Raw genomic sequence first — 64,450 nt, 5'->3', positions numbered from 1 at the left:
CCACAGAGCCCTGCCTGAAGCTAGTCATCTGTACCTTGTGCTGGTTTGGGTCCTGAACCTCTGTGAAGGTGCACAGGCCACCAGTGGGTAGGCTCACTATAACTTTCAAGCAGTGGGCAGAGCCAGGCCTGGCCTGGAGGTCAGACTGCATTGGTGGGCCCTGGTGAAGGGCAGCAGATATATGCTGCAGGTACTCAGAGCCACCTCATCTGATGGGTGATGGGCTTAGTGTCACTCAAGCCAGGGACCCCAGGCCTTGCTGCCTGCTGGTGCAGGGACTCAGAGAGAGGTTACCAGCCCATGTGTTCTGGGAGAGCCATGTGTCCTGGCGCCCCCTTAAGTCCCTGAAAAGAGGGAAGGCCAGGTGGTAGACAGCTAGATGGAGATCCCATTTGTCCTGTAAAATGTCAGTGACACCGTAACTGGCTGTGCTTGGTGGTGGCTGTGACGGTGACTTTCTGTAACACTTTTGGCAGGTAGTAGCCATCCATCCGGGTACTGCAGATTCCATCACACATGACCATGCATGGGTGTGGTTGAGGCCTACAAATAGTTGGCTTTCAGTAAAGGGAGTCACTCTGGACTGTAGGTGTAACTGTCTTATTAAATAAGAAATACAGAGCCAATGCAAAGATGAAAGCCCAAGAGGTCAGAGCAATAGCTAAGAGCTAAAAACCTTACCCTTCACTGCTACTTCTGTCCTTCTCAGCAAGAGAGCTTCTTCCTGTCTGTTTGTCTTTTTTATAGACTTTCTATTCTGCCTTCTCATTGGTTGTAAACCCAACCACATGACCTCCTTGTCACTGCCTGTCTGTGCAGACCTCCAGGTCTTCTATGGTTGGTATTGAGATTAAAGGCATGTGTCTCCATGCTGGCTGTATCCTTGAACTCACAGAGATCTGCCTAGCTCTGCCTCCCGAGAGCTGGGATTAAAGGCATGCATCACCACCCCCAGCTTCTGCTAAGGCTTGCTATTAGCTCTGACCCCAGGCAACTTTATTTATTAACATGCAAATAAAATCACATTTCAGTACAAATAAAATATCACCATACTGGACCACTGGGGGAGGGGACTATGGAGAGGCCTCAAGGATGGATGTAGTAGTCTGAGGTCAGCTTCTCTAGCCACCCCATGTCACAGACTTCTTTCCAGTTAGCTCCACAGCTGGCTCCGGAGACTCCGACTGCCCAGCAGTTTAATTGCAACCTGGCGCTGGACCCCTCAAATAACCTCAGGTCTGTGTCTCTGGCTGACCCTCGCCTCAGGTGAGGGAAGGATGGTGCAGAGTTGTTAGAACCTAGTGGTGGGCACACCTTAAAAACACTCCTTGGTTGCATGTTTATCCTGTGCAGACTCCGAAGGGGCCCAGAATTCAACAGAGGTAAGAGTTCACAGCCTTCACTGGCACTTCAGGGGACAGTCACTGGGTGGAGGACAGGCAAGAGCCACTGTGTTGTCTGGGGGGCTGAGATTAACTCTGAGTACATCTGGGGAGCCACCTAGGAGCCCGGCATCAGGTCACCGCCATTCAGGTCTTGTGAATTAGTTATTTGTCTCGTGGCTGTGACCACCACCTGAGAAAAGCAGCTGAAGGAAGGAAGTGGTTGTCTTGGCTCACAGTTTGAGGGTGGTCTGTCGTGGCAGGGAGGCCACAGCGGCAGGAGCCCAGGGCAGCTCGTCACACTATGCCCATGGTCAGAAAGCGGAGGGAGATGATTGCCTCTCAAATGACTTTCTCCCATTTTTTCCCCCAGTCTGAGACCTTAGCCCATGAGACGGTGCCACCCACAGTTAGAGTCTTCCTGCCTCAATAATCTACGGATTCCCTCACAGACAGGCCCAGAGGTTACTTTCCGCGGTGAGTCCTTCAAGTTGACAGGATTCATTATCACGCCCTGGAAATCCCTTTCCCTCTGTCCTACCTGCTGTGCCCTTTCCCGTTGTCTGTAATGGGGTGACCACCTCACTGAAATGGAGGCTCTCTAAGGCAAGTGGTAGACACACAGCCTCTCTCTGCCTTCCTACCCACACAGCTGAGCAGCTGTGCAGCCTCGAGGCTTGCATCGGGCTTTCTAATGTTGTAGATGGGGTCTGGGCCCAGTTCTTGCAGCCTGCTGGTGTTAGGGCTGCATGGGACTGAGACACGAGGCAGCCACAGCTGGAGGGAGGGCCTGTGTGCTGGTCAGTGTTTTGTCAAATTGACACAAGCTAGAGTCATTTGGGAAGAGCGAATCATGGCTGAGAAAATGCCTCCATAAGACTGGCCTGTGGGTGAGCATATTTTCTTAATTAGTGATTGACGTGGGAGGACCAGCCCATCGTGGGTGGTGCCACCCCTGGGCAGGTGGTCCTGGGTGCTGCAATACGAAAACAGGCTGAGGAAGCCATGAGGGTCAAGTCAGTGTGGTCTCTACCTCAGTTCCTGTCTACAGGTTCTTACCTTTGTTCCTGCCTTGGCTTCCTTCCGTGAGGGACTTCGAACCTATGAGGTGAAATAAACCTTTTCCTCCCCAAGTTGCTTTTGGTCACAGCGTTTTATCAAAGCAATAGAATCCCTAAGACGGCTGGGGACTGAGTTGCTGTGGGCTTTGTGAATGTGCACTAGGGGACCTGGGTGGGCGAATAACTCCCCCAGCCCATGTCCAATTAGTAAGGTCACCGATCTCTGAGCTGTTGGGGACAGGGCTATACCACATTAGGCTTCTTCCCAGAAAGAGCGGGCACCTGGAGTCAGTGGGGCAGAATGCAGAAAGCCACCATGCCCAGGAGTCCATTAGCTAGACCAGCTCACTGACACAGGGCAAACTATGTTCCTGGGAGTCACTGGCCTGAGCTGCCCTCAGTCAATGCTCACAGCGTGATGAATGGAGGTCTGGCCTACGCTTGCTGTAGCCGTCCAGTCACCTCCCGACCTCCTTCCTCTCTGGAGCAGCCATGTGTGGCCTGGGCTATGAACTTTGCCTAGGTGTGGCATGTACCCTGTTCCTTCCCCCCTGGTTTCAGGCATTCTCATGACAATTCAGTGAAGAAAGCAACTTCTGTCTCGGCTCTGACTAGCTCAGGGCAGCCTTGGTTGAATCTTTAGCCACTGTATCCCAGTTTTCCAAACTTTAAAATAGAGATCATAGCATCTACCTCCTAGGCATGGGCAGGTGGAGTCCACATCTGCCTGGCTTCTGGGATGATGGACAATGTGACATGTGGCAAAGGCAGCAGCCCAGGAGGGGCTGGCTGAGGTAATCACCATTAGAACAACTGTTGACAAAATCAGAAGTGGGGGACCCCTGTGGTGGCCTGATTGAGAAATGCCCCCCCCCATAAATGCATGTATTTTAACACTCCGTCACCAGTAGGTGGAGCTGTTTGGGGAGATTATGGATCCTTCAGGAGGTAAGGCCTTGCTGGAGGAAGTATGCCACTGAAGATGAGCTTTGAGAGTTTGTAGTCTTACCTCACTTCCGGTTCTCCCTTTCTGACTCCTGTGTGTGATTAGCCAGCTTCTGGATCCTGCTGCCACATCTTCCTTGTCTATTGTCATATCTGTCCCCCCCAGGAGGGACTCTACCACTCTGGAACTATAAGCTAAAAATAAAAATAACTATAATAAAAACTTTCTTCCCCATGGTGCTTTTTGTCAGGGTATTTTTTTTTTATCACAGCCACAGAAAGACACTGATCCACCCACCTTACCTGAACCCCAGGAAGGGCTGGCCAGTGCCATCGCCTTTAGAACAACTGTCAACAGGGTGGGAAGCAGGGGGTGCCCTTATCTGGGATGCCTGAAGACTTTCTGCCAAAGGGGTCTCTGCCTGAGTTGGCCTGCTCATTCTGGCCCTGGCTGGCAGGATCCTTCAGGGCATGGGGCATAGTCCCTGTGTGCAGCCTGGCTAGGTGTACCCCAACCACAGGCTTTTCTTCCTGTCCTCAGCCCAGCCACATATGATGCCTGAATGCAGGCTTGAGTGGGTGAGGGGACAAAGGGGCTAGGTGTTTAAAGCTGTACTTCCAGGGGAACTGAGCTGGGGGGTGGTGGTCCTAAGAAATCCCCTCCCACCAACTGTGCCGCCTTCTTTCTCCACAGTGGTACTCTGTGGAGTCTGTCTCCAAAGGGCTGCGACCAGGTGGAAGGAAGTAGCCAGACAGTGTGAAGGGACAGGGCAGGAGGGGGGTGACCACCCCGTCTCTGCTCCCTCCACGAACTCATTTCCATGGAAACAGACCCGCTTGCTGACACAGTGACCGGGAACATGGGATCAGGTTATGTTACCATCCGACTCACACCCACTTTCCATCTGCGCTCAGGTTCTGCCACATGATCCCTGGCCATCATCGAGGCAGCCATCTTGGCAGCATCTAACGAAGGGCATATGCTGAACTTCCCTCCAGCCTGGCCTCTGCGAGGGATAGACAGCATCATTCCATCCTTGCGGAGCCCTTTAAGATGTGTGACCAGGTCTGAGTTGCCTCTAGTGTTTGTAGCATGTGTTCCCGTAGGGCCTCACCCCACAGCTTCAGTGCTGCCTCCCTTCCTGGCAGGCAGAAAGGGGGTGATGTTTGTCCTCACACACTGGTGTCCATAGATGCTCCCACTGCAGAGTTCAACAGTTACTCAGTCAGGACCATGACATCCACATTTTCTCAGTGGATCCTCAGGGTAATATGGCCTATGAGGATTGTGCACCCTCTACCCTCTTCCTGACCCTCTGGAACACTTGCTGTCCTCAGGGCATTGGGCAGCCCCCCTCCTGGAAGCAGATGCCTATTGAATAAGGGAAGAGTCTCCTTTTGTCCCCTGTGACCTCACTGCCCATGGGTGAGAGTGTTGAGGCAGGTGCTGGTACTCATGACCTCATTTAATCCTCCTAAAGGGCACCATGGTTCCACTTAAGAGAAGAAGATGGTGAGGCTCAGAAAGCCAAAGCCTGCACAGTGAGCAGGAAAGAGCCAGAAGCATTGAGCACTCTCTCCTGATTGGCCCTACCAATAGCCCCTGACTGAAGAGTCAGTCCCAAGGGTCTCCCATCCAGTGTCTTTTGCCCAACTGAGGCTTCTAGATCTCCCCTAGCCTCTTACTGCCGAGGCCACCAGGGTGTGTCACCTGGGGTCTGAACTTCCTGGTTGGAGATACATCTAAAGATGGAGGATCCACTACACTCCTTTCTAGTCCTGCCAAGCCCCATCACACTCCAAAGCTCCCAGAACCTGATCTAGTTCCTGGTGTCTCATAGCCTGAGCATGCTAGGGCCTGCCCCAGACACAGCCCACAGCCTAGCAATCTGGTCCATCTACCCCCATCCTTCTTATTTAATTATGCCTTCTGGCCCCTCTGGATCTTACTCTTCTTCCATAATCATTTCTCCTGGGAGACTGGGATGGGTCAGATGCCACCCTGGCCTCCCCCCCCCCACCTCCGCCCTCAAGATACCAATATACTCAAAGCCACACAACTAGGGATGAGGAAGAGATCAGATCATCCAGCCTGTCATTCTCCAGGGCCATCTGTCTTCTGTCCAGCCATCAAGCATTGGCACAAGGGAGCTCTCTCCCCCACACTGAGCCCATCTTCTCCTAAGGAAGAGAACGGCAAGCAAGAGCTTGCAGGCCAGACTGGGCATTGGGGAAGAGCTGTTTAAGGGAGAAGATGCTGAAAGCATCCAAGCATCTCTCTGCAGCCAGCGGCTTCCAGACCTTCACCTTTCTCGGTTTCTGTCACTTGGCCACCGGGAGTTGGAAGAGTCCCACTGTGTTCAGGAACAGGAAGAGAGGACAGTGGGTGGAGAGAGACACTCTCCCACACTCAAGGGCATCAGGAGCCACCGAGTTGAAGGGCTCTGTGCCCCAGAGTTGTCCCCATGTGGTATCCCTTTGAGAGTGTCCCTCCCAACCCTCCCCCTTCATTCTCTCCCCAGCCACTGGGGCAACTAACCACTGGGATGCTGAGGTTTGGTGCCAGCTGGTGAAAGTCAAAGTGTGGAATATGAGAAGAAGGGATGATGCATCCAACTGCTATTCCCGCCAGTTTTCCCCTTACCAATCTCAACTGCATGTGGTCCAGAACCCAACAAGCTCAATGGTGGGGAAGACTACTTCAGGGGGGCCAGCCTGATTGACAGTAGAAGGGCACAGAGTTCTTTTCCTTGGGATATCAGGGGGGTCAAAAAGACAGGTGGCGGCAAAGAGGCTCTCCAGCATCTCTTCCCTTCGTCCTCCCGTTAGCTTGCACATTGGGATAGTGCCCCGGGCCAAGGGATGGGCAATCACATTCAGCACCCAGGACAGCGTCACCACCTGTGGCTGTTTCCAGCAGTGCCAGTTACCCAACACCACACCGTGTATGTAGCATTCTGTCTGGGTGCCCAGACCCCATGCTTGAGCTGTTCTGGACATCTACTTGGCTTGGAATCTCTGGGAAGCTGCAGTGTCTGCTCCACTGCAGAGCTCTCCCTGGACAGCTCCTGGACCTCAAGCAGGAGCACGGTCCTGCTACCACCGGTGGGGCTCCTGGCAACCTGGCGTTGGTGGCATTGCTGCTGTCCAGTGCTCTAGTGCTGCTCTGCGGGGTCCACAGTGCAGAGCTTCGGGAGATGCTGCCTCCGAGACACTTGCTGCTGGCTGCTTTGGATGTTCCCTTCACAATGTTGGATAGGCTGTGTTCATGGGCTTTCTGGACCCTTGACTGGTATCCATGCTGTGCTGAGCATTGGGGAGCTGACTGTGGACTTCTCACCATGCTCATGGTTGTCTATTGCTGGACTGTGCATGCGGACAGTCTCTGCCCTTTGCAGTGCCCCACTTACCTGCTTTTGTCCTGTTTGCTGTGCATACTGTTGGCGCTGAGCCCTGTGCCTTGCCACCCTTGCTGCTGTGCTTATTGTCACCCGATTTGTGTCGCCACAGGTCATGCTCTGCTTCACGCCACTCAAGGTGTGGTGGGTGGGGCACAGCCACTGGCAGACACATCAGTGCTGTCGCTGTGGAGGTGCTGGTACTACTCACGGACCGGCACCCACGGTAGCATGTGGCCTGTCACCCTGGGGGCTGTGTCTGTGCACTGAAACCTCTTGGTTGCCAGCTTGCCAGAGTTGGTGGGCATCGTTCTGACAGTGTCACCCTACTCCAGTCATTCGGCCACCCTGAATTTCCATGCTGACTCTTTCCTGGTCTCTGCTTCTGACCATGTCTGGAGGAACAAGTGCCTCCTGTAGCATGTGACACAGGGGGCTTCAGCAGGAGCAGAGGGCTGGGTCAGCAGGAGCCCTCCCGGGGCTCAGGCAGTCAGCCACTCCTTTCCTGGTACTTGTAGGGATGGGAACACCCACTGTTGCTGCCCGATGCTCACCCACTGTCATTGCCAGCCTGAGGTTGCGAGTCGTGGGAGGGTCTGTGTGGGAGGTCGGCTCACCTCTTGGCATGCCCTGGTCTACAGACTCTCCAGCAGGTGTCACTGTTGCTCACAGTGGTCTCCCTGGAGTGTGCGGCTAGTTGTCCTGCCCCAGGGAGTGCTCTGAGGAGGCTTCTCCCTTCCAGGGGATGGCAGCCCAGCAGGTCTCTCTGCACAAGACAAAAGAAGTGAGACGTTAGAGGTGGATCATAGAGAATGAGTAGAGACAGCTGGCCAGCATGGCGAAGAGGGGGTGTGTGTGGCCAACGTGGAGAAGAGGGGGAGCTGGCCTTCCCCATGTTGTCTCTGTAACAAGAAGAGAGTTAGTGCTTCCTTTCCACTGTGTTTCCTTTCCACCATTCTTCCTCTCATCCTGGCCTCTGCCATCCTCAGACTCAGTGTGGGCATTTTCTCAAACCCTGCATACTCCTGTCTGGGCCCCAAGCTCAGGCTTTGCCTAGTCCCTTCCCATCACCCTGACTGCTGCTTCCTGTCCCTGCTGTGCTCCAGCCACGATGTCTCAGTGAGTGGAAGAGGCACCACCAACCAGCGACTGGAAGATGAGCACCTCTTTGGGTTGATCATCTGCTTTTCCCCTACATTGTGACCAGGGGCGTCCCGACTGAAAGGTCTCTGTTCTGGGAGCCCTCAGAGCAGCAGAGGACTCAGCCTCAGATGACTCCCAGCCAAGGATCTGGAGGGAAGCTGGCACTCACAGGTCTCTCGCCGTGTCTGAGGTGCCAGGGACACTGTCTTGTATCTGGTCACAGAACCAGCCCCGTATCCAAGCTCATAAATGAGGAATCCCCCTGTACAGGGAGGTGGAGCTGAGCATAGGTCAGTACAGTCTGTGTGGACAAGCACTATGCCTTTTGCAAGGCAGGATGCTTCCAGAGTCGATCAGGTAACCTTGGGCTAGCCATGCTTCCAAGGCCACATCTCCCAACATGCACTGGGAGACTGTGGGTGGGAGGCAGAGACAAGCCATGTTGAGGGAGACAATGGTACTCCCCGGCTCCTTTCCCTGAAGTCCTTGACCTACACACCTTTCAGGCCAGGGCTGCCTGAGAGTCAAAAGGGGCTGAAGACAGGCCTGTGTGAAGCGCCCACTTGTGCTGTGGTCCTGTGCCCCCAAGGGCAGCATGGCTCTGATTCTCCGTGTAAGACTCTTGGTGTTCTCGCTTGTGACCAGACCCATGCAGGAGCCAGGCCTCTTTATGGTTCCCCTCACATCTGGCCACAGCAGAAGGCTACCTAGAGGAAGCTGCTCCTGGGAAAGCTGGCAGGCCTCAGCCTATGGAGCTGGGTTGATGTGCCTCAAGAGGAAGGTGTCACAGGACTCAGACCCATTTATCTCACACCCAGGACATGGCACCAGGCAGGCTCCAAAGTATCTTCATGCAGGGTTCTCTTGAGATTGTTGAATTCAGCATGGTACTGTCTCCCTAGGACACTGGTGTGTTACCTATGGCTGGGAGGGGACATGTGTCTCCTGTGGGGATCCCTAACATGTCAGGATCTCCTCTCTCAGGCTCCCTCTGAACTCCTTACAATCAGAATTCACCAGGCTTAGGACCATGAGCAAAGTTCACAGATCATGGGCAAGCATGTTCCTCACATGGAACCTGGCAAGGCCTTCTCTCGGGCTGGATCTTCCTTTAATTTGAAAACCCCTTTTCATGCACATTTGTCGTAGCCAGGGTTTCTGTTGCTGTGATAAATATCGTGACCAAAAGCAACTTCAGAAGGAAAGGGTTTATTTCACTTACCCTTCCATATCATCAACGTCATCAAAAGATGCTTAGCAAGGGTCTCTGCTGCTGAAACACCATGTTCGAAAGCAAGTTGGGGAGGAAAGGGTTTATTTCATCTTACAACTTACAAGTAGCATCACGGAGAGGAGCCTGGGCAGGAACTCCAGGCAGGAACCTGGAGGCAGGAGCTGATGCAGAGGTCACAGAGGAATGCTGCTTCCTGGCTTGCTCCTCATGGCTTGTTCAGCCTGCTTTCTTATAGAACCCCATGTCAGCCCAACCACCGTGAGCTGGGCCCTCCCACACCAATCAAGAAAGGGCCCCACATGCTGGCCTACAGGCCAGTCTTGCAGATGCATGTTCTCAATTGTGGTTCTCTCTTCTCAGATAACTCTAGCTTGTGTAAAGTTGACAAAAACAAACAAGGAAAAAAAAAACAAGAAAAAACAAAACAGCAAAGCCCCGACTAGAACAGTACCTGTGTGCATTGCACTGCAGTGTTCATTCAGAAGGTCCCTCCTTTCCCTAAGTGGGGGCCAGGGCACCTCCACATCAGCCTGCAGCTGACCATTCTGTTCGGCTCACTGCCTCTCATGGTGGCTCCACTGGTTTCCAAGCCACATGGCCCAGGCAGGCCGGCTCTCATTGGTTGTTCTGACCCCGAGGGGCTGGGTGTGTCAGAGGCTCCCACGTGTGGCAGTAAGACAGGGCTGAATGACACAGGAACTTATGGGGTCTCAGAGGCCAGAAGAGGGTGCTGGATCCTCTAGAACTGGAGTTCACAGATGGCTATGAGCCACCATGTGGATGCTGGGAACCAAACCCTGGTCCTCTGCAAGGGCAGCCAGTGCTCTTAACCTTTGAGCCATCTCTCTAGCTTTCCCACTTTTTTTCCCCCGGGACAGGGTTTCTCTGTGTAGCTTTGGTGCCTGTCCTGGATCTCGCTTTGTAGACCAGGCTGGCCTTGAACGCACGGAGATCTGCCTGGCTCTGTCTCCTGAGTGCTGGGATTAAAGGCGTGTACCACCACCGCCAGGTGCTTTTCCACTTTTTTTTTTTTTTTTTTTTTTGTTTCGAGACAGGGTTTCTCTGTGTAGTTTTGCGCCTTTCCTGGAACTCGCTTTGGAGACCAGGCTGGCCTCGAACTCACAGAGATCCGCCTGCCTCTGCCTCCCGAGTGCTGGGATTAAAGGCGTGCGCCACCACCGCCCGGCTCCACTTTTAAAAAATTCCAGATTGCTTCACATTGGTTTAAGCTGAAACTGTTTTCTGTGCCAAACCCAAGGATCCAGTTTTACCTGAGTTGAGGTCCCTGAGAGATCAAGGGAACTCTCTCTCCTCAGGTTGCTGAGGGCAACAGAGCTGTGTCTCCTTCCTATCACTGCTGACAGCAGGAAGCAGAGACCCACAAGCCTCACAGAATCCATGCTCAGTTATTTGGGGGTCAGGTATTGTCAGAATCTCCTTGTCAGGGGCAGAAGAACCGAGGAACCAGAGGCACACTCTTCCTATGCAGACCGTCTCAGCCTTCTGAGACTGTCAGTTCCTGTCTCCAAGTCTCCAGTGCTACCAAGGCCTATAGCAAGCACATCTCACCCTGTCTCCTGGTGCGCCTCACTCCAGCCCTCCTTGGGCCTCATCTGGGGTTCCCATGGACAGCCACAGCCTCCACAGATACTCAGCTAATGCAAGCTAATCTGGAGACCTTCCAGATCCTAGTTCTGGCCCCACTCCATCGCCCAGCCTGAAAGCCCTTCCTCTCCATCCAGTGAACTAAAGTTCCCAGGGGAAAAAGCCTTTAACCTGTGTTAAAGGTTAGAGGATGATTTACTGATTAAAATTTACTGATTTTGGAGAGTTGGACTATTGCAGGTGCCGAGCCTAATTGTCTTGAACTATTTTTAGCTCCCTTATTGGCTATTGGTTGCCCGATTGTGTCTGACCAGTGACTACCAGTGAAACCTTCTAGAATGTATTAACAGACCGCTGGCTTCCACCAGCCCACAGGCTAACAGGGTTAATAATGCCATCAGACAGCAGCTGAGACCCACAGCAGAGACTTGCCCACGTACTATCAAGGCATGCGGCAAGTACCTTGATTAGTGACTTTCTGTAATTTCAAAGACATCATGGAACTGTTTCTAGTTAGATGTGCTGTCTGGGTCATGGTCACTCAAGCGTGGCTCAAGTGTAGTCCCCCCTCTTGTTGCTTTTGGGGAGAGAGCTGTGTTGTGTATGGACAGCCCCCCCAACACACACACACACACTCCATTCTTGTTCATCTGGCCCTTCTCTAAAGCTTTTGTGGTCAGGGTTTTCAGTCCCCTCCAGGGGCTCCGACTCTGGCCTTCTTTGAAGGAGCCACCTCCTTCTTCCTGTGTGTACCAAGTGCCTTCCCAGCTGGCCATGCTCAGAGCCCTCAGCCTAGGTATCATGTAATTCTTGTGGGCGCCTATACCCAAACAACCTCCCTTGCTGCCTGGTGGCTGTTGTTTAAGGGCTTTCTCCCCACCTCCACTCCCCAGGGCTTTGTGTGGTACCAGCCCTGGTATGAGCACTCTGGAGGTCACACATCCACATCAGCATCACTGGGGGCCAGGGACGGACACATCCCACCTGTGTGCTCCCACTAGCTCCTGTGCCCGTCACTTTAAGTCAGAGAAGGCCACTGATGCCATTGTCAGTGGACAGTGCCCAGGCTGGCCAAGCAAGACTGGGGGTCCTTCACTGAGGATATGACGAAGCTGGGAGGTCAGTGGCAATGGTCTCTGTGGGATCTAACTCCCTGCTCCAGGCTTTGAGTCTTGTGTAGCCTCTGGCTACTCAGCTCAATCCTGGTGATGCAGCTTTGTGCCTTGAGGCCTCTGTTGTGGCTGCCTGGCCTGGTCCAGGGCTTCTGGCAGATGGAGAGGAGGCAGCCTCTTCCCCATTGGAAAGGTGCAGCCCTGTCTGTGACTTCCCCATGAAGAATTACCTAGCGGAGGACTGGGCTGTCTCCTGCTGGTGAGCCAAGGTTGGATTAGAGGGGAGAGTCTGGCCCCAGGACAACTGGGGTCGGAAGAGTAGTAGTAGCCCAGTGAAACTTATTTCATCAAGTCTGAATGGCTGTGGACTCTAAGCTGCATGGATTCCTATGCATGACCGAGGATAAAGAATAAGCCCCCACTGAGGGCTGCACAGCCAGGTCCCATAGCTGCATGCTTTGTGTGTATGAGAATCAAACCTACCGGCAGAACATGACAGAAGCAGACTCACAGTTCCCATGGCATTTAGCCTGCACACTGCCAGCTGGACTCAGAGATGAGAGGCTGAGGCAGGAGCCTCCAAAGGGAAGGCCAAAGGTGGGGTTTCAGGAGGCTGTGGGCAGACCTGAGTGCCCTTGGAAGGCAAGGCTGAGCGCAGGTGGACACTCATGCTGCCTTGCAGGGCTCTGACTTGACCAGCTGTGGAAGTAGTCCATGTTCCCTGGGGGTGGGTCTGCTCTATAGAGGGACTATAACCTCTCATCCAAGGCTAAGTGGCTTGTCCAAGCCTCTAGCTGTCCAGGATGGTTGGTAGAGGATGTCCATGAAGTCATATGGCCCCTAAAAGTCATCTGAGCCAAATACATCAGCTGGGGACAGAGTTAAATGTTACCTTGGTGTCTCACAGGTGCTGTCCCCAAGCTTGTGACATGTGCACACTGACTGGACCACAGCAGTGGGGCAGTGATAAGTGGCTGGCAGGTAGATGTGCATATAGATACAGCTGAGTCAGGGTCTGTCCTGTATCAAGTGGTGAGTCCCAGAAGGAGAGCATATGGAACTCTAGGCCATCTTTTTTTTTTTTACTTGTGTGCTGGCAGCCCTGGGGATCTACCTAGGAAGCTACAGGTGGGGAAGGCAAGGGCCGGGGGACCAGGTGTATAGGAAGGATGCTACCATTCCCCCAGATAATGACCTGGAGTTTGGTCACCGGTGGGCTGCCTCCCCATCTCATGACATTGCCTTCAGGTTACCTTCGGGGGGTAGATATACAATCCTTCAGGAGGGTCCTTGAGTTAGGTCCTTGCTGGGCCCTGTAAGGGATGAACTCAAAGTCCGGGGAACTTGTCTGGACCACAGCCCCACACAGAGGATCGGAGTGGTGCCAGCGCCCAGGCAGGGGTGCCAGGGTACCACCACCTTCGCTTCACACCCAGCTTCCCTGGGAGAGAATCCAACAGGGCATTGGCACGGGAGGCCTGACCGGCCTCCTTTCACCGGCTCATGACCAAGGGCCTGGCCCACTTCCAGCTGGGGTCAACTCTGGGCCAGGACCCATCTCCACTTCTGGTGCAGTCTCCACCCACCCACAAATCATGGTTTTCAGGCCAAATCAGCAGGGATTTGATGATCAGCTCCCCAGAGCCTCCCACAGGAAGGCAAGTTCCTTTCTGGAGGAGGCGGGGCTCCCGGAGGGGTAGGGGGCAGGTTGGCTTTTATCTGTCTTTCCTCCTCCCCAGCATCCCTTCTCCAGTGTCTGGCGCTGCCGGTTGTAACCCGACTCCGGCTTCGGCTCCTCGCCCCCCTCCCACCCCCAAGCCGCCTGACCCGGCAGCGCCACCCCCGAGTGCCACATCACTGCACCCTCCAGCGCATCTGCGCGCCCACCATGCCTACACCGCCGCTGCTCCTGGCTGCCCTGGCCACGCTGGCTGCTGCCGCGAACCCCAGCTGCTCACCTGAACGCCATCCCTCCGGTAAGGTCCCAGCTGCCCCTCTGGGTAGATGTAGACAACCCCCCCGCAGCCCACCTGGGATCTTTTCCCTCCCTGTGGGTCTCAAAACTACCACCTGGGTATAATGTCCAAAGGGTGCCACCTTGTGTGACCCTTAGGCAGTAAAGAGAACTTTGCTGGGGCACCGGGTTTTCTACACAGCCGAGCCTGAGACCCTAGGGAGACAGCAGAGCTGGGAGGGACCCGGCACCGGCCAGTGCAGAGCAGGCACCTGGACTGGTGGGATCTGCGAATAGGTCAGCGTGAGCAGGTGCCAGGTCTTCAGGACAAGGCGGTCTGAGTCCCCTGTCCTTCCAGGAATGGGGAGGTGCTGGCTACAGCGGATTCCTGACCCTTCCTTCGAAACTCCTGGCTGCAATGTGGATAACTTGTCTTTGGAAGTGGCCCAGAGAAGGGTGGAGTGTTTCTGCAGGGATAGGGCAGGGATAAGGGAGGGACCAGGGACACCCAGGGATCTCAGCTGAGGATCCTGAGGATGGGTCTGGAGTCCTGGACTCCTTTCTGGTACCACTGCCCCTCCAGAAGCTGGGCTCCAATTTCCCTCTTACTTGGGGGTGCATCTAGTTCACATTCTTGGGGTCTTTCAACACCAACCCCCTGAGTCTAGCTGGAGCCCCCAGGGTCTTCAGAGCCCATGATATCAGATGTAGAGTTTTAAGAGCCAGGATTTTTGTAGTCACCCGAGAGCCTGCTTGCTCTGGCCAGGTGGATGTTGGGAACACAATGTCCCTTTTCTTTGCCCGCAGCCTGGGGTTCCCCCAACCCCTGGTCTCCCGTGGCCCTCGATCCATCCTGCTGCAGAATGGACAGTGCAGGCCAATTGGGCAAGTGTGTAGGTGTGCAAGTCTGTATGGACCAGTGAGCAGCCCGTGCCTGCCTCGCACCGATAAAACTTGCTTAGGAGGGCCCTTCTCTGAACTCCTGGTGTCTCAGAAAATGTACAGCATTAAAAGCTTGTTTGGTATCACTGCTACAGGAAGCCTTTCCTGGCCTGCCCCATGCCAGGAGCACTACCCCCCAGACCCCAGACCAAGGCTGCTTTACAGACACCTGCTTCCTCACTGGGGCAGGGCACGCAGGTGAGCTCTGTCCCGGGCTGGGCTGAGCACCATCACATGTCTAGGAGTATTTCAGGAGGGAGTAACTTCTTCAGGTCCAAGTCTCCCTCCTTAGGGACAGGCATGGAAGTTTAGTAGGCTTTCAGATCGTGGAAGCTTCTGGGTCTGCCTGACGGTTTCAGCCTAGGTTTCACACCTAAGGATGGCCACAACTCCACCCCCACCCCCACGCCCACCTTGTCCCCATGTCCCAGGGGCTTGGAACAAGCCTGACATACACCTCTCTGCGAGGTCTTTTCATTGACAGAGGACTCTGGCTCTTCACGGAGCCTAAGTTTGGGGTCCCACTCTGACTCCTTTCCTCGGCTGTGTGACTGGGGGCAGCTGCCCTCATCTACCCCAGGGCATTCTGACCGCTCTGTTAGAGGGGCCCTAGCCAAGAGCCTGATGGGCAGTTGAAGAGGGAAGGTGTGACCTGAGGGTGACTTCCAGCCCAGCCTTGAAGAAATGCTGCCACCTAGTGGTTGATATAGGTCAGCCATGTGGGCTGCAAAGATGGGAAGAAACGGGTGAGACTGATTTTAAATACTACAAAATGTAATTCAATAATCGGGAATTCGACTTCAATATCCCTTCACTGGCATAAAAATATGAGTGGAGTATGTTCTAGTTTGTTTCCTGTTGCCATGATAGACGCCATGACCAACAGCAGCTTGGGGTTTCTTTGGCTTACACCTCCCGGGGGAAATCAGGACACAAACTCAAGGCTGCCTGGAACCCGGCGGCAGGAGCTGATGCAGAGACCACCAAGGAGTGATGCTTACTGGCTTGCTCTCATGGCTTGCTCAGCTTGATCTTATACTTCCTAGGCCCACCTGCCCAACAGTAAAGGGAGACTTGTCCATGATCCCACTGCGTGGGCAGATGAACCCAGAGCCGTCCAGGCCAGGGGCTGGACCCTTTCTCTGTTCTCCATTGCATTGATTCATGTACAGAGTGCTTTACAGTACGATTAGTGTGAGGAGGAGAGTATGGCCTGGGGTGCCAGGGCCTTTTTGTGCCTTGGGTACCCTCCCAGATCCACACTATAAAAGAGCCTGTGAGTTCTCCCCATTGGTTAAGAGGGTAGAAATTGGGCATGGTGTGCACTCCTGTAATCCCAGCATGTGTGAGGGAGGCAGGGGTTCGAGACCACCTGTAGCCAGATGGAGAGTACAAGGCCATCTGGGCTACACGAGGCCCTGTCCCAAACTATCAAGAACAATCCCCAAACTCAAAGATGGTAAAAACTCACAGCTAGCCTGTGAGCGCCAGGCAGAGGTATGGCGTCTCAAAGGCTGCCTCTTCTCGTGACAGCCGGGGAGTGGGATCAGTATTGAAGCAGCCTGACTCAGTAGGTACCCTGAGTACAGAGTGGGGGTGAGCCCCCTGCGGCGTCCTCTGTAGATGGAAGGCACAGGGGGCTCACTCCTGCGTTCACGTGCTGCATGACTCTAGGTCTTGTGAGAAGCCTAAAGGTGCTGTGCCAGGCTCCTAGTCACAGCAGGTTCCACCTGAACAGGACAGAGTCCAGGCATTTGCCACAGTTCCTAGGCTTGCAGAATCCCTCTCTTCTCCCGTGCATGCACGCCTGCTCCCGAGAGACTCCTCTTTTGGCCATGGTCAACCTACCACACTTCTGGCCTTTCCCAGCACAAGCCGTCAAAGTCCTTCCTGGCCCTACCTCAGGGCCACTCCAGTTAAAGCAGGAGGCAGAGTTTCCTCCTTGGCACCTTCTCCTTGTGCACAGGGTGCCCAACCAGCCCTTGGCTGAACATGGCTGTTCCAATGGGTTTTATGGCCCTGCAGAGTTCACGAGGCCTGGCTCTTATGAGGCCCTTGAGACCCCACAGTTGCAAAGGTAGTTTTGTGTGTCGATTTTTTTTTTTCCTAGAAAAGGGGTCCCCAACTCACACAGCTCTGAGACCTCACACTCTTTCAGTGTCGTTGGGACTGGAAAGTCTGGATGGCTCTTTGAATAATGTTCAGTCTGAGTACGGTGGTGGTGGGAGCCGTGGGCACAGTCTAAGACTGATGGCTGAGGTCACTGTGGGAGCTGATGCCTGGCTGGCCTTGGGGATGTGGCTGCAGGGCCCTCTAGGTCAGAAGAATGCCAATGCACCCGCTTTCTCGGGCAAGTCTTAGAGTTCGTCAGACTCGGGCTCCTAACCTGGGAGAGAGGTGCCCCTGCTGCTTCAAGATTAGATGTCAACAGTGCAGACTAGTGGGGCGAAGGTGACAGAGAATGGACAGGTGATGCCCAGTGAGTCCTCTGCAGACGCTGTGGAGCGAGAGACGGTGTGTCTGTGGCTAACTCAGGGTTGTCTCTCTTCCCAGGTAGATGTCAGAGGCTGGCCTCCACACACAGTGGTAGGTACCACCCCACCCCTGCTTTGCTTTGTAGGAACTCCACAGTCCCCTGACCTCCATGCCGTCAAAGCAGAGATGCTGGCTTCCGGCGTGGGTAGCAGAGCAGGCTCAGCAGATCCAGCAAAGTTAGACCAAACAGAAGGGTAGCCAGCCCTGCCCCGCCTGCCCTGCCTGTCCTGCCCTGCCCTGCCTGCCCTGCCCTGCCCTGCCTGTCCTGCCTGCCCTGCTTGCCCTGCCTGTCCTGCCTGCCCTGTCCTGCCCTGCCCTGTCCTGTCCCGCCTGCCCTGCCTGCCCTGCCCTGCCCTGCCTACCCTGCCTGCCCTGCCCCGCCTGCCCTGTCCTGCCCTGCCTGCCCTGCCCTGTCCTGTCCTGCCCTGCCTGTCCTGCCTGCCCTGCCTGTCCTGCCCTGCCCTGCCCTGCTTGCCCTCCCTGTCCTGCCCTGCCCTGCCCTGCCCTGCCTGCCCTGCCCTGCCTGCCCTGCCTGCCTGCCCTGCCCTGCCTGCCCTGCCCTGCCCTGCCTGCCCTGCCTGCCCTGCCTGCCCTGCCTGCCCTGTCCTGTCCCGCCTGCCCTGCCCTGCCTGCCCTGCCCTGCCCTCCCTGCCTGCCCTGCCTGCCCTGCCTGCCCTGCCCTGCCTGCCCTGCCTGCCCTGCCTGCCTGCCCTGCCCTGCCTGCCCTGCCTGCCTGCCCTGCCTGCCCTGCCCTGCCCTGCCTGTCCTGCCTGCCCTGCCTGTCCTGCCCTGCCCTGCCCTGCCTGCCCTCCCTATCCTGCCCTGCCTGCCCTGCCTGCCCTGCCCTGCCCTGCCTGCCCTGCCTGCCCTGCCCTGCCTGCCCTGCCCTGCCTGCCCTGCCCTGCCTGCCCTGCCCTGCCTGCCCTGCCTGCCCTGCCTGCCCTGCCCTGCCCTGCCTGCCCTGCCTGCCCTGCCTGCCCTGCCTGCCCTGTCCTGTCCCGCCTGCCCTGCCTGCCCTGCCCTGCCTGCCCTGCCCTGCCCTATCCTGCCTGCCCTGCCCTGCCCTGCCTGCCCTGCCCTGCCCTGCCTGCCCTGCCCTGTCCTGCCTGCCCTGCCCTGCACTACCCTGCCCTGCCTGCCCTGCCTGTCCTGCCTGCCTCCTGCCTGCCCTGCCCTGCCCTGCCCTGCCCCGCCTGTCCTGCCCTGCCCTGCCCTGCCCTATCCTGCCTGCCCTGCCCTGTCCTGCCTGCCCTGCCTGCCCTGCCTGCCCTGCCTGCCCTGCCCTGCCTGTCCTGCCTGCCCTGCCTGCCCTGCCCTGCCTGCCCTGCCTGCCCTGCCCTGCCCTGCCTGCCCAGCGTGCCCAGCTCTGCCACGGGGCATGCTAGGGGTCCCTCCAAGGCCAGCCCTGCTTTTGTCTCTCACTGTAAGACTCTTTTCCTTTTCTTGGGGAGGGGTGTTACTCAGGATGGAGCCCACAGCCTGGAGCACGTTAAAGCACAGGCTGTTCTGATCCACACCCCAGCACAGAGAAGCCGTCCTTGGCTTCTGGCTCTGCAGGTCCAGCTGGGCTTGTGAACTTGGATATGTCTTTTCCCACAACCCCCAGGTTTGGTTTCATCCTTCCTGAGACGATGAGGAATAGAGCATCTTGATGAAACTATGCATTTAAAATGCCCAGGACAGGCCTGAGGACGCAGCTGTATTTTTGGAAGAGGCAAACCTTTCTGATGTTAGATGTGTGCATCCGGTGTAGTCTATGTGGAGAAGATTTGCAAAACCATGGAGGGCTTCCCCCCAGAACATCCAGTGTCACAGCTGAGCTTGGTGGCTCATGCCTGTCATCTCAGCATTTAGGAGGCAAAGGAAGGGGGATGACCATGAATTTAGAGCCAACCTCGGGCTACATAGAAGTTCTAGGTCCGCCTGGGCTATAGAGTGAGGGCTGTCTCAAAAAAACAAGAAACTGGGCTGTCAATATGGTTCAGTAGGTAGAGGTGCTTGCTGCCAAGACTGACCACCTCGAGTTCAATCCCCGGGGTCCTACCCTGGGGTAGAAGGAAAGAACTGGCTTCTACAAGTTGTCCTATGACTTTCATGCCCCTGCTGTGGTATGAACCACTTATAGATGAATGAATTAAAAAACATAAGGCCAGACAATAAGACAAAAATCAACATATCTAAAATGCTTTGAGCAGAAAGAAGCTGAGTTCGAACACCTGTGCCCTTTGCACACCGTGACTTGGTGAAGTGGCAAGATCTTAGGTCTGCACCACATGCTGTCTCTGACGGGGGTGGAGGAACAGGTGACAGGTGGCAGAGGGAGAGACTGGAATGAAGGTACAACCTTGTGCCCAGCAGCTTCCTGGGCTCCTGGAGAAGTTTAGGAGGCCCTGCCTGGCAAATGGTGGCTGCAGGAGGAGGGACAGTTGGAGCCATCCATGCTGGTCCAGCACAGTGTCCAATATCGGAGGAGCTAGCATCCTTTGAGCAGCACTTACAATGTCCTTGTAAGAGGATAGCAGAACCAGGCCTGCCGGGTGCATTTCTGAGGGGACTTAACCTTGTCCCTAGAGGTTTGGACATCCCATGTGTGATGTGTTCTCATGGACAGCTCTCCTTTGGGGCTGTCTTGAGGCTCGTTCGTTCGTTCGTGCTTCTACCGATCTACTGGCCTCATCATACATCCCCAGGCAGGGCAGGCTGCCTGCTCCCATTCTGTTGGTGTCCTTGCCATCCTGGCCCATTTGATGGTAGGTGGCTGGGTGCAGTCAGTTCAGGAGTCCCCCCCACCGCAGTGCTCTCCCATAGACCCTATTTTTTCCCTAGTAGCCCTATCCTTACCTCTCCCCACAGACTGAGTGCTCCATCATTACAGGCCCTGGTCTTAGGTAGTATCTACTTGGGCATGGGTCATCATGTGACCTGCTGACTCTCCTTCTCCAGCCACCTGTGTGGACCTGCATCTCAGGACCTGCACCGATGCATCCTACAACCAGACATCGTTCCCCACACCCCTGGAGCACCGGTCGTGGGAGGCGGTGGAGTCCAGCCCTGAGTACATGCTTCTGGGTGTGCTGCACTTTCTCCTTGAGGGCCAGTGCAACCCTGACCTGCGACTGCTGGGGTGCTCTGTGCTGGTCCCCCGATGTGAGGGAGGCCACACCCAAAGGCCCTGCCGGCATGTCTGTGAGAGCCTTCGGGAGACCTGCCAGCCGGCCTTTGATGCCATCGACATGGCCTGGCCTTACTTCCTAGACTGTGCCCGATACTTTGCACCAGAGGAGGAAGGTTGCTATGATCCTCTGGAACAGCTCCGGGGTAAGCCAAGGCTTCCGGGTGCTCCAGGCTTCACATTAGCTTTAGGGGTTACTGTGTGGGCAGGCAGGTGTCAGGGATCCTCTAGGGCCAGGAGACAAAGGATGGCACAGACAAGAGAGAGGAGCCACATCCTGGTGCTATCTCTGCCCTCTGTAGGGGACCAGTAGGGTCATATGAAGGGTTATCTCATTGCTAAGGAACCATTTACCAAAGGCTCCTGCATCTATGGACTCAGATTGAGGGGGGTGAAGGGCCACTTATCCAAAGAGGGAAGTGTCCCAGCCAGGGCTGGAAGGAGGCTCCCCACAGAGAAGCCTTTGCCCGGCAAACAGATGGGGCATGGACATGGCAGACAGAGTGCTCAGCTCTGGCTTCCTTCAGAAAACTGCATGGCATTGGCCATGCCACTGGGCTGGCTTGGGCAGGGAACTTCTCACCAGACCTGCTGGCCAAAGCTGAGCCTGAAGGATGACACAGGCTATGAGAGTCTCCTCAGGCAGACGCTGTGGGATGGCGGGAGGCATGATGAAGTCTGGAGAGGGGAGGGCGTAGTTGTCTCCAGGGCCAGCCTGTAGCAGAGGAACAAGCCATACTGAATGATGTGTGTGGAGGTCCCAGAGATCTGCTTGGCACCATGCTTTAGTGAGCACGGCCCTGTCTGTCCCTATATGCACCTTTCCAGCTGGGTCTGCTCTGTACACAGTGGTTGGAAAGAGTGCCCACCAGGATCAGCACCCACCATGCAACACTGGCCCAGGGAGCTTTCTGTGAGACAGACACAAGTCCTTCCGTACTGTCCAAGGCAGAAGTCACGAGCTGTGAATTTAATCTTATTTCACTGTCATGAGTTTAACAGCCCCACGTGGCCTGTGTGGGGGCTGGTGAAGGGCAGTAGCTGGACTGCTTGGGCCCTGGCATCCCATGGCCTTGGTTTGCAAGCCCTTAGTCTTCTGCTGCAGTTGGGGAACAGAGGGCCAGGGAAGCAGACAGCATAAAGGACTTCCACTGGAGTCACCCTGGCCAACCATTGGTAGATGGGCTGGCTTGTACATCCTCATCTATTGAGTGCCTACTGTGGACATAGGGGCTTTGGCGAGGATGTGTGAGTGGCTGGTAGGAGGTGCACCACACTGAGCCTGTTCTTGGAGCCTGGTGCTCCTCTGGGGTCCTAGGACTGGCTGGGCTCGAGGGCAGGTGCAGCCGGTGGTGGAAAGAGCCATGCTGGCAGGCAGGACTGTGTCCACGGTGGGTTCAGGTGTGGAAGTGTGGCAAGCAAGGTTGGTGAGCAGAAAGAAAGCCAACCCACTCTGGCTGAGCCTGTTGCCCCAAGAGAGCCCAGGCAGTGCCTCCTGGAGAGGGATTATTTTGGGCATGTCTAGCACCAAATTGCTGGTTTCGTCTGTTCTTTCTTCTCAGCAATTACTTTGAGCAGGAAGAAAACCTCAAGTGGGACACTAAGGGAATGGCATTAACTCTTGGTGGCCCGGGTGGTCTGCCCTGAGGGACCTGTCTCAAGTTTCTGCAGCCAACAGGGCTGAGGAGAGTCCCCAGGGCTGCTAGCTGCTGGGCTTTCGCTCTGGAGAGGAACAGGGAAATGGGGAGGGGCAGGTATGTTGGGGGTCACATTGTGACCTATCACTGTCCCAGCCCTGTCTTCTTCCTGGTGGGAGCTTCTTCCTGGTGGGAGTTCTCCCTGCTGAGGAAGCATTTGGGAGCAACGTCAGCAGCCTGCAGACTGTGGGGAGCCACTCTGAGCCACGCTGCCTGGCTCATGCGAGTGTTAACACAGTGGAGGCCACGGCGCCAGAACAGCGGGATGCAGAGCTGTGTCAGGGCCCCCATTACAGCAGGGTTATGACAGACAACCAAGGCATAGAGGCAGGTGGCAGCCTCTCAGTGATTTCTGTAGGTTGAAGATAACAAAAGGCGCCTTCTCTTGAGATCTCCTTTTCACATTTGAAAGCTCCCAGGCAAGCACCCACATCTTGCTGTTGTTTATACACTGGGAGTAGAGACATGTTCCATATGCATCTCCTGGGCACCATCACTGGCTACCTGGCGGCGGTGCAACCTAGGACACCTAGGTGTCCTCTCCACACCTGACTTGAATAGCAGCATAATGGGGTTGGGGGTGAGGGTGCTGGGAGAGGCTAGCGAGCCTTCTGAGCCGTGAGCAAACGTGCAGTGTGCACTCCAGCCCGGGTTCCACTTCCTTCCCCAGGAGAGCTGGATGCCGAGGAGGCCCTGCCCTCGGGACTGCCGCCCACCTTCATTCGCTTTGCCCACCACTCCTATGCTCAGATGGCCCGGGTCCTGAAGAGGACAGCAGCCCGCTGTTCCCAGGTGGCCAAGACCTACAGCATTGGGCGCAGCTTCGAAGGCAAGGACCTGCTAGTCATCGAGTTCTCAAGCCGCCCAGGCCAGCACGAGCTGAGTGAGTGACCATGTGAGGCCTGGGTGTGATTCTGTCCCTGGGAACAGAATGCAGACCCACTTAGCCTTGGGGTGCACGAGCTGGGAGTGGCCATTTGGTGTCTCCATCCACTTACCCACCTGTGATCACCTGGATATGGTGATGCTTTGGGGGCTGTGATTGGTGCGTGACCACAGCCCACAAGGACAGTATTAAAAAGGATTTCTCCAAGCTGGGCATGGTCGTGCACACCTTTAATCCCAGTACTTGGGAAGCAAAGGCAGGAGGATCTCTGTGAGTTGGAGGCTAGCCTGGTCTACACAGTGAGTTTCAGGACAGCCAGAACTATATAGAGAGACTATATATATATGATTTCTATAGAAAACCTATATCATTTGTGAGTCTGGGAACATGGGAATGGAAATGAGTTGGTCTCATCCCAACAGAGACACTGGCCTGAGGGGACTGAGTAATAGCAAGATAACAAATCACACACAATTTGACAGTATTGATACTTTTTCTCCAGGGAAAGTGGGTGAAAAGTTTTCTGAGAGGTTGACAGCTGCAGGGACCAGGGCAGGTCCTGGGGGGACGACGACACTGGGTCAGGCAGGGTCAGTGAGCAATGGCTGCCAGAGCTTTGGTTCTAGACCCTTAATGTAGAGTGTCCCTGTCACCACCACTGCTGCCCTGCAGTCCTGAGAGTCCTGGGTCTGTGCAGGTCTGGGTCCTGGTCACTTTCCCTCTGCTATGTGTGCCTGAAGCACAGTTTTGCTAACCTGTTGGTGTGGACGCAGTGGGTTTTCCATTTCCAAAGCAAGGTCCAGTGACACCAGGTGTGGAGGCCTGTTCTGAGTTGTGGAAAATTCTAGATAGCTAGATAGCCCTTCGAAGCTTCCTTTCTGTGGTGCAAATTAGGAAATCAAACTTTGTTAACGAAATTACTAGTAGCTCTGAGCTGGAGAAGAGACACCAAGCTGACTGCATCTGGGGCTCTAGACTGTTCTAACCAATATTTGGCTTGGGCCTCCATCTCCTGTGTGAATAGGCCATGGTGACCCTAAAAGTGATTACTCACAGCACTGAGAGCATCATTAAGTCCTCCCTTGGTTCCATCGCCAGCCTAGCTGTCCTGTAGCCATCTTGATGTAATCGGGCCCATCCTCCCCTCCAATCCCAGAAGTCTCTTGAGTCTGTGGATTTAGGACTCTGCAGAGCTGTCCACCACTACCCAGTTTTAATCTTTTTGGACTGGGAAGTTGGGCAGTGTGGACATCATAAGCTCAAAAGCCCTGTCTCCCATCGGGGCTGGAGGTCATCAAATCACATCTGGCCCCCCAAACCAAACCTAAACCTCTACAGACATGGCAAGTTCCTTGTCATTTATACCCTGGGCATGGGCATTTATACCTACAGCTGATCCTGGGCCAAACAGGTGGAGTGGGAGATTCTATTTTCCACATGAGTTATGTTAGATTCAGCAAGGAGGGGTGACTTGCCCACAGCCACACTGAAGAAGGCTGCCAGGCTTAGTCTGCTGTTTCTACAGTACAGCTACCATTTTCCCTTTCACTCATTTGTCAGTCCATCTACCCACCCACCCACACCTGCTCATCCCTCTATCCACCATTCATTATTTTATTCATTCATCTATCCATCCATCCACCCACTCATTCATTTTTCCGTCCATCCACAAACCCATTTACCAATCCATTTATCCAACCACCCATTCATCTATCTGTTTCTTTGTTTGTTCTTCCATCTGTCTATTTAACATCAACCCATATATCCATCCATCCGTCCAACTATGCATCCATCCATCATCCATCCATCATCCATCCATCCATCCACTCATCCATTTGTCTAGCCACTCATCTGCTCATCCATGCATCTATTCATCCTTCCCTCCCAGGGCCAGCTGTTTTATCTATTAAGCACTGATGTGTTTGACTTGTTGCACAAATATGGACAAAGGATGTCAATAAAAGTCACACAAATCAATGGCACCATATATGATTATAGCATCCTTTACTTATGCTAATAATTGTGGTTAAACATAAGAAATGAGCTCAAGAAATGAGTGCCTAGATACCTCATTGTGCCCAGAGACTCTTGAGTCAAAACAAGCAGGAGTCAGCCTCGGGACACCTGGCTACCCTTGCTGAACCCAGTCTGTGAGACAGCACCCCACGTCACAGTTTCTCCCTGCAGTGGAGCCCGAGGTGAAGCTCATTGGCAACATCCATGGCAACGAGGTGGCGGGACGGGAGATGCTCATCTACCTGGCTCAGTATCTGTGCTCTGAGTACCTGCTGGGCAACCCCCGCATCCAGCGCCTGGTGAACACCACCCGCATCCACCTGCTGCCATCCATGAACCCTGATGGCTACGAGGTGGCAGCCGCAGAGGTGGGAGCCCCTGCTGCCTGGAGGTGGACTGCTTCCTCCAACACTCTTAACCTTTGACTTGCTTCATCATTGCGGAGGGTCTCTTTGCAGCCACCTCTCCAGGGGACCAGGATTGAGCCAGCTGCAGTACTGTGACATTCTGCTTGATGGGTGGGCAGGGTGGGTACTGACAGAGCAGAGCTGTGGTGTACTGTTTCAGGACAGGGCTGAAGATGTAGCTCAGGGGTAGAGTTCTTGCTAAACATGTAAGATAAGGAAAAGGGTCACAACAAGCAAGTGTGCTGCTGGGGGGTAGGAAAGCTCACAAGGAGGGACAGAAGGACATGGGTGAGAGCCAAGGGAGGCAAGGGGCTGGTGGCATGGGCTGCTGCGGGAGCATCCAAGCATGGGAGAATAGTGTAAGGCCATGATGCTGAGGGGTGGGGGAAAGGCTGTGTGGAGGGGAAGGAGGAGGGAGGGAGGGAGGGCAAAGGGTGATTCATCCTGAGCTCATCACATGAAGCCACAGAAGCCACAGTCCTGCTCGACCCTCAGTCCAGCTGAAGCCTGGGCTGGAAGAGGTGGGGAGGGAGTTGGCTTCCCAACTCTTGGCTGGGCCCATGTGTTCAGGGTGCCGGCTACAACGGCTGGACCAGCGGGAGGCAGAACGCACAGAACCTGGATCTAAACCGCAACTTCCCCGACCTGACATCGGAGTACTACCGACTGGCCTCCACTCGTGGCGTGCGCACAGACCACATCCCCATCTCACAGTACTACTGGTGGGGGAAGGTAGGAGCTGCGTGGCCAGGGCCCCCTCTCCGAGCCAGGGACTCCAGGTGTCCCTCCCGAGGGCACTGACCCCTCTGAGCCTCAGTATTTAGCCTGTGAGGTGGGCACATGCCTTGCTGGACCAGGGAACAATGTATTGATATCCCCCGGTCTCCGGCAGGGCTGACATGGGTCTGCATCCTGCTGAAGCACTCATGGCCCAGACACTTCCCCAGAGTCCCTGAGTTCCCTCTCAAGTGTGAGCCGAGCTTAACAGGAGCCTTTTCCTCTGTAGTCAGTAGAATCTGCTTAATGTAAGAGCAACTTCTGAAGCTAGTGGGGCCTGCTTAATGCAGGAATGGGGCAGTCAGGAGCTGCAGAGGTGGGATGCTCCTCGGTTGCCTCGAGAGGTGACCTGACCAGGAGGGGCGAAGTGAGCTCCAGGCTGGAAGACCAGCATGAACTCCATGGTGTCTGGAGGGAACTGCAGTGGCTGGGCAGGAGTCCTGTTGGGTCTGGGGTGGGTGGGGAAGGCATGGATGTTGGGTGTCCAGTGGAGCAGGCAAAATCCTGAAAGCAGTCCTCCATCCCCGGCAGGTGGCCCCCGAGACCAAGGCCATCATGAAGTGGATACAGACCATTCCCTTCGTCCTCTCAGCCAGCCTGCACGGGGGCGACTTGGTGGTGTCCTACCCTTTTGACTTCTCCAAGCACCCCCATGAGGAGAAGATGTTTTCCCCCACGCCCGATGAGAAGGTGAGAGATGGGGACATGGTGATGAGCCTGAGCAGGTGTCCTCTGCCAGCACAGTCTCTTCTGTTCTAGCTCACGGAGACGTTGGTGTTGTTGAACCCTTACCTCAGCAGCCTCTTTGCCTGCTGCCCCCACCTCCAGGAAGTGCCCGGTTGGTTGGTCAAGCAGAGGACAGCTCTTCCTTCTCAATGTCCCCAACCTCAGGGAGAAGCTGTGGCCTGTCCCTGTGTTGGTGTGTCTCATGTAGTTCCAGACTACACCAGCAGGGGGCAGTGCTACCACATGCATGGTGCCCAGTGGGCTCTAAACTGAGTGCAGAGGTTAGGGGTGGGGCTCCCCCTGCTGTTGCTCACAGGGGTCCTTGGGTAAAGACCCTGATTCCTCAGGCCTGTTCCTCACTGTGGGTGAGACTAAGTGACTTTGGGACATTTCCAGGCACTCTCCCTCTTAAAGCCACTTTGCTACGCTACCCACCCTGTGCTTGCAAGGAGACAGGTAGCTAACCCCTGCCTTGTGTGGATGAGAAAGCATGCAGGGGAGGGCGAGTCTGTTCCTGGTGTCCCCAGGTCTGGGGCCAGCCCTCCATCCCCTCCTGTGCCACTGGAGGCTGCAGGCTCCTGACTCAGGCAGGGCCTGTGCAGGTCTGAGCTTGGTCTCTAATCAGGCCTCCTGGGGGGTCAGATGGGTGCAGGGAGTCTGGTCACCCTCCAGGGCAGTTTCCACCGCAAACTTAGGGGAAGGGATCTACAGGTAGGGACCATGCAGGAGTGACGAGGGCCAGACACCAGGCTCCCTCATCTCTGAGCCACCTGGCCGGGGAACAGCTGCCCCTACCCCTGCTGGACACTTGTACATCAAACTGGTCTTACCCAGTCTCTTCCATGTTCCTAGGCCACAGTGGCAGAGGAGACTGCTCCCTCCTCTTCTGAGGGTCCTCTGTCTATGGAGGAATCGAAAAACAAAACAAAACAAAACACCCAAACCAAACAATAACAACAAACAACCATAACAAGCAAGCAAGGACAAGACAGCCCAGCCTCCATGAAGGGTCCCAGAGGTGGGCGTAGTGTTTGTAGACATGTGTGAACACAGGTGCATTCATGTTCGTGTCTGCATGCCATTGGGAGCACGTGTGCGTGCTTGTGTTCACACGGGTGTGGGGAGGAGCCCCAGCCTGGCCTAGACTTAGAGAGGGCTTCCCTGAGGTTGGGGCTTCTCCTGGTGGAACACTAGAGCAGGGGTGAGGTGGAGATGCCCAAGTGTGGGAGGATGCTTCAGGCACAGGCTGTCAGAGACCTCGGTGCAGCCAGACCATGCTCCATGCACTCATGCTCATGGGCAGCAAGGGCTGTGACAGCAACCTGTGTCCTCTGGCTTCTGGGTCCCGCTTCTGACTGTCAGCTCATTCATTTGCTCATTCATTCATTCATTCATTCACTCACTTGCTCACTTACTCATTCAATTATTCATTCACTCACTCTTTCACTCACTCACTCACTCCTTCACTCCTTCATCCATTCACTCACTCATTTACACTCACTCTCACACGCATTTGCATACTCATTCAGTGTGGGGGTCTCAGATCTTGTGCCTTCACAGAGCAAGTGTGTCCCCTGGGTGGGGCAGCTGTGCTCTGGGCAGCAGGAGCCCCTCCATGTCAGGCCAGCCTCCCAGCCTCAGCGTCTGGGGATGTCCATAGGGGGGAGGTTCACCTCAATGGGTCCCACTAGAGTCAGAAGAAATGAGTCTGCTCCCCAGCCATCAATCCTCAATCAATAACTACGCAGCCTGCAGCCGGCAGCAGGCTCTGTGGAAACCACAGTCTCAGGAGAGGGTGGGGGGAGTGTGAGGAAAGGAGCCAGCTGGTGTCCCTAGGTACACCTTTGCCAGCGTTCCGTCCTGCCAGGGAGAGCTATCCCTGGGAGCCGTGATCATGCCCTCAGCCCTTCTTACTTGCCACAGGCCTAGGAGTTGGCACAGCTGCAGCTCACCGTGGCACTCACTCAGGCAGCTGTTGAGAGGGCAGGTTGCTGTGCCCAGGGACCTGCATTCCTGGGTCTCTGTGGCTGTCCTGCCCAGCGTGTGGCTACTCTGTCCAGCATGCCGCCTTGTTTCTTTCTTTCTTTTTCGTTTTTCCAAACACAGCTTCTCTAGGCAGCCCAAGCTGCCCTGAATTGCTCTGTAGACCAGGCTGCCCTCGAACTCAGGGATCTGCCTGCCTCTGCCTCCTGACTGCTGGGATTCAAGGCGTGTGCCACCATGCCCGGCTCTAGCTGCCCTGTTTCACGTGAGGTCCTCATGTCTGTGCCCCACCTCCCCACATGGCCTGCAGACAGGCCACTCCACTGCACCACATCCTTATTGTAAGCTCGGCCTGAGGCTCCTGTGCCCAGGATTTAGGGGATGATGACTACAGCCTCCTTCCAGGCCTCCACCCACTGGACCATAGAGGAGAGGAACATAGGTTGGCGGCCCCAAGGCGAGGATGGGGAGGAAGAGTGGGAGGGGTCGGACAGTCCAGGTGTGTCTAGGCAGATGGTGGAGGGCTGCAGAGCTGTCTCCTTCCCTCGCAATCTCCATCTCCAGATGTTCAAGCTGCTGGCCAGAGCCTACGCTGATGTCCACCCCATGATGATGGACAGGTCGGAGAACAGGTGTGGGGGCAACTTTCTGAAGCAGGGGAGCATCATCAACGGGGCGGACTGGTACAGCTTCACTGGAGGTGCGCCTGCACGGGTGGGTGGGTGGGTGGGTGGGGCCTTCCTCCACAGAGCCAGGGTCTGGCTTGACTTTTCCTTACCACCTTCCAGGAGAGGCGGGACTGGGAGGAGCTGGTCCCGTGACTGGCAGCTACTATGAAGTTGATCTTATAACCACCCGTGTGGTGTTTCCACTCATGACCAAGCCCTTGCTGCTTGGTAAGGGTCAGATAGGGCTGGTACACGCAGTGGCAGAGCCCCCAGAGGAGCTGACATTTCGGGTTCCTGTGCAACAGGTCCTGATGGTTGGGATTATTTACTGTGTAAGATCACGGGACACTTGCACGCTAAGGCTTCTGGGGTTTTCCCAAGCTCAGCATTCACTGGGTATCTGAGTCCTCACAGCTGCACTGTGGGGCACAAATGCTAAGCATATCCCGGGGCATCCACGGAAGGGCCCACATGCACCTGTACAGCCACCCTTTACCCGATTCCTGCTGTACCCAGCACACTTTCCACATGGACCATTCTGCAGAGGAGGGCAAGAGACAGACTCACGAGGCCTTTGTCAGCAAGGCTGGGGTTCACCTTGCAACTCTGTCTCCCACCAATCCTACCCAGGTGGCAGAATGCTACCCTTCTCATGTGTTCCAAAGCTATTATCTGGCCCTTCCATGCTGCCAGTGACTGACACATGGCACCTTTTGGGGCATGACAGCTTTTCTTGCTCCAAGGCTTCAGGTACATTGGTTCCCCAGATGCCAGACAAGGTCTTACTGTTGAGGCTTGCAGATGTCCTATAAGAGCCGGACTGGAGAGGCCAGAAGGCTTCCTTCCTGCAGCTGGCAGGGCCAAGGGGCAGATGGGTCCACAGACAGACAGTGGCAGCCACGAGGCCTGTGGGCAGTGATAGCTGCAACAGCAGGGCTGAGGAACTCAAAAGTCCTTAGAGCAGAGAGCAGGGAGGAGACATTGCAGTCCTCCTGACTCAATCTCCTGGGAAATGGAAATGATCAGGTTTCCCTGGGCTGCTGGTGGAACTCTGGGCAACCAGATGCTGTGGCCATTGTCAGACTTCCTGGGGCTGCAGGCCCAATAGCTGGGACACAGAGGCTCATGTGGTACCCTGACTGGCTTCTCTGGGAGAACAAGGTTCTAATCCCGTGTTCTCTGCTACCAACCTGTCTGGAATCCAAGTTTGCCTCTGTGGCCTTGCCAAGGCCTCTTACTCCAGTCCTCAGGGATGTGAATGGGAGCACAGTGCCAGGGTAAGGCATCCCTATGTGCAAAGCAATGCTGGACCCGGGGTCTTGTGCCTGCCCCAGGGTCTCTGCCCTTGACACCCAGCTGCCCACCTCACAGGTATGTCTGACTTCAACTACCTACACACCAACTGCTTTGAGATCACGGTGGAGCTGGGCTGTGTCAAGTTCCCACCAGAGGAGGCGCTCTATGGCCTGTGGCAACATAACAAGGAGCCGCTATTGAACTTCCTGGAGATGGTGAGCCCCGCCCACCGGAAGCTTCCCATGGTGGGGGTGGGGTCCAACGCCACCCTTAGTCTCCCTTGTCTCAGGCTCTGTCTGGGGCTCTGTGGAAGCGTCTGTTCATGATTTCTCTGACCATCCATTCAGAATGGGTTGGCACGGTGTGTGTGTGTGGGGGGGGCGCTTCCTAACCACTTCTCCCACATACCCTGTGGGGAATGCCAGGTAGATGCCCTTTGGGTAATTAGCTCATACCTGACAAAGCATGATTGCCAAAGGGAGCTTAGGGGGCTAGCACCGGGGTGGGGCATGGGGGGTGGAGGGCAGGGTGGCTGGCCAGCCTCCAAGCTGTGGGGATTACCAGGAGGCAGCAGGTAAATCAAGCTGAGCCTTGAGAGAAGAGAAACCAGGCAGGAAGAGGGTACTCTCTGAGAAAAGGGGGTGCAGAAGGGGACTCGATGAGGCACTTGAAACCTACAGGGCTCCTCCCTGTGACTGGGGTGAGGTGTGGCTGTAGGAGCGAAGGGGGCATTATGTGCGGGAGGGTCTCAGAGATGATGGCTCTGGATATAGCCTATTCACGTGTCAGGCCTGAGGCTGAAGACTGCCTGAGAGTAACCGCCTATCTGCATTGAGTTCATCTGGACACAGGTGATCAGGCCGTGGGAGGGATGGCTGGAGATACACCCTCAGAAACCCCCACAGGATCCTTAAGCTGGGGTCTGCTGAGTCAGGGCAAATGGGATCCTGAGCCCAGTGATTCACCCAGCACAGCTCACATGAGTGCTATAAAACTATGACGAGGCTTGGCGGGTTGTAGGGAGATAACACCTCCTGAGGAAACCAAGCCTGTTCAGGTGCATGGTGGCTATGAAAGTGCTTCACAGTCGGTCCCCCCCCCCACAGTGGATCCCATCCCTGGTTTGCCCTGCCCTGGGCAGCCGCACCCTTAGGTGATGGAGTCTGAGAGAAGGACCGCTGTGGCCACAGGGGCACGTGACTATGACAGAGGAGGAAACAGAGGAAAAGGAGTGCCCGGGCAGTATGGCTCGGCAGCTGCCTGGAGTTTAGGTCTAGACTATGTGTCCCCAAGGCTCTGTCCTTGAGCCCTGTCCTTTGTAGAGAGATCAGGAACCCTCCCCTAGGTAAGAGCAGGCTGAGCCTTGCTAGAGCAGCAGCCATGGGAGGAACATAGTCCCAGGTAGCACAGAATGTGGCCGTGTGGCCGGCCAGGTGTCTCTTCTGTGGAAGCTGGCTTGTCTGTCGGCCAGGGTGTGTCTCCTCCATAGGACAGGACTTGGGGCAGAGCTTGGGGCACAGGCCGATCTGTAGTTGTCTGGGGAAAGTGAGTTAGAAGGAGCCTTTGATGGGGCTGGGATCGCTCCATGGAGATTGTTCATGAAGTATCAGTGTATGAAGATTTAATGGCAAGCAAAGTGGAGGCCAGTCGGACAGCACTTGGCCTACTCCGAGACGGATGACCCCCAGGAAAGCAGGCGCGGGTCCTGATAAGGATCAGGTCTGTCATGGCCAATTGAGGCCACTTTCACAGTGATCCTAAGCAGGCCCAGGGGCGGGGGTGAGATACAGAACCAGTTCTGCTTCCTGCCACACAGCTCCAGGCCCCGGGGTGGCAGGAGAGGACCCCAGTTGAAGTGCAGATTGGAGACTAGCTCCCACGGACAGGCCCTGCTCCCTTGAGGAACAGAGGAGACACAAGAACCAGCTCAGTAAGGCCCAGCAGGGAGAGAGAAGCTGGGACTCAACAGGAATGACATCCCGGAGGCTGAGGAGTGAGCCTGCCTGGAGGTGGGAGGAGCCAGTGGGGGCTGATGGCCAGAACATTCTAAGAGGGTGAAGGTGAAGGGCAGAGGTCTAGGTACACATGTGTGGGGGCTGGAACTGAGCAGTGACCACTGACTCAGGGCCAGCTCTAGCCAGGTCAGCTGAGCTGGTGCCGCACGTAGGATTCAGGCCGTTCTGTGGATGAGGAGGAGCAAGGGAGGGCCTGGGTGACATGGAGACATCTACACCATCATGTCCCCCAACACCTCCCAGTGGAGGAAGCTTTGCATTTGAAATCCCTCCTCTTGCTCCACAGGATATTGTTTTGGGGTTCAGCTCCACAGAACAGCAACCCATGCCTAGGAGCATCCAGGCGGTGGTGGCCCATCCAGGTCACTTTTTCATGCCGGGAGAGTCGAGCTCCTATCCTGTGCTCGCCCCACATTCTACATGCCCTCCTTTCCCAAACATTCGACCCTGTTTTTCACTAAAATGTAGGAGAGAAGTGACTTGATGGTCATGTCTCCCTTGATGCCACTGAGGGTCAGGAGAGAGGGTGGCAGCTGCCATGAGCCTCTGGCTTTGAGCAGAGGGGACTCTAGGGATCATTAAGCTCCCACCTTTGCTGATCTCAGAGATACTGTGAGCCCTAGGTGGTGTTGGCAGCTTTGGCTCTGCTTAGACCCACTCTGTAGCTGAGGAAGCTGAGTGTGAAGGAGCAAATGGTTTGCTGGGGCAGGAGGCCCTGAGGCAGGAGCCTTTCTTTGTGTGCAGAAGGCTCAGGGTGCGACTGGGAAGCCACAGGGCTAGTTCACTGTTGGCCTGAGTGGGTCCAGACCCACTCCTGGGTTTTACTCTGAAGATATGGGCAGGGTGTCTGGTGCATAGACACATACGTGCAGGAGTCATTAGTGGGTCTGTGTCTTCACCAGGTTTCCTTCTAGAACCTCCGCTCAGAGGGAACCATGAATGCCTGTGGAAGCTAGGAAGGTATTGGAGCTCAGAAGCACCTAAGGGTAGACAGTGAAGGTTCTCTTCAATGTCTGAGGTCAGGAAGGAAAGTGAACAGGACCCCTAGGCAGATCGGCAGTGTCAGTCAAAAAACACAGAATGTTCTAGAACAGGTTGCCAGAGATACCCCAAATAGGAAATAAGGCCCAGAGAATGACTTACTCAATGACACAAGCAGAACCCCAACTCAGAGGAACCCGGGGGTGGGGGTGGGGCACTAGTGAAAGTGACCATTGGAGGCAGGTGCCACCTCTGTAGCTTCTCTCTGGTGCCTCCAGGTGCACCGGGGCATCAAGGGTGTGGTGACGGACAAATACGGAAAGCCAGTCAAAAACGCGAGAATTCTAGTGAAAGGCATCCGCCACGACGTCACCACAGGTGAGCAACAGCCTTCCCTCCCTCTGTGGGTGAGGCCAGCGCAGGGTCCCCATCTCACCAGGCGCTCCATCCATTCTCGGGAGCATGTGGGGGCCCTGTCTGCCCTGCGCTGTGGGAAGAGGTGGTCCCAACTATGGCTGCTGTGTTTCTTCTCAGAGGGGGCAGCCTGAAGCCACCTCCCTCCAGGATCCTATTCATATAGGCCCCAAAGTTCACCCCGGGACACCGAGTGTAGGGTACTTTAGTTATTTAGCTTGTGGCTGTGATGAAGTGCCTGGCAAGAAGCAACCTCAGGAAGAGAGGGTCTATTTTGCTTCATCCCACCCTGGCAGTGAAGACATGGCAGCGGGCTCTACCTCCTAAAGGTTCCACAACCTTCCAAAATGCCACCACTAACCCGGGACACACACGAGTGCACAGAGGACACTCCACATGGAACCCGCAGCACTCTGAAAAGTTGGTTTTGTCTCACACTGGCTCTGGCTGGCCTCAGGCTTTCCCCAGCTGGTTAGAAATCATAGTCCCTGGTGCTGGAGAGGTGGCTCAGGGTGAAAATCATAGTCTGTGGCTCTTGCTGAGGACCCAGGTTCAGTTTCCAGCACATATGGCGGTTCATAGTCACCCGTAACTCCAGTTCCAGAGGATTCGATGTCCTCTTCTCACCACTGTGGGCACTATGCCTGCATGTGGTGCAAATACATATGTGCAGGCAGAAGACTCATCCACATAAAAAAAAAATAAAATAATAGATACCTACAACATGGGACCTGGAAGCATCACTGTCCAGTGGAAGGTAGACTTGCTGATTAAGTTGCTAGGGACAGGGTGAAGCCTGCCAGGACGAGGAAGCACCTAAGTAGAGCTTTGAGGGATGAATAGGGATCTGACAGGAGAGGACATTCTAGGTGGAGGCAAATGCCCATCCCACCTTGTACCCCATCTATCATACAACCTCCTCCCCCCAACTATCACACTTCTGCCTCAGCCTGGGGCTGAAGCCCTCTGAGGGTCCTTTCTATTCTCTTTGAAGCCCCTGACGGTGACTACTGGAGACTCCTTCCCCCGGGTTCCCATATCGTCATTGCTCAGGCCCCTGGCTACTCCAAGGTGATGAAGAGAGTCACCATACCCTTGCGCATGAGGAGGGCCGGCCGTGTGGACTTCATCCTCCAGCCTCTGGGGACAGGACCTAAGAACTTCCTTCCTGGACCTGCAAGAGCTTTACCTCGGTCCCAAGATCCACAGGGAGAGACCACACAGCTGGATTTCGAGCCCCCCAGGGCACGAAGGCAGCCAGCTAGTGGGGGCAAGCCCTGGTGGTGGTCCTACTTCACATCGCTGAGCCCGTACAAGCCACACTGGCTGCTCAAGTACTAGCACCCTTCCCGGACCCATGCCTCCATGGCCTCTGGACTTCTGGTTCTGGAGTCTCCCAGCCACGGACATCACACACGGCCTCTGTAGCTTATTAAAGATGTTCACCCACTGTGATGAAAGGCTCCGTGCTGAGAAAGGAGCAATGGGGTCCTTGTTATTGAGGGCAGCTGGGACCGGTCCTGGCAAAAAGACCCTGGGTGGTGCTCTCCCTGTCCCCAGTAGCAGGGACCCTGGGGCCTTGAAGGCTGAGCTCTGGATCCTGCTGCTGCAGATTGGATGGCAGGGAGTCACTTGGATGGGAAGAGTCGGGGATACACAGAGGTGACTCCAAGGCAGGCTCAAGGCCTCAAAGGCAGAAGAGTTGGTTAGCACTGGAATCCCTGCAGCTTGGCTGAAATCTGCCTTTGAGGCTCACAGGCTCCATGGGGTTCTGATTCTGGGGCCCAGTCTTCCTTGGCCCTTTTTTATCCTTATGTTGCCATCAGCTCAGGTCCAGGGACCTTCCACGGGCCCACACTCCCCATAGGTGCCCTCTTGACCATCTCTCATACTCTAAGGGGATTTGCCCTTTCCGGGGTTTACCAGACTGGGAGTTCTGTAGCTTCCTAAGAGAGTGCTCACAAAGAAGCGCTAGCCAGCTCGCACTGTATAAGGAAGTCAAATTGAGGTTTTTAACAACAGAAGTTTATCACAGCCTGGGCCTGGAAGGGCTGGTTTCTCTCCGCTTGCTTTGCAGGTCTCTCTTTTCTCCCTGTGTCATACGGGGTCATGACAACATGACTGTCACCAGCACTAATTTGTTCCATGGCCTCTTGGCAGCCTAGACCCTGACCCAAGTTTTCTTCCTTTCCTCCTCCTCCTCCTCCTCCTCCTCCTTCTGTTTTTTGAGACAGGGTTTCCCTGTGTAGCCCTGGCTGTCCTCGAACTCACAGAGATTGCCTGCCTCCACCTCCCAAGCGCTGGGATTAAAGGCCAGCGCCACGACTGCCCGGCTTTTGTTTTGGTTTTGTTTGTTTTCAAGGCCACAGTCTACATGCTTTCTTCCCTGGCTACTGAAATGTGGAGGGACCTAAAGCCATTAAAACATCACACCAGCACTACATTCACAGCTGCTGAGCGAGGTATGTGAGCCTCCAAGACTGATCTGGAGTGTTCGTTGAGAATCTTGTCAAGTTTGGAGTCCTTGCGCCCTGCATCTCCAGGTGTCTGATGGTCAACAGGTCAGCCTTTATTTGACCTCACTGTATACAGAACACCATGCTGATGTCACTGTATGCCCTGGAGCAGGGACTCCAATGGAAGACCTTGTGGGTGCATCCGAGGGAGCTGGCCCAGACTGCCAGGATCGTGGTATGTGCTGGTGGCAGCCAGGTCCTTCTGGCAGGGTATGTATAGGGGACTCCCCTGAAACTCTCCTATCCTGTTCACACTGCCTGGAAGAGCAGAGCTCAATGCATTTGGAGTGTGGAGCTGAGATGACTGGCAGCCCCAGTCATGGCTGAGTCCAAGTGTTAGATCCCCAAGGAGAGGCCTGATGGAAGATGATCAGGGAGCCTCAGCAAGGCCGTGCAGGGTGGGCAATGGCCCAGTCGGAGGTGATGAGGCTGCGACACCTAGACCAACCCCCTTTCTTTATCAATGTTCATATCGCTCTACCATACCCTTCCATAGCCCCTGGTTCTGCTGATGGAATCCTGGCCATCCTTAGTGACATCTTGTTATCCTCTGGTACCCTGTCTTATGAGTGCTATGTGTGTGTAGGCTCCTTGCTTCCAAGCTGCTCCCCACCCTGGGCCTTGTTGCCAGGCAGGTTATAGGGAAGCGCCTGGGGGCCATTGGAGTATAGAGGCTGCAGATCCGAAGGACACAAAGTTCCCGAAGGGACACTGAAGAGTGACACATGGGTGTATCCATATTGAATTTCCCCAGGTGAAGAAGCAAAAAGCTTCTTTGTGAGCTACAAAATGCCTGAGGTGGTCTAATAAAACCTGGGACTTCAAATACCCAAGAGGAAGAGATTCAGGGAAAGTCAGACCTTGTGGGACAGGGTTCAAAGGAAGGAAGACTGAATTCAGAGGCTAGCCTGAAAAGTCCTGAAAGGTCCCTGCTGGGCATTCAAGGACGCTGAGATGGGTCACTGGGGAGCAGGCAGTTATTAGAAGTTATCAATACCATAGTTAGACAGAGATAGGCAACAGCATGGTGGGAGCTTTGAGGAGAGTTCAGGTCTTAGGACCAGAGACAGAAACATGGGGAGGATTCTGAAGAGAGGGAATCGGGGCCCATGCAGCAGAAGTGGGCCCTGTTCCTCGGGTCCGTTCTGAGAATGGCTTCACACACGTGCCTGTAGCCAGGCTTGCTGATTCCCAGGCAGTCGGCAGGGAAAGGGGGTGGGGTGGTGGCCACCAATTACCTTCTTTGATGTAAACTCACTTCCTAGGTGACAGATCCTGGGACCTGGGGGTCTGTTAGCTAGGAACTCACAGACAAGGCACCTGCCGGTACCTAGGAGAGGGGAAAGGCTTCTGCAGGTTTTGTGGCCTGAGCAACAGCTGGATCTTAATTGGGAAGCCTCAAATACATGATGGACGTGAAGACCAAGGGATTCATGACTATGGTAAGGAAGCATTTGAAAGAAAAAGTGAAGCCTAGTGTAGGGCCATGCCTGTCACACCAGCACTTGGGGTGACACCCCAGCACCCCAGCGGGCCAGGGCTTCAAGATTATCCTCAGTTGCAGAGTGACCTGAAGTCAAGTGCATTCCAAGGGGAAGGAAGGGGGAGCATCAGAGTACTGTAGGGAGGGGTCTGCTCTGCAGAGGCTTGAGGAAGGAGGTCCCCTGGATGCTGTGGAGCCCCAGAGATGGGAGGAAGGGTAGGGGACGTGAAATGAACCCCTAATGGTCACACTGAGTCAGTTTGCTTGTCAAGCAGAAACAGCCTTTGTTGGAATGGAGGAGGGGCCTTCAGAACTTCAGTGTCCCCTGGGAATGGATGGGGACTGAGCCACATCAATAGCAAGAGGGTTTGGGATGATGGGCATTGCCGTGGTAACGGGTGCTGCCCATCATTGTTTACTACCCATCTGGCTGCCCTTAGTGCTGACTTGGGGGCTAGAGAGAACCCTAGGCTATTGATTCTGGAAGCACCTAGAAGGTCACTTCTAGACACCTCTACTAACTGCGGTCTTCCCTCCCACCCACTGACTGCGGGTCCAACTCTGCTTATGACCTAAGGACGGGAATGGAGGTCATGCCCCTGAAGGGAAGCTTCTGTTGTTGTCTGGCACGCTCTCTTCCTCCCCCAAGCCTCTGGTTTTATGATGTTTTACTGACTTTTTAGGGAATACAATGCCTCACATTTGACATGAAGAGTTCTAGGCATGCTGGGATGTTTCCCCGTGCAAGCCAAAGTGGACTACCCTGCAGTGGGTGTCAGAAGAGACTCTGCACGGCTGTGGGCTATGCATGTTTCTTGCTGTTCCCGTGATGCATTGGTTGTAGGATGCGTTTCCATGTGAGAAACACTTCCTTCAAGGCTTCTTCATTCCTTTAAACCCGTGGCTCGCCCTCCTCTAAGGTGGCCCAGCTGCCCTCTCCCCTCCCTCTGTCTAGCCTGCCATCCTGGGCTGATCCTGTGACCTCAGAGTGCTCTGCAAAGGTCCATGTCCCCTGTTCCTCAGACAGACGATGTACAGACAGAGGACAGAAGCCACAAGACCTCACTCCACCCGGGCACGAGATCATAAACCACTCTCCAAAGACTTTATGAAGGTCATTTTTTTCCCCTTCCATTTTCGTATACAAATCTAATCTTTCGAGAGTCCACTCCCTTCTAACTCATTCTAACTCACAATATTACAGGCTTTCATCAATAATAATATACGATCAATTACTCAAATGTAATTGATTAGTCAAGAGAACCACATTTCCCCTCTTAGCCTGTGTCTGATTGGACATAAAGCACAGCAATTGCCCCCAGAGGGTGGCCTTGCCCTTGGCTGTGGACTGTCTTGGCTTTTTAGCTGAGATTGAATTTATATACAATTTGCTAATGTTAGCTTAAGAAAAACCCAAAAGGGCACTTTATGTCCCAGCCCTACCGATGACACCATCCCAGGGTGCGATAAGCTGCCTGTGAGGGGGATTAGTGGCCGAAATTGCCTCCCGAGCTGGCTCTGAGCTCCGTTTGTCTTTATTTGGTTGTACAGATAATTTTTTGTCATCAGAAAGTTGAGTTCCATAAATACAATATCGTCCAATTTAATAATGAGAATCAGAGCTGGCTTTGTCCAGTCTGCATCTCTCTTGGCTCAGGCAAACCCAGGATGTTTCTCCAAGATGGCAGCAACTCACTTATTTCTAGCAAGGCCTCTCTGCACAGGGCAGGGACAGGCTATTGCCCCCTGGGCTGGATCTCTCTCTCTGTGCTGACCTGCCTGCAAACTGCAGCATGGTGACTGGGTGCCATGGTGGCTGGGTGCTGTGGCGGCTGAGCAGTGTGGTGACTGGGCGTTGTGGTGGCTGGGCAGTGTAGTGATCAGGCATTGTGGTGGCTGGGCACTCAGTGAGGTACCTGGCTTGACAAAAGCATTGTGGGGGTGGAAGGCATGATGGGAATTGGGGGCTTCTCTTCCTTCCTGGAGCAGGAGAGATGCTCTGCAGCTGATGCGCCATCAGACCTGGGGGGCTCTCGTCCACCATCCCTTCTGTGAAGCCAGTGTGCAGGAAGCTGGCTCCAGCGCCTCCCTGCAGCAAAGTGAAAACCCTCAGAAAGGCCCTTTTCTAGACAACCATTTCACCAGGGCCCCTCATCGAATTCAGGGACGTGACAGCTCCAGCATGCAGATGAAAAATGGGTGGTGGTTGTTAAATCATTCACCGGATGGAGGCAGGGATGGGTGTGGGTGTGTGGCAGGGCCGGAGTGACCTGCCTCAGTAGATCCTCCACATTTTTCTACACCCTAACCTTGTGATACTTAGAAATGGAGCTTTTGTGGGGGTGACTGGGGCCAGATGAGGTCGTGGGGGCCTTCACGAGGGGACTAGGGTTTCATAAAAAGATATACTGGAGGACCTGCCCTTTCTGTCCCCACCACCTGAGGATGAAGATCATGAATGAAGTCTGGTTGGGAACAGAACCTGTCAGCCTTGTGACCTTGTGTAGGCAGCAGCACTAGGAGGCACAGGTGTGTCCTTTTTTCCAGCTGCCACCCATAGCCCTCAGGGACTGCAGCCCTCAGGGACTGTGGCCCATTGACTGAGGGAGGCTCCTGGAATCCTGAGAGCTGACGGCTCTCTGAGCAGTATCTAGTGCTGGCCTTCTCTGCAGAACCCCTGTCCAATGGGGGCAGGTCAGGCTGGGACATCTACAGTAGACTGGCAGGTGTCACCAGAGAACCTAGAGTGGCCACATGGTAAATCCCAGAACCTACGGCTGCCTCCACACTGGCTTTGCAGAAGGAGGCCTCTTTGTAACATCCTATCCCCGAAGTTGCCTGAGCTCAGCTCTGTGACCCCCAAAGACTGTGATCAGCTGGTGGCAGGAGTGTGTATGTAGGTCCTAGTTCCTCAGATGTGCCTTAGAAAGGGCCCTGTCTGCCCAGACCTGGACTACAGCCTCCAGCCTCTGCCCAGAGACTCTAGGCATTGGAGACCACAGCCCACCTGAGAAAGGAAGCCTCTTCAGAACTCTGTGATGCTGTAGCTTCAGTTTTGAGCTCCACAATCTGAAGGTGCTGTAAGGCCCAAGAAAGGCTCGCCCTCTTGCCCTGCCTCTGCTTCCATTTCGTTCTGCACAGAGGTCGCCCTGTCCTTTGCTTCTGCGGGTGTCTGATATGTTTCCTTTGTCCTCCTGGGCTGCAGCTGAGGAGAAAACCTGAGGCAGGCAAATGGGCACGGGATGCGTTTCTCCTGCTCTGGGCAGGCCTTCTGCAGAACCCTGGGCTCGGGTCGGCCACTTCACTCCTGCGGAGGAGGTGAGGGTCACAGGACCCCACACTGTGACTTGAGCAGGACTCCTGAGAGACTCCCCTGCAGACTGCACTGGTCCATGGATTTTGCTAGGGTGGGAATCCATCCTCAGAAAACTAGATTGGCTCTCTAGCCCCAGGACTCTGGAATGTGACCTTACCTGCAGAACTGAGCTGGGATCTCCTGCCTCAGGCCTTCCTGGGCGTGAGCCGGAAGGTGAGTGACCAGGTGCCCATCATTCAATTTTTTTTTTTTTTTTTTGGTGTGTGTGTGGGGGGGGGTTGAGATGGGGGTCTCCCTACATAGTTCTGGCTGTCCTGGAACTCACTGTGTAGAGGCTGGCCTCAAACTCACAGAGATCCTCTTGCCTCTGCCTCCCAAGTTCTAAGTTCTGGGATTAAAGGTGTGCACCACCACACCTGGCCAATTTCTTTTTAATGGTGACAACTTCTATATTCCAGGACTCACTTGTCACTACGAAAATTATCCTCTAAACATAATGTTCACCTTCACAGCCCAGGGAGGAGGCAGTGGCGACAGAGACTTAGATAAGAGCTACGTGTTCACATGTTCTGTGTCATCCTTGCGGTCCAAACTGAAGGGGTTTGTTTGTTTGTTTGTTTGTTTTAACATCTCTTGATGTTGTTTGGTGACTGATGTGTGCTCCTGTGTCCCTGCTTCCTCATGGGTCGAGTGCAGGAGGCCACTGCTCAAGGCTGCGGGGGTCATCTGTCTCCTCCCCAAGGCAGCATCACCAGGTACATAATGGGGAGTGCTCAGAGAGACCTCCAAAAGCTGTACCACCTCTGCAGGAGAGGATCCAGGGGTGGGTCTTAGCTGCCTGGCTGTGTGGCCTGTGCTGCTGCCTGCTAGGACCACTGTTGTGAACCCACCCACCCCACCCCCAAAGCGGCTTCTAAGGAGCCAGCCGCTTCTCAGCAGCAGCCCATTTCCACAGTTAAGTCAATTTGTCTCCACTGAGTGGAGAGAATTGCAAAGCAAACAGATTATGCTCACACCATTGAGCCGCCGGCACTTGGCCTCTGAGGCTGGGAGGACACTCTGCCCTCCTACCAACCGAGCTGCCAGCTTGCCTGGAACAGACTGGGGGTGGGGGTGCTCCCAGGTTCTGAGGCTCCTAGACCCATCCTCCTTTTCTTATTCCCTGCAGAAGTGACATCTGGCCCGCTGGCCCTTAGATGAGCCCGGGAACTAATGTTTGGAAGAAATGACTTGAATGCCTGGCATGCCATAGGTCCTCAAACCTGGCAACTACTGTTGGCTGCTCACTTGTGGGACCCCAGAAGCATCCTTGGCCATGCCAGGTGGGTTCTGGTGTCACCCACTGGCCGCAAAGGGCACCCTTCCACAGCTTTGGCTTCATGTCTCTTTATCACTTACCCCAGGTTTACCATCCGTGGGATCTAGGGACTTACGAGCCCTTAGGAATGTCTGAGCCCGCATCCCCAACAATTTGAGCCAGCTTACAGGGACATCATGACAAGGCCATTGATAGAATTAATCAATGAGAGAATTTAGGCGAAGGGAAAATATGAACAGAAAAACAAGATAAAATCAGGATGAGGAGAACACACAAAATCACCAGTCAGAACCCCATGCAGGCTTGAGAGAGGGCTGAGCTTCAGACCGAGGGGTAAATGTAGCACAGGTACTGCCTGCAGGAGCTGAGCCTTGCTCACTCAGAGGAAGGCAATGCCCTTATCCTGGGCAGGGAAGAGGTGGAGGCGGCAAGTGGTGCCTCACCACTGTACCTGGCAAATAGTGTGTGCCCACTAATGCACTGTGTTTGCCTCAGGATGTGTACCAGGGCCTGGGTAATAGGCTGCAGATGGGCTGGGAATGGTGGACATAGGCTATGGATGGAGCATGTAGGCTATGGACAGGGGATGTGGGCTGTGGATGGGTAAGTGTAGCTGTGGGTAGACTCTGTGTCCACATGTTGCTCATGTTCATCCACTGTCCTAAGCCTGACACTGGTTCCTCCAGCTGGGAGTCCCTAGCCTTGCCTACAGTCGACAAGTACAAGTGTGATATTAGGCTAAACCCAAGAAGATGGTGTAGACAGAGAAAAGAGAGTTCTGAGCCCAAAACTTAGCCTCTGTGTACATAAAGCCTTCGACTGCAGACGCCCTAGCCAGGCCAGGGTCTCAGGGTCAAGCCCATGCTGCAGAATTAATGTGCAAGATAAACAGAGCCCCTCAGGCTGCATCACAGTCTCGGGCAGGTCAGAGGTCTATTCCTGAGGTGTGAGAAAAGGTTCAGAGGGATAAGGTCAGTTGTCTGCAGCCCACACTGGCCTACCGAGGGCTGGCTGGGCCTCTCCCAGCAGGTCCCTGGCTGTATGGGGGCAGGGAGCAGCCAGGGTAGACTGATTACTCGGAAAGGCCAGGAAAGCAGCTGCCACTCTCGGCTGCCTGAGTCCATCAACATCAGCATACCCCTCCTCCTGCCCTGGCCCTGCAGCTCCAGCCCCCAACCTGCTGTGGCCTGGGGGAGGGGACAAGGGCACTGGAGAGTGTAAGGGGTTGAATGGCAGGGCAGGAGAACTGGGGTCCCCAGGGCCACAATCCTGAACAGGTGCCCTTCCCAGGGTACTTTGGGGGTCCTCAGCTATATATGAGCTGTTATGGTTTGATGGGGTTTAATTCTTACCAGAGTGTTGTCAATGCAGGACAGGAGCTGGGCCCAGGTTGCATCTCTATTCTCATTCTATGGCCAGCGATGTGACCAGGTCTTGGGGTCCTGTTTCTCAGCCAAGAAGCCAATTAAGAAGGGCAGGGCAGGCAGGCTGGAGCTGGGAGAAGGCCTGACTTTGCTATTGGGCCTGGGCTATAGCTGGAGCCCCAGGGCCACTCCCAACCTCCCTTGTAGGAACATGGGGCACTGGTCCCATCTTCCTGGGTCAGCTTTGCTGTGTAGCTGCTACTTTGCCCAAGTTCTTCCTGGGAAGCAATGGGAGAGAGGCAGGGGCACATTGATGAGGCTGGCACAGGGTGTGCAATGTCAGCCTCCCCTGGTCTGCAGGAACCCAGGGCAGGAGGGGAGGGAGGAGGTCGGGGAAGTGTGTTCCTGTGACACATGGCCCTTAGTCATCTTGTTCATTTCTGGTGCACATTGTTGCTGGAGAGGCCCTGAGAAGGAAGGAAGCTAGCCCCTGGCCCAGCCCCTCCCCGAGGGAACCCAAGAAACTGCACCTCTTGTGTCTGCTCAGGCTGGTCATCCACCTCAGAGGCACAACAGGCATACACCTTGTTCCTCATTATCCAGCCCCCATGCTCCTCCCCACAGAGAGACTAAAGCAAGATCAGAGACCAGTGTCCATATCAGCCTATCCAGGCCAAGGGCTGGACTCTGCCCTGTGGGGGTCCCGGACACTGGCCTCTCCCAGCTTCTCCAGCTAGGACCCCCAGGGAAAAGGGGGTATGAGGATCTGGGAGTAGGGCCAGTGTGAGGTAGTGGGCCCAGGAGACAGGCCAGGCTCTGTCTGTCTAAGATAGTCATGGAGTCCGGCGAGGCTGGTGAGGGCAGGAGGCAAGCTTCACAGCTGGATGTCCATTCTAAGGGCCATGCTTGGAATCCTGGCCTGGGGTCCCTGCCCTGCTGGAGCCTGCCCTCATGCCTACCCTGACACATCAAAGCACCTGCCTGTAGGGCTGAGCAAATACCTCCTGCCCACTGACCAGAATGGCCCTCTGCTTCTGACCCTTCTCATAAGGCCCAATGGGAAGCAGATTCCACATTCCCAGACCAGGGACTCCAACCCAAGAAGCTGGAGAAAGAGGCTGCTCCCCGGAGACAGGGGCAGAGAGGTGTCTGGTTCCTTTCCTACAAAGGCATCTGGGGGAGGGAGGCTGTCCGGACAGAGGCTGGGGGTGGGAAGGAGCGGGCTTTCCCCTTCTGCAGTCAGCCTCCTTCTGTCTCCCTCTTGATTATACTCAGCATGGTGAGATACAGGCTCCAACGTCCCAAGGAAAAAACCCTTCAGATTCTTGGGCCCCTGTGGGGTGTGGAGCATGGCTGGCAATGACCATTGTGAGTTGTTTGTTTTTGCTCTTTTGGGAGACCCGCCACCCAGCTCCCAAATAAATCACAAGTGGAGGCTTATTCTTTATTATGAATGCCTGGCCTTAGCTTGGCTTGTTTCTTGTATCTTTTTTTGTTTAAATTAGCCCACTGTCTTTTTCCTCTGGGCTTTTACCTTTCTCTATTTTTGTATATCTTTTTATTATTATTACTCTGTTGCTGGTTGCATAGCTGGATGGCTGGCCCCTGATGTCCTGCTCCTTCCCTCGCTCCCAGACCTCTCCTCTCCCAGGTTTCTCCTTCTATTAATTCTTTAGCCTGCCGGCCCCGCCTATCCGTTCTCCTGCCTCACTATTGGCTGTTCAGCTCTTTATTAGCCCATGAAGTGTTTTAGACAGGCACAGTAACACAGCTTCACAGAGTTGGACAAAAGTAACAACATTAGCAAAAGTAACACCCCTTAAAATACTATTCTCCAACAACAGTTAGTTGTGCCTTCCTCTGACTGTACAAGGCCTCCAGGGCGCTCAGGGGAGGGTGGGAGCTAAGTGATGCAGCCACAAGCCAGTGGAATTCAGCAGCCCCGAGAAGCTGGAAGAGCAGGAATGGATGCCTCTAGAGTCTCCATCAAGAGCCAGCTCTTCCGATTCTTTGATTTCTGCTCCATGGGAGTCGTTTCAGGTCTCTGATCGTAACTATAGAGACTGCACTGCATCTGTGTTATTTGAGCCTGTTTGTGGCAGCGGCCATGGGAACTTGTAGGAGAAGCCACACCATCTCCTGTCTTTGTTCCTTTGTTTCTTCCTAAACCAGTGATTTAATGAACTTCTATACATCTTTCGGTGCCCCACTGACAAACATTTCTAGCCAAGATCCACCAGCTTTCTGTGTGGACTGATGTTCACTTCTCCTCTGTGGCCACGGCATTTGGAAGCAAGCAGCTCTCCCTTCCTTCCGTTTGCGCTTGCACACACCGGCAAATTTCACCCTAACACACCTTCTCACCTCTCACTCTCACTCCAGTCAGGCTTTCTGCTTAATACATACACAACTAACTCCAGCCAAAGAGATCGATGGACTGAAGACACCAGATCCACCCGGCGGAGTCTCCCTGCACTCTCATAATAAGCATTTACAGGGAGAGATTTATGGGTGTGGGAAAGATTTATTGCTGAGGCCCAGACCAGCAGGGTCGGAGTCTGCTGGGTAGACTATGTCCCGGGAAAGCATCCTGGAGCACCTTAGGGAGGGCTGGGGAGGGCTGAGCTGGAGCCTGCAGGACTGGAGGAGGTGTCCCCAGCTGCCCAAGCTCCAGGCCTTCCAGCTGGTGTGATGTGAGCATGTCATGCAGGGCCATCTGCTTCCACATGAGGTTGAGTTTGAGGTCCTTGGGGTCCCAGAAGCTGATTCTTGTATGAGGGACAGCACTCAGCGGTACACCTTGGGTGAGTCAAGCTGCAGGCTCCATGTGTTACCAGACAGTGCTGGCTCCTTTCCCGAATCAGGGTGAACAAGTCCAGGGCCAATTTCACCCACAGGGTCGCTCCACTCCACCATTCCCACCCCATGGGGATCACAGCAGGGGCTTGGGACCCTGGCTGCCAGGGTGTGCTCGCTAGACAAAGTCCTTGCCTGCAGGGACACACTCAGATGTCCTAGGCAGCAGTAGGGGCTGGGTAAGCTGAGAAACTGAGGCACAGGGCATCAAGATGCTGCCACTGAGAGAAAGCACCCCATCTCAGAGCCTCCGTGGTACCCTCTGCACTGTGAGGCCAGCCTGGAGCACTCCCGGTCCCATCCCAATGCACCTTCAAGGGTGTCTGGGCCACTCACGGATCTGTTCCTTTCTGACATTTTGCAATCATCATTAAACTTTATTTTTTCCAATCCTGGCGGTTGCGCTGAGGGTCTGGTGGGCTGGGCTGAGGGTCTGATGGTGGGCTCCATCCCTGAGCCACATCCCCAGCCCCCGCATCATCTTATTAAGTTACAGAGCTGGAGGGAGGCGTTGTGTGGTGCACATGTAGGGAGCCATCCATCAATATGAGGACGACGGGCATCTTTATGCTCAGGAGTCTTGCCTTCCAGGATTATTGGGGCCCCTGGGGCCTGCTATGCCCCCCAGGCCTTTCCCATGGGGACTGTCTTGAGATTCATCTCTGAATGTTTTGGCTTTGCTGTTGCCAATGTGCCTATTACATTTTCAGTCTGCGAAACTTAATCTGCTTGTCTTTATTTTTTAAAATTACATTTATTTATTTGCTGTGTATGTTGGGAGGGAGAATGCATGTATCTCAGCCTTGTGTGGAGGTCGGATGACAACTCGTGGGAGTTGGTTCTTGTCATCCACCATGTGGGTCCTGAGGATTGAACCTAGGTCCTTAGGCTTGGCAGCAAGCCCCTTTACCTGCTCAGCCGTCTCACCTGCCCTGATCTGCTTTTGAGAATCTGCTGGTGGAGTGTTGTAATCTGCGCACTTCTCACTTGTCTCAACATGGCTCTGCAGTTTGGTACAAGACTTGAAGTCTCTCTCTGGGTCTTCACAGCCTTCCTTTCTCATGCTGAGCCAACTGGGTCCTGCCAAGCTCATCTGGGAGGATTGAGGAGGAGGGACTCTGGCCTGTGCCTGGAGCCAAAAAGCAAACTTCTTTAGACAGGTCACCTTCTAGCACGCTGCTTGCCCAGGGTTGGGGGACTCTTGTAGTTAGCTAAAGAAATTCTCTTCTAGGCTCATTGGTTTAAATGCTTGGAGTGCCAGCAACTCTGCCTACATTGATGTCATCTGTGAAATGGGAATGTTCTCACTAGGACAAAGAGGTCGAGTTGTCTGCCAAAGGCCGCACACTAGAGCAGTTTTTAACTGTAGGTTGCCTTAGGTCCTGACAAACCTGTTACCAGTTGCAGGTGCCCTGGAGTCCCCCCCCCCCCCGAAGGTGACCATCCCACTATAGGGAGCCCATTGCTCAGTACCCTCTGCCTGGTGCTCAGCAGCAAAAGATTACACCAGACCGGAGAGAGGGCTCAACAGTTAACAGCACTGGCTGCTCTGCAGAGGACCCAGGTTCAGTTCCCAGGACCCACATGGAGGCTCACACATGTCTGTAACTCCAGTTCCAGGGGTCTTCTTCTGGTCTCCACAGGCATCAGGCACAGACATGTGGTGCCCGTGCATGCATGCAGGCAAAATACTCACACACATAAATCAAGAATAAATACATCTTTTTCAAAAAGAAAGAAAGTATCTTACCTTGCCTTCCTGCCTGGGAAGACGTCAGGATTCCAGACTCCGAGTGCAGTTTCTACTGAATGCCTGTCACTTTTGCGTTTTGTAAAAATTAACCTCCTAAGCCCAGCCATCGTTAGCCAGGAAGGAGCGGCCATTGCTGTCTGGCCTGTCACAACACAATGAGAATAAAGCAAAAGAAAGGGTTTCAGCTAAATCCAGATCCGATTCTTTGAAAATAGTCAGACTCCACGCAGACTGCTTGAGAGGAGAGAAAAGGTAAGGATGAACGACACCGGAAATAGAAAGCCACTGAACGCCACAGCACCCGGGAGGGGGAAGAAACCACCCACAGCTCCACGCTGTGACTGTTGGAAAATTCAGAGGCAAAGTTTGGCTTATTTTTAGGAAAAACGTGTCACCAGATTGATTACATATTTCTGCACTGGGTCATTGAATCCAGGGCCTCACATATGCTAAGAAGTGCTTCACTCCTGAGTCCTGCCTCAGCCCTTCTTATCAGGAAGGGGTAGAAAAGCCCGCTGCTGTGAAAGGTGACGCACATATGAACGGTCAGTGCGCAGTCGGCAAAGCCATTACTCTAGAGGCAAGAGGGGCTGCCTCTTCCAGGAACAGGTAGAGCGTGAGCTCTCAGGAGCCCCCTGGAAACCTGTGCAGCAGCGGGGGGTGGTGGGGAGAGACAGCGTGGGCACTATGCAAAGCTTTGGTTTTGAGTCAGGGTCTCACCGTGTAGCCCACACTGGCCTTAAACTCAGGGCCTCCTGCCTCTGCCTCGTGAATGCTGTGTTTACAGGTGCGCCCTCCCATCCCTGGCACAGACATACACTCTTAGGTGAATAATTAGCATGTTAATAATTAGCAGCTGATCAAAAACATTCACTGTGGGAAACCAAGATTTGCCTAAGAGTGTGGAGCTGTTTTGGGCTATAGAAAACTTCTAGACAGAGCAAAACTCTGCGTGAAGAAAATGAATTCGTAAGAAGACAAAATCCAAAGCCAGTTCTGAAACACTGAGCTGAGACCCTTTGGAGTAATTGCTGAAGGCATCACCAGGAGTCCATTCATCACTTTAAACTGTGGGAAGGATGCTCAGGGGCAGACAAGCAGCTGAAGGAGACTGGATGGAGGGATGACGCACAGAAGCAGGACTTTACTGGGAAGGGCAGAGGGGGCACAGAAATGAGAAAGGCCTGAGGTCAGCGGACTAAAGGAGCAGGGAGAGGAGGGTGACTTCACTTGCCCTGTGGGTCCTCCACTGGCCTCGGCCACAACCAGCAGCGGCCTGCTCACCCACGGGGGTGACAACCCAGTCTCACGCTGAGAGACCCTGACTGGTGCAGCTGTGCTGAGTGTGACAGAAAATTAGAGACAACCTGCACGTCTATCAGGCGCAGTCAAGGAAGGACTCTCACAGAGTGCGACACCAGCACACCAGTGAGGCGTGACTTCATTTTGCACAAGATTTTAGACACGCATCGTGGGATGACGGGTTCTTTACAATACAGTGTGTGTAGACGGGGTGAGTGTCTACCGTGAGGCTCACCTGTGGGGTAGGTGTGGCTTCAGGGGGCAAACGGGAGAACAGCAGAGCCTGTGACCATACTTACTGCCTTCCTCAGAAACATTCCAAAACATGATTGTGTGAACTCCAGGAGCCAGCACCCTGGGGGGATTTTTTTTTCCTCTGTGCTTTTTCATGCCTAGAAATTTGTTTTTTGTTTTTTGACAGGAGGGGAAGGGGCAGTACCGATGAGATCAAAAGTCGAAGGGGAAGGTGGGGCACTGCCTCCCTCACCCTCCCAGACCAGGATTCACCGGGCTGTCAGCTATGGCTCTTCAGTGCCTCTGGTATTGATCAGAGGTCTCTGGACACAAGCTCCTAGGGTGGAGGTGGTGAAGGTGGTGGAGGTGGTGGAGGTGGTGGAGGTGGTGGAGGTGGTGGAGGTGGTGGAGGTGGTGGAGGCGGTGGGGGTGGTGGGGGTGGTGGGGTGGTGGGGATAGTGTCCACAGCAGCAACAGGAATCACTGAATTGCCACCACCCGGTGTAAGCCAGGGTGTAGAGGGCCCAGGAGGGAAAAGGTTGGCCTGGGAACTCTACATCCTCCTCAGACACTCAAGGAGAATTCAGGCTTGCTGATGATCTTGAGCAGGTCACATGACCCTTTTTGGCTACATCCTGGCCAGGTGCAGATGGGCTGCCTCTCAGAATGGTTCTGAGAGCACCCGGGTGTCTTGATCTTCCTATCACGATTGGAAGGCCAAGGAAGACATAAGAAATGTTTGCTTGGGGTCCGGAGGGATGAGTAGGAGGTTGCGAGAGAGAGGCAAGAGGACAACGTGGAACGGGGAGGTAGCGTTGACAAACTGTAGAGGCAGGAAAGGACCTGACCAGCTCAGCAGGCTGCAAACAAGAGAAAGGCGGGGTGCAGTCTCTCTGGTCCCCGGGTGACTTTTCGCTGGGACCCAACACTGGAAAACAAGAAAGCAGCCTGCGTTACAGAGACGCCCGTTGTTGCCCAGGACAGCGGCCTTGCTTCTCAGGCGCTGTCCAAATCGATACCCAAACTGCGGAGTCTAGACACATAAACGCCAGGCAATTTAACAGAGGCAGTCCGTGCAGAGAAAACACTTAACTGGCAATCCAGGGTTCTGCCGAGCCTCAGAGCCGCTCATGAGGATTTATGGGAGATAAAAACAGTTTAACTAAGCTGGAGCCGGCCCTGGGGGCCCACAGGGCCATCGGCTTTCTCTCCCTCCTACAGCAGCTGCTGGTGGGAGGCAGGGAGGCCCCAGTTCGTTGACTCTTTCCGCCTCAGTCCTACTAATGGTGGCCGGTAACCACCAGGCCTCTGATGCAGCAGCCTTACCACAGCCAGCTCTGGGTTCCCGGGCACTTGCCCACCGTTATCTATCAGTCTAACAATAAGCAGGATGTATACAGGTGGTCTCTGCGGTTGGGGCCCACACATTACCTCACACGGCCTCCCCAGCCAGCCCTGGCAGGGATCTCATTTCTGCAGCAAGGACAGGAGCCCATGCTCAAGGTCAACTCCAAGTGGTTGCTCAAGGCTGGCACTGGGTTGGTACCCAAATCCCCGAAGCAGCAACCTGTTTACTGTCCACTCGTATGCTTCCATGTCCAAATGACGTTCCAGGCTGAGCATCCAGTCCTGCAGTATTGGTCCCAGACTGTTGCCAGAAAAGCCGGGGTAAGGTCCCATGAGTCCCAAGTGCCTGAACTGCCCACCTGCTGCTCAATGGGGTCAGAGGTGGCTTTTTAACTGTTGGCCATGACTTTAGCCCTATCCACTTATAGCTACTCTTAACAAGGAGCCATAAATCACTTTAAGTAGAAGGCTGGAATTGGAGAACAACTCAGTTTTCAGGGACCACAGAGCCATGGTCCTTTTCCCCTTTTAGGGAAGACAGATACCTCCCGACTCAAGGCCTCAAAGTCAGCAACACACACATTCTCAGGACAGATGGGTAAATCTGCCATGGGGCCTTGCTTCACTTGCAAAAAATTAAGGCAGACAGTCCCCAGGAGCCCTGCCAAGGGCCTCATGGCAGCCGGTGGCTTTGACTTCCAGAAGTGGGGCTGGAGTGGTGTGGGTTTCCTGGCTCCCTTAGCCTTGGACTGATATGCAGGTGGCAGCCTCTACATCTCATAGAGCCTGTGACTTTGCTTGTTCTCCAATGGGCAGAGACCCCTCAGCTAGGCTCAAAATGGCCCTATGAGGAAGTGTGTCCAGCTGGAGGTCATAGGTGTGCTGGGTAGTTTTTATGTCAACTAGACACAAGCTAGGGTCATCTGGGAAGGAGGGATCAAAATCAAGAAAATGCCTCCAGAGGACTGACCTGTAGACAAATCTGTAGGACAGTGTTTTGACTGATGATGTAGGAGGACTCAGCCCACTGGTGGTCCTGGGGTGTTTAGGAAAGCAGGCTGAGCAAGCCATGGAGAGCAAGCCAGTAGGCAGTGTTCCTCTATGGCCCCTGATTCAGTTCTTGCCTCTAGATTCCTGCCTCAAGTTCCTTCCTGCCCTGACTTCCCTGGATGATGGACTATAAGCTGTAGGATGAAATAAACCCTTTTCCCCCAAGTTGATTTTAGTTATGGTGTTTGTCACAGTGTTAGAAACCCTGACTGAGTCAATAGCAAAGAGTGGCCTTAAAGCGTCTCACACAGCAACTCATATCTGTTACTACACCAGCGCGTGTCAACCTTGGGATTAGACTCCAAAGACGGCAGTGGCGGAATCACCTGGGGATGAGTGAATGTGCCTTACAGCCCTAGAGAATTAAAAGATGACACAGGAATCTCAAGAAGGAGCGATCAATATTGACCACGTGATCTGAGAACCAGAACAAAATTCTAGATGTGAAAAATGTGGAGTCCAAAAGTAGACACTTGCCAGCAGAGTGAAGGCCGCTAGAGAGAGAATCAGTGAAAAGTGGGAAGTCTCACGAGGAGACTTCATGAAGAAGTCTCACAGGAGCCACAGGCAAGAGCAGTGACCCAGAACCCAGCGGGGGAGGAGTCAGGGCAAGTGGAGGGGGGACATGCCTGCTGTGAGGGGTGTGTGACAGAAATGACTGGGCCAGTGTAAGATCCCAGATTGAAGAATGAAGAAGAGACAGGATTAAACACAATGTCTATTGTCTTTGAAAGAGGTTTGTAACAAAGACAGAGAGGACAGGTCTCGCTAAGGACACCCTGGGAAACACTGGCCTAAAACCAAACCAAAACAACCAACAACACTCCATTGCTGGGATGACCTTGACCAATGGAGTTCGAGGGAAAGCTTGACCACAGACCGAGAACCGAGAAATTGGAACAGAAGCATCTACTGTACTGTTCACACCCAATAACAATTTCAAAGTCCATAAAGCAAACTTTCTCAGGCTGCAAAGAGAACCACAAAGGAGTCTGGGCACCTCCTATCCTGAAGGGATGTTTAAAAACACATTTTGTAGAGACTGATGGAGGATGGAGACAAAAAAAAAAAAAATTATCCTGCTGGCACAGAGAACACTCCCGATACAATTAACAAGCTTTGCCTAACAAGCGAACAGAGAGAGCTACCCTCAACAGCCAGAGGGCTCGCACGGTTTTCAAACACCCACGGAGCCTGTATTAAAAGTCATACCAGGCCATAAATAACGTGAGCTTCAACAAATGTCAAGAGCGGCTATCAGCGAGACCACACACTCTCTAGCCACAGTGCAAGTAAATTAACATCAATAAAACATCAGACGTGCGCTGATAATTAGCTCAGAAGTCAGACAAGGTATTAGGAAACTTAGGGAATCTCAGAAAAGAATGATGGAGAAAGACTTCATGTGAGAGCAGCAGGCAGGAAGCTGGAAAGAAGAGGACAACAAACTCTAGGAAGTGCGTCGTGCAGATGAGGGTGACGCGGCCCAAAACTGAGGAGGGGCGATCTATGTGGGTTTCTAGAGAAATGTCAAATGCCACTCTGTTGAGGATGCAGTGGGAATCTCGATGGTCCTATGGGCAGTACAGAATCATGACGTATGCTCCTTCCAGAAATAGGAGCCAGTGCCTGAAGGTAAGGCCAGCCAAACACTCGAAGAACAAGCAACTCCAATGTTTTGAAAGTGTTTTGAGAGGCAAGTAAAACAGGGACCTGATCCAGACCGCCTTAAATATGAAAGCCAGCCAAACGGGGCAGCTCGCCCAGGGACAGCGGAGTGGAAGTGACGACAGGGTGACCTAGTTTCGACTCCATTGCTGTGATGAAGTTTCCCCACAACAAACAACGTGGGGGTAGAAAGGGTTCATTTCACCTCACAATTCCAGGTTAGAATCCATCACTGCAGGAAAGGCAAGGTGGTAGGAGCTGGAAAGAGATGGTCACAACACACCCACAGCCAAGGGACGGGGGAGATGCATGCATGCGTGTGGGTTCCCTCGCTTGCTTGTGCTCAGCTCAATTGCTTCACTCAGATACAGTAGAGGGCCCCCTTGATTAGGAAATGCTGCCACCCACTGTGGTCTGGGTCTTCCCATAGAATTAACTTAATTGAGACAGCCCCTCCACACACAGATACACCCATGGGACAACCCAACGTAGACCATCCCCCACTGAGACTCTAGCCAGGTGTCAAGTTGACAGTGAAAGTTAAGCCTTATACCACCATATTGGCAACGAGGGTTAAAATGAAATGTTTATCACCTAGCGAGGACCATTTATAAAACCAAATCACAGCAGACATTCTGCTTGCAATCATCACATAGAATGAGGAAATGTCAATGAAATCCCTTTGAAATGAGGTCAGGACAGATGCCTGCCATCACAACCTCGTTCACCTTGAGCTAGAGATACTGACCACTTTGATAAGACAGGAAGAAACGAGCTACGTATGGTGGTTGCAAAGGGAGAGTCACAGGCTCCTTTACTTATCAGGATCCATACCTCTCCCGTGTGAGCCCTTCTGTCTGCTCCCTGCAGCCCCAGGAGTGCTACAGGCCTCTGCCCCAGCCCATGCTTGCTAAAGACAGAGCAAGGGGCGTTGCAGAAAAGCTCCAGCCTTGGGACTCAGCAGGCCTGGGTGAGCCTGGCTCTGCCAGACGCAGCAGCAGTGGCCCAGGGGACCTTACTCCACCCTTTGAGCCTCAGTGGCATCAGCAGCAACAGTGTGTCTTTCCAGGGCTTTGTCGGGATAAAAATGCCACGTGACATAAGCCCCATGGACAAAAGCTATCCTTGTAAGCAAGGGGCGTCTTGGAAGCTGGGTGGCCAGGCTAGAAACAGGCTTCAGACTCCGTAGTTCCTGTATGATGCTGGTGGGCTGTGAGGGAGATTTGGACTTGGTCTCTTTGTGAGAAAGGGAGTTAACTGTATGGGTTGTGGGCCGGGACAGACAAGGAGCTAGTTTAAAAGAACACCCGCCCTCCCATTCCAGGAACAATTTGCTAGCGATCAATTGACTTTGGGGGCAAGTGTGGGAGCAGCCACACTTGGCTACTACCTGAGCACTCACCGCCTGCACAGAATGTCTCTTACTGGCAGTCCCTGGCCTGTCAGTGAGAAGAGGCATTGCTTAAACCTAGCGGCTATTCTGGGAAAAGAACCCAGCATGACAGTTAGGAGGCTGTGAAGAGCACAGGATTCAGGCCAAGACTCCTTGGGGACACAAGGCAGACCCTTGGGGACAAATACTGAGGCCCATGCTAGGGTGCACAAGGAGGATGGAGGCAGGTGTTGTTCTTTTTTTACCAAGAGGAACTTAGGGGAAGAGAATAGCTTGAAGCCTCCTTGTGGGGTCAGAGTGACTTGAGTGTGACCGGGCTGGCTTTGTGGCCGAGTAAGCCTGTCTCAGAGAGGAAGAACCTGTTCATCCCTACCCTGGTGTCCTCATCTGCTTTTGGAGATGGCTGGCCAGGGGAAGAAGGCAGAAAAAGTGACTGGGTGGGCCACTGCTGCAGCGAGCCAGGGTTGCATGGAGACATGGTGTGACTTCCTGGAGAAGGAACCATAGTCTGGTCCCCAGCCCTGCCTACTCACCTACTCACTTCTGGGTCCCTATGCTTTTTTTTTTTTTTTTTTTTTTTTTTTTTTTTTTTTTTTTTTGAGACAGGATTTCTCTGTGTAGCTTTGCGCCTCTCCTGGAACTCATTTGGTAGCCCAGGCTGGCCTCGAACTCACAGAGATCCGCCTGGCTCTGCCTCCTGAGTGCTGGGATTAAAGGCGTGCGCCACCACCGCCCGCTCGGCTAAATGCTCTACTCAGCTAGAGTTCCTATTGTACATAGTTTGGGCCTCCGTGGTCTCCCGCTGAGGGACAGGAGCTGTCCTGGGTGCTGAGCCAGCCCTGTCCCTCCTTCCTCAAGGCCCTATCCTGCCTGTTCTGCGTGATCCTTGCTCTTGTGAAGCCTCTGCCAGCTCCACCCTCCGCTGCAGATGCCACCCCCACTTGTCTGCATAGCAGTCACAGCTGTGGCCCGTGGGGAGCATAAGGAGTATAAATTAATGAGGTTTGTCCCACCTTTCAGGAACTCCTGTTACCAGGCACCACTGGAGCAGAGTTCAGAGCTCAGGTGTGAAGGTCTCCTGACTCTACCTCCCTTCATCCTCTTTCCATGACCTACTGTGTCTTGGGCAGCTCCTTCCACTGGGCCACTAAAGAGCAAGGTGACCTTACTGGCCAACACCTGGATTTGTTTGGGGGTGGGTATGTGTGGGTAGGCTGACCTTGAACTTAAAATATCTTCCTGCCTCAACTTGCCAAGTGCTGAGATTTCAGGTTTGTGCCACCATGACTGACTACTATTGTCTTTTGTTTTGTTAGTGGTGTGTGTGTGTGTGTGTGTGTGTGTTGTGTTTGTGTGTGTGTGTGTGTCTGTGTGTGTGTGTGTTTTGTACTCATGTGTATGGATATTCAAATGTGTGTGGGTACACATGTACATACAGGTGTGTGTGTATGTGTGTGTGTGTATGTGTGTGTGTGTATGTGTGTGTGTTTCCCTCATGTATATGAGTATTCCAATGTGTGTGGGTACACATGTACATGCAGGTGTGTGTGTGTGTGTGTGTGTGTGTGTGTGTGTGTAGGCCTGAGGTTGATGTCAGATGTCTTCCTCAGTTGTTTTTCACTCTTATTTATTGAGACAGAGTCTCTTGCTGAACCTAGAGCTTGCAGAATCTAGCTAGCCAGCTTGTCCTCTGGGTTCTCTATCAATCTCCAGAGTACTGGAATTACAGGGAGCCACCACACCTGCCTGGTTTTTATGTGGGTTCTGGGGGTCCAAATTCTGGTCCCTATGCTTAGACAGCAAGCACTTTATCTACTGGGTCTTCTCCTTGGCCCCTGGCTACTTCATAAAATGTGACTCTAGGGTCTGGCCACTCTCAGGCCACAGGCCTTTCCCCACCACCAACCGTAGCCGATCCTGAGAAGCAGCCATGTCTGTACGTGGAAGGACCATAGAGAAGCAGGGTGCCTTTGGATCCCCACAAATCATAGTGAGCACACATGCTGTCTGTAAGGATCCTCACCCCTCCTCGGGAGTTTGAGCTGGTCCTAGAAATGACTCCCAGACAGTCACATCCCCAGTCAACTTAGATTTGACCCTGGGAAGACAGTATTTGTCCAACAGAGATTCCATGGGGACCACAGTTGGCATTGCCCAGTCTCTGTGAGCCTACTTCCTCCTCTGCCGGGTGGAGATCTTCCTGGGACCACTGCCACATACTCCCACGTGCCTCCCTACCCTTGTCCTCACCCTCCACATCCACTCTTCAGATTGGCAAAGGATTTCTCCTGTAACTCAAGCCAGATGATGTCCCATGTCCCCACTGCTAAGTACCCAGTGGCTCCCACCAGATTCAGGGGAAGACATAGTCTAGGCCTGTTCTATTCAAGTCCTGGCTCCAACAGCTGCTCAGGGTGCTGTGCACACATGGTGCACATACATACATGCAGACAAAACATTCACACATATAATAAAATGAATACATGAAAAAGAAAACGGGAAAGAATTGCCACTTTCTAGTAGTGTCCAGCTGGGGACCACACCTTTCATATGCAGGATGTTGGAGAACATTCCAGATTCAAAGACAAGCCCTCACTTCTCTGGTGAGTCAGAGACACTGTCCCTACCCACATCCTGCCTTGGTGTCCTGGATAGGTTTCGTGGCCTTGGCTTCTTCATACGAGTGCCTCTTTGCTCAGCCTGCTGGGCTCTGGCTAATGATACCAGGACCCTGCCTCCTGGGGTCTTCTTTGCTGCTTATGTAACAGACAGGGTCCAGCTGCCTCAGTTCCCAGCATTTTCTCACCCCAGGTCCCAGAAGATAGCTTTAGTAGGGGTCTTTGGTTCCTACTGTTGATTCTGTGGAGATCCATGGAAGATGCCACCAGCAATGGGCATCTGTGTCTCAAGCCACCCACAGGGCCAAATGCTCACTCAAGATGATGGAGGTGGAAAGATGGGATGGTGGAGAGTGTAGCAGGGTGGGGCAGGGATGGATTAGTAGCCCTAACCCATCTGGTCTTGACATCATGAGAGATGGAGAAATAAGAGAAAGACTACCACGGGGAATGCTGACCTAGCTCCTCCCTCCCTCCCACCTTCGCTGGGGCTCTCTATAGACCAACCCCGACTGGAAGGTGCAGGCCTCAGGCATCATCCAGCCATGCAGCCCACACAGATCTCTTTTAGGCAGAAGGCATGGAGGAAGAGATTAGGAATACAAGCTGTCCTGGACCCCATTCCTGGAGGAATGGGGGATCCTAGATCTGTGGGTAAGAAGGACGGCTCATCTTTGTATGCCTGGAATGGGGTCCTGTAAGCCAAAGGCAGCCTATCCCAAGGTTCAAGTAGGACTAGAGAGGTTATGGGGTTAGGAAGCCAGACTGGAAGCCATGTGTGAACACAAGTGCCCTCCCGTGGGGCCCAGGCCATAGAGGACCCTGAGTTGAGCCTCCTAGCCACCTCTTCAGAACAGTAGCCTCCAGTCCTCTTAGTGACCAATAGTATTTAAGGAGCTGAAAAGGAGAAGTGGGTGGTTGCTAGGCAACATCAATTCCTATGATGCCCAAATGAGCATGGGCCTCATCAGAGCCACGAGGAAGCTGCTGGGGTGTAGACTGACACTGCTGGACCCAGTGGGGGGAGCCCTCCACTGACATATTCAGGAATTTGGGGGGCCCACGGATGCTTAGAAACCATTTCAAAATGTCTGAAGGGCTACAAAGACACGTGGCTTCGCTTAGGCCTGACCGGAGCTAGCTTTCTTGTGGGATTCGGCCCTGTCCGCCCCTGGAACCCAAGGAGCCAGGAGGGAAAATGAAAACCAAAGTTTCTAGAAGCATCAGGCCCCTCTTCTCCCTCGCCGCCTCTCCTTCCCTTTCAAGTTGACCTGGCAGGACTTTGCCCCCAGCCCCCAGCTTTTGTGCAAGGGCGAAGAGGCGGGCTTTGCCACGCAGGCGCCACATTTGATTCCGATTTGCGCCTGGCGTGTGATGACAAGAGCCCGAAGCCGATAATGGACGAGGCCAGCCCTGGGAGGGCAAAGCCCCGGCGCCGCCATCGCTCTTGCTGATGCAGCTGTCACTGAGTTGGTTCGGCAGATACTCGCCGCCGCCGAGCCGAGCCTCAGCCAGCCATGGGGGCTGGGCCACCAGGCCACAGGGCCAGACCCATGACTCTGCAAGGAGCCAGAAGGGCAAGTGACCACCCTACCCTGTAAGGGCAATGTCCACAGCGGGGGAGCAAATGACTGCCAGGACACCTGTGCAGGTAGAGAGAACGGCGTCAAGTGATCCTGGAGGAGAGTGGGCAGTGGGGTTGGAGCATGGGACAATTCTGTAGGTGTAGACTGGTGCTCATTCTGCTGTCCCCAGCCTCTGCAGAGTCCTGGTGGCACCCCCTTGCCTCTCCATGTACGTACTGTGACTGTTCCCCAACAGCTCAGGCAGGAGTGACACAGAGATGCTTCTGCAGGTGTCAGGCTGGGGGGGGGGTTCTGCAGGTGTCAGGCTTGGGGGGGGGCTCATTTGCACGCCCCTTTTGCTTTCCCTGTGAGCATGCGCCCAGGCTGGCTGGCTGGAGGATCACAACCACATGGTGCAGAGCCCATGCCCCCAGCTGTCCCAACAAAGGCCAACCACAGCCAGCAGAACCCCAGGCGGACACAATGTGAGCAATGAACCATTGCTGTTGTGTGCCACAGGGTCTCCTAGCCAACAGAAGCCTCCTGATGCAGAGCCAGCTGTGTGCACTTCTCTGACGGCCTGTCTATCCATTTTAGATCCTTCTCAGTTTCTCTGTGGTAGAAAAAAACCTACTTGGGTCCTGGTCCTTTCATCCCCAGAGCCCCAGATAATAATAATATCATCTCTTGAATCTAGCCTGCTCCCAACACATAGCACCAGAAGCTACAACAAAGAGCAGCACCAAATACCCAATAGGGTGCCAGCCTCTGAGGACTATGCTCAGCTCTCCCCATGCCAGCTCTGAGGCCAGTCCACTGGATCTTTAGGGGGAAGTGCACTATTACCTGTACCTGCTGGCCAGGGTGCTCTGCAGACACCTCCAGCTGGAGGTAAAGTGTGGGGCAGACGGGACTCTCTGCACTACCACAGAGAAAGCAGCACAGACGGCAGGTGTCATGTTAGGTGAGGTCAAGTCGCCAGCCCTCCATGATGGACTGGGTTACCTGTACTTGACTGGACCTTCCAGGAGAATGAGCTTCAGAGACTCTGCCAAGTGCAAATTTGATAACCAGACACCGTGCTGAGGCCCCGGACAGCCCAGCCTGCCTTTGATCCAGGCTGTCTGGGCCAGCCGCTCTCTAGCCGCCGAGAGTCTGTTTTCCATTTTGAGTTTGGCTGGGCCGTCCTTTACGGAAGATCGGTTTTCAGGCCCCAGCAGACAGAGCTGTGGGCAGGAAGCAAAAGATCCTCTCTGTGGATCTCCAGCCTCCAGGAGCAAGCGGAGGTCCTGGGAAGGTGTGGGATCTCGTGGGGTGGAGAGAGTGGTCCTCTAGGGTGAGAGGTTCCCAAGGCGCCTCTGCATGGAAACTGTGTTACCCAATGTCAAAACTCTGAGGTCTCCTGTCGCTTCAGCAGTGCAGTAAATGAGAGTTCTAAAAATGGGAACTTGGTAAAGGAAGGCAAGGATTTTGACCTTGGTGGTTGCTCAAGTGTTAAATAAATCCATAGATGGGTGGATGGACAAACAGATAGATGGATGGGTGGATAAGTAGGTTGATGGGTGAATAGAATTGATGGATAGATGAGACAATGAATGGATAGGTGGATGAGTGAGTGGATGAGAGATGAATAGATAGATTGATAGGTGGATGAGCAGGTGAGTGGATGGATAGATGGGCAGATGAGAGAGGAATAAGTGAATGGATAAGTACATAGGTGAATGGGTGGGTAGATGGAAAAGCAGATGGATGATATTTATGTGGGTGTATGAGTTAATGGATAGATGATTGGATGGATGGATGGATGGATGGATGGATGAATGAATGGATGGGTAGGTATATGGGTGGGTAGATGGATGGATGGGAGGGTGATTAGAAGAATACCTAGGGGGTGTTGTTGAATGGATGAAATATACCCTTCTTTGGCTCTAAATCAAGGATGGCCTATCTTCTCAAGGCTAATGATAAGGCTTGTCTCTCTAGGGAGAAACAAGGTCATAACCTGAGGGTCATGAAGTGTGACAATGTGGTGTCACAGAAACCAGGAGCAAGGATCAGAGATAGGGTTCTGGCCAAACCGCTTTGTGAACTTGAGTAAGTCTGTAGCATGCTAGCTTCATGGGTGATGGTCCCTGTCTTTCTAGGGTCCTTCTTCACTTGGAGACTGAATTTTATCCCCAAATGCTTATGCTTAAGCCTGAAACTCCCTGGGATGTCTTTGAAGCTGGACTGTGGGAGGGCCTGGGTTTTTATGTAGTCCTGAGCTGAGCCACCACCACCTCCACCACCACCACCACCACCCGCCCCGGCATGGGACTTCTTGTGAGGAAGAGCTAAGGCCAGGCCACAGTGAGAAGGTAGCTTCTGCAAGCCAGGAGGAGAGTAAACCACGAACCAAGCTTTAGCCTCGGGTTTTTGTTCTCCTCTGCTGTATGTCAGTGGCCTCTTTAACTGTGGTGTATCTTATGTTGGCCTCAGCTCAAGTGTCTCACAAAAAAATCAGAAAGCACTGGGACACAGCCACTCTTCTAGAAGGCCACTGTCAGAAGTTGATGCACTAAGGACAGGTCTTGCTGGTAGCTGCATGGTCCCCAAGGACCCTGAGTGATGTGGAGTCAATCTCAACACTCCCACCCCATGATGGGCAGTGTCCACAAGTGAGGCCTTCTTACTTCACAGGACTCTAACTTGGCTAGGTAGGTAACACAATGGATAACCTTGTTCCATCCTTCTCCCCATCACCTGAAGTGGCCACCAAGAAATCAGGGGTGATGGCTGCTGTTGCCAATGGGCCCTGATTCATTGATTAGTTAGGAAGCAATTCTCAGAGCCCCTCAACCCCATCTCACTGCCCCGAACTGGGCCACAGGTTCTTCCAGATGGGATGGATGGGCTCCATCTTAGTTCCAGAGTGGGCGGCTTCCCTTTGGGCAGCATTATCATCTTTGGGAACCAAACTCTCAATAATGAGGTTATAGCATGAAAGTAGGTGCAGCTGATTCATTGAATGGGCATGGTTGTGTTTGGTTGGAAAAAGCTTTATTTACAAACTAAGAGAATGGTAGAATTTGGCTCATAGATGCAGTTTGCTGAGCTCGGCCATAAGCCAAGCATGGCTGACCCCTGGGGACTGACCAATTGCATCCCTACAGAGTCCTAAACAGGAGCAGTGGTCTGGGTTACACAGCTATCTGAAACCTTTAGAGCCTGCCATGGAGACCTTCTTCATTCATCTGGGTGTGGTCTGGGAGGATGGTATTGGAGAGTGAGAGAGCAAGGGTGTGTGTGTGACTTCTCAAAAATTTATGATTGTTTCTTTCTGGGATTTTCCATCTAATTTATACAGACTGTGGGTGACAGTATGTGAGTGAAATGCAGAAAGTGAGACCCCCAGATGAGGCGGGACAGCTGGACATGAGAGCTGAAGACCTTGGTTTGCATGTGGGAATCTGCCAAAGAGACATGAAGAACAGAGCAAGACTCGGGGTCATGCAGGCATGCTGCATGCATCCTGCTGGGATTAAAGCATGAGGGATACTTGCTAACGACAGAGGGTCCTGTCCTTCTGTCGGGGAGATCCATAGGCCCTAAGGAACCCAGAGCTGCATGCACACTAGGCAAGCACTCTGCTGCTGAGCCCACCCCACACCATTTTGAAGATTTGAGGCTGCCATTTGATTTCCTTGCCAGCTTGGGAAACAGAGGCACAGAGCTGTGGAGGGAGGGTCTGCTGGGTTTGTGAGGGTCCACACTCCCACAAATGCCAATGAAGACAAGTGAGTCACCATCATAAGGTGGTTCACCTGGCAGTGTGGATGTCTTGGCACTCAGGTCTACTGGGGAAGCACTGGGGTGTGGAATCGGATGCTGTGCACTAGCCAGGTATTTACAATGTTGACACGTGTAGCTTTTTCTATTTTCATTTTGACCTCCTGCTGGGCTAGCACAGAGGTAGGAAGTGATCTGAGAGGCCCAACAGGCCTCACCCTTCCCTCCCCATGGGGATAGTTCATAAAGTTGGGGAACACGGCAGGTGCAGGCACCCCTCCCTCCCTCCTATGGTCCAGTTTGGGTGGCAGCAGCAGTGTATGTGAATTAGTTCTGTGAAAGTTCCCACCTGTGAGAACTTAGACCTTCACCCCACAGTTTTGAAAGCAGCTAGAATAGCTTCAGTGTCGTTTGGGGACTTTCCATGGAAGGTCGCAGTGCGTGGTCACTATAGGCATCCCTGCACTCGCTGGGTCAACCCTCCCAACCTCATCCTGCGGTGCCACACCTGCTGTCAACCTGCCCCTTGAGGAAGGCTCACAGGTGGAGA

The 64,450-nt window shown here is 54.0% G+C and overlaps 1 protein-coding gene across 2 annotated transcripts; it reads left to right on the top strand.

Annotated features, from left to right (window-relative positions):
- Positions 1 to 13,625: 13,625 nt before the first annotated feature.
- On the top strand, positions 13,626 to 35,804 carry Cpz (carboxypeptidase Z). Of its 2 annotated transcripts, XM_028882289.2 has the most exons (11): positions 13,626 to 13,856; positions 17,330 to 17,362; positions 20,255 to 20,629; positions 22,851 to 23,063; positions 25,254 to 25,450; positions 26,060 to 26,221; positions 26,798 to 26,956; positions 29,540 to 29,675; positions 31,015 to 31,154; positions 34,214 to 34,313; positions 35,344 to 35,804. In XM_028882289.2, exons 1-11 carry the CDS (start codon positions 13,769 to 13,771, stop codon positions 35,688 to 35,690), a joined length of 1,950 nt encoding a protein of 649 aa, XP_028738122.1. In that variant the 5' UTR covers positions 13,626 to 13,768; the 3' UTR covers positions 35,691 to 35,804. The 2 variants fall into 2 exon arrangements, with proteins under 2 accessions (XP_028738122.1, XP_037064761.1); XM_037208866.1 differs by lacking the exon at positions 17,330 to 17,362.
- The last annotated feature ends 28,646 nt before the right edge of the window (positions 35,805 to 64,450 follow it).

The sequence above is a fragment of the Peromyscus leucopus genome, chromosome 10, assembly GCF_004664715.2.
Source record: "Peromyscus leucopus breed LL Stock chromosome 10, UCI_PerLeu_2.1, whole genome shotgun sequence".
NCBI lineage: Eukaryota > Metazoa > Chordata > Mammalia > Rodentia > Cricetidae > Peromyscus > Peromyscus leucopus.
Note: the sequence above shows the minus strand (reverse complement) of the source record. Positions and strands in the feature narration are given on the sequence as shown.

Bases quoted from the DNA above. Each gene is read 5' to 3' on its own strand.
- Cpz (XM_028882289.2), top strand. From the start codon at position 13,769: ATGCCTACACCGCCGCTGCTCCTGGCTGCCCTGGCCACGCTGGCTGCT. The intron at 13,857-17,329 runs GTAAGGTCCCAG...CTCTCTTCCCAG, and splicing joins ACCTGAACGCCATCCCTCCG to GTAGATGTCAGAGGCTGGCC. The intron at 26,222-26,797 runs GTAGGAGCTGCG...CATCCCCGGCAG, and splicing joins AGTACTACTGGTGGGGGAAG to GTGGCCCCCGAGACCAAGGC.